Genomic DNA, 72,089 nt, shown 5'->3' with positions numbered 1-72,089 from the left:
CACAAATTAATTTTTGACTCCCCACTTAAGTATGACTTGACTATTCTGTCATTTGTCAAATAAGAAAGCACGCAGGTCAGTGAATGGAGATTGGATAATGGAAAATTTGTTTAAGTGGGTGAATTGTGTGATCTCAAATCGATATTTAAATTAGTTTTAAAAAAATTTGCAACCTCGAAACCTAATGTTTAACTTAACTCCCCACATATTAATTTCTGACTTCCCACTTAAGTAGGATTGGAGTATTTTGTCAATTGTCAAGAAAGAAAGCACCCACGTTAGTGAATGGAGATTCGATGATGGAAAATTTGTCTAAGTTGGTGAATTGTGTGATCCTAATACGATATTTAAATTAGTTTTAAAAAATATGTAACCTCGAGACATAATGTTCAACTTAAGTCCCCACATATTAATTCCTTATTCCCCACTTAAGTATGACTTGAGTATTCTTTGAATTTTCTGTAAGAAAACACCCACGTCAATGAATGGAGATTGAATAATGGAAAATTTGTTTAAGTGGGTGAAATGCGTGATCCCAATACGATTTTTTAAAAAATCTGCAACCTCGAAACATAATATTCATCTTACTTCTCCACATTTTAATTCCTAACTCCCCACTTAAGAATGACTTAAGTATTTTGGCAATTGTCAAGTAGAAGGCACCCAAGTCATTGTATGGATATTCGATGATGGAAAATATTTTTAAGTGAGTGAATTATATGATCCCATTACGATATTTAAATATGTTTTCAAAAAATCTGCAACCTCCAAACATAATTATCAACTTAACTCCCCACACATTAATTCCTAACTCCCCACTTAAGTATGACTTGAGTATTTTCTAATTGTGAAGTAAGAAGGCACCCACATTAGTGAATCGAGATTGGATGATGGAAAATTTCTTTAAGTGGGTGAATTGTGTGATCCCAATACGATATTTAAATAAGTTTTCAAAAAATCTGCAACCTCGAAACATAATGTTCAACTTAACTCCCCACATATTAATTCCTGACTCCCCACTTAAGTATGACTTGAGTATTTTGGCAATTGTCAAGTAAGAAGGCACCCATGTCAGTGAATGGAGATTGGATGATGGAAAATTTGTTTAAGTGGGTTAATTATGTGATCCCAATACGATGTTTAAATATGTTTTAAAAAAAATCTGCAACCTCGAAGCATAATGTTCAACTTAACTCCCCACATAGTAATTCCTAACTCCCTACTGATGTTTATATTGCGTATTTTGTCAATTGTCTAGTAAGAAAGCACCCACGTTAGTGAATGGAGATTGGATGATTGAAAATTTGTTTATGCAGGTGAATTGTTTGATCCCAATAAGATATTTAAATTAGTTTCAAAAAAGTTTGCAAGCTCAAAAAATAATGTTCAACTTAATTCCCCAAATATTAATTCTTGACTCCCCACTTAAGTATGACTTGAGTATTCTTTCAATTGTCAAGTAAGAAAGCACCTATGTCAATGAATGGAGAGTGGATGATAGAAAATTTGTTTAAGTGGGTCAATTGTGTGATCCCAATACGATATTTAAATTAGTTTTAAAAAAATCTACAACCTCGAGACATAATGTTGGTATCGCGCAGCGGAATGTCTAAACATTTGTCAAAAACCAAGAGGGGGTGAATTGCATTTTTCTCAAACTTTAATCGATTAACTTAGAAATTACAGTTACTTTAAATGCAAGTGCAGATAAATAAAGAGTTTAAGGGAAGAAGATGCACACTGATATTTATACTGGTTTGGATCAAAAGACCTTACGTCCAGTTGTTAATCTCTTAAACAAAGAGATTAACTCAATTACTATAATAATCAGATTACAACAGATTATATAAGAGTAAGGATTAGAAAACACCTCTCTTGAACAACCACAAGAGATGAACAAAACTCCCCCTGAATCACACAAAGGATGACCAACTTTCCTAGCAACAACACAACACTCAATCTTCTAAGAACTCACTTAGAAAAAGTTATCACTCACTCACACTAGGTTTTTCAAAGCTTTCTTTAAGAATCTCACAGAGCAACACTTTGCAGTCACAGCACAAGAACTCTGAATCTTAAAAAGGTGTTTTTGAAGTTGAACTACAGTTCCTTAAATAGGGTTTTCGAAAATTAGGTTAAAAACTAAAACGTCATGTTCCAACTGCCAAGGATAATCGATTATCATTTAGAATAATCGATTATTCCAGTAGGTTTCTTGAAAAACAAATTTTGAACAAAAAAATCAATTATTTAAGGAGATAATCGATTATTCCAGTAGGATTTCAAAAATTAGGTTAAAAACTGAAACGTCATGTTCCAACTGCCAAGGATAATCGATTATCATTTAAAATAATCGATTATTCCAGTAGGTTTCTTGAAAAACAAATTTTGAACAGAATAATCAATTATTTAAGGAGATAATCGATTATTCCAGTAGGATTTCAAAAATTAGGTTAAAAACTGAAACGTCATGTTCCAACTGCCAAGGATAATCGATTATCATTAAGAATAATTGATTATTGCAGTAGGTTTCTTGAAAAACAAATTTTGAACAAGATAATCGATTATTTCAGGAGATAATCGATTATTCCAGTAGGATTTCGAAAAATCCAAGTTTTGCAAAGATAATCGATTATCAATAGTGATAATTGATTATCACTATAGTTTTTCTAAAAATAAAAGACCTTTAGAGAGACAAATGAAATGCTGTTGATTCTAAGTTTAATTAAACTATTCTACAATACACTTATTTTATTTTACAAGGAAACAATTAAACATTTAAACATTTTGTCTTCATTCTTGCTTGATAATCATTCATTTCTTAATCATCATTCAAAATCAATGGGCTTCCTTCTTTTTTCCAACACATAATGTTCAACTTAACTCCCCAAATATTAAATCTTGACTCCCCACTTAAGTATGACTTGAGTGTTCTGTCAATTGTCAAGTAAGAAAGCACCCACGTTAGTGAACGAAGATTCGATGGTGGAAAATTTGTTTAAGTGGGTGAATTGTGTAATCCCAATATGTTATTTAAATTAATATTAAAAAAATCCAAAACCTCGAAACAAAATGTTCAACTTAACTCCATATATACTAAATCCTGACTCTCCACTTAAATATATATTCCGTATTTCCTCAATTATCAAGTAAGAAAGGAGCCACATTAGTGAATGGACATTGGATGATGCAAAATTTGTTTAAGTGGGTGAATTGTGTGATCCCAATACGATATTTAAATTAGTTTTCATAAAATCTGCAACCTCGAAACATAATGTTCAACACACTCCCCATATATTAATTGTTGACTCCCCGCTTAAGTATGACTTGATTGTTCTGTCAATTGTCAAGTAAGAAAGCACCCACGTCAGTGAACGGAGATTTGATAGTGGAAAATTTGTTTAACTGGGTGAATTGTGTAATCCCAATACGTTATTTAAAATATATTAAAAAATCCGCAACCTCGAAAAAAAATGTTCAACTTAACTCCCCACATATTAAATCCTGACTCTCCACTTAAGTATATATTGCGTATTTCGTCAATTATCAAGTAAGTAAGCAACCACGTTAGTGAATGGAGTTTGGATGATGGAAAATTTGTTTAAGTGGTTGAATTGTGTGACCTCAATACGATATTTAAATTAGTTTTAAAAAAATCTACAACCTCGAAATATAATGTTTAACTTAACTCCCCACATATTAATTCCTAACTCCCCATGTAAGTATGACTTGAGTATTTTGTCAATTGTCAAGTAAGAAAGCACCCAAGTCAGTGATTGGCAATTGGATGATGGAAAATTTGTTTAAGTGGGTGAACTGTGTGATCCCAATACGATATTTTTAAATTAGTTTTCAAACAATCTGCAACCTCGAAACATAATGTTCATCTTAACTACCCACATATTAATTCTTGACTCCCAATTTAAGTATGACTTGAGTATTTTGGAAATTTTCAAGTAAGAAGGCACCCACGTCATTGAATGGAGTTTGGATGATGGAAAATTTGTTTAAATGGGTGAATTATGTAATCCCATTACGATATTTAAATATGTTTTTAAAAAATCTGGAACCAGAAAACATAATTTTCAACTTAACTCCCCACATATTAATTTCTGACTCACCACTTAAGTCGGACTTGAGTATTTTTGCAATTGTCAAGTAAAAAAGCACCCACGTTAGTGAATCAAGATTGGATCATGTAAAATTTGTTTAAGTGGATAAATTGTGTGATCCCTATACGATATTTAAATAAGTTTTCATAAAATCTACAACCTCCAAACATAATGTTCAACATACTCCCCATATATTAATTGTTGACTCCCCGCTTAAGTATGACTTGACTGTTCTGTGAATTGTCAAGTAAGAAAGCGCCCACGTCAGTGAATAGAGATTGGATGATGGAAAATTTGTTTAAGTGGGTGAATTGTGTGATCCCAATACGTTACTTAAATTAATATTAAAAAAATCCGCAACCTCGAAACAAAATGTTCAACTTAACTCCCCAAATATTAAATCTTGACTCCATTCTTAAGTATATATTGCGTATTTCGTCAATTATCAAGGAAGAAAGCAGCCACGTTAGTGAATGGAGATTGGATGATGGAAAATTTGTTTAAGTGGGTGAATTGTGCGACCCCAATACGATATTTAAATTAGTTTTAAAAAAATCTACAACCTCGAAACATAATGTTTAACTTAACTCCCCACATATTATTACTTCACTCCCCACTTAAGAGTGACTTGAGTATTTTGTCAATTGTCAAGTAAGAAAGCACCCACGTGAATGAGTGGCGATTGAATGATGGAAAATTTGTTTACGTGGGTGAACTGTGTGATCCCAATACGATATTTAAATTAATTTTCAAAAAATCGGCAACCACGAAACATAATGTTCATCTTAACTCCCCACATATTAATTCCTGACTCCTAATTTAAGTATGACTTGAGTATTTTGGCAATTTTCAAGTAAGAAGGCACCCACGTCATTGAATGGAGATTGGATGATGGAAAAATTATTTAAGTGGGTGAATTACGTAATCCTTTTACGATATTTAAATATGTTTTCAAAAAATCTGGACCCTCAAAACATAATGTTACACTTAACTCCCCACATATTAATTTCTGAATACCCACTTAAGTATGACTTGAGTATTTTTGCAATTGTCAAGAAAGAAACCACCCATGTCAGTGAATCGAGATTAGATCATGTAAAATTTGTTTAAAGGATCAATTGTGTGATCCCTATATGATATTTAAATAAGTTTTCATAAAATCTGCAACCTCGAAGCATAATGTTCAACATACTCCCCAAATATTAATTGTTGACTCCCCACTTAAGTATGACTTGAGTGTTCTGTCAATTGTCAAGTAAGAAAACACCCACGTTAGTGAACGAAGATTTGATGGTGGAAAATTTGTTTAAGTAGGTGAATTGTGTGATCCCAATACGATATTTAAATTAGTTTTCAAAAAATCTGGAATCTCGAAACATAATGTTCATCTTAACTCCCCACATCTTAATTCTTGACTCCCAACTTAAGTATGACTTCAGTATTTTGGCAATTGTCAAGTAACAAAGCACCGACGTCATTGAATGGAGATTGGATGATGGAAAATTTGTTTAAGTGGGTGAATTATGTAATCCCATTACGATATTTAAATATGTTTTTAAAAAATCTGGAACCAGAAAACATAATTTTCAACTTAACTCCCCACATATTATTTTCTGACTCACCACTTAAGTCGGACTTGAGTATTTTTGCAATTGTCAAGTAAGAAGGCAACCACGTTAGTGAATCAAGATTGGATCATGTAAAATTTGTTTAAGTGGATAAATTGTGTGATCCCTATACGATAATTTAAATAATTTTTCATAAAATCTACAACCTCCAAACATAATGTTCAACATACTCCCCATATATTAATTGTTGACTCCCCGCTTAAGTATGACTTGAGTGTTCTGTCAATTGTCAAGTAAGAAAGCGCTCACGTCAGTGAATGGAGATTGGATGATGGAAATTTTGTTTAAGTGGGTGAATTGTGTGATCCCAATAGGTTTTTTAAATTAGTTTTACAAAATCCTGCAACCTCGAAACATAATGTTCAACTTAACTCCCTACATATTAATTCCTGACTCCAACTTAAGTATGACTTGAGTATTCTGTCAATTGTCAAGTAAGAAAGTACCCACTTCAGGGAATGGAGATTGGATGATTGAAAATTTGTTTAAGTGAGTGAATTGTGTGATCCCAATACGATATTTAAATTAGTTTTCAAAAAATCTGCAACCTCGATACATAATGTTCATCTTAACTCCCCACATACTAATTCCTGACTCCCCGCTTAAGTATGACTTGAGTGTTACGTCAATTGTTAAGTAAGAAAGCACCCACGTCAGTGAATGGAGATTGGAGAATGGAAAATTTTTTTAAGTGGGTGAATTGTGTGATCCCAAAACGTTATTTAAATTAATTTGAAAAAAATCTGCAACCTCGAAACATAATGTTCAACTTAACTCCCCACATATTAATTCCTAACTCCCCACTTAAGTATATATTGAGTATTTTGTCAATTGTCAACTAAGAAAGCACCCACGTTAGTGAATGGAGATTGAATGATGGAAAATTTGTTTAAGTCATTCACTTTAAATTGACGCTATATGTATTCCAATGCTTACCTAATGGTTAAATCGCAACGTATGGAGTCATACCTTATTAATCGTTCAAACTAAAAGTTATAACCTTTACCAACCCTTAATGTCTTCCCACTCAAGGGTCACGACTTTTGAGACCACTATAACCACCAATATTTATTCCCAACCACGTAACCTAATTGCAATCAAATTGCAATTCCACATCCTTGTCAACAAAAGCCGGGATAAGGAGACAAACATCTACATCAACCCCACATCATGGCAGCGAGTGTTAGCGGTACTGTTGGGCAGAGGAATGTAGAACTCGCACCAACCCTTGGGACCACGATGCTATGGACGTCCACCACCATTAACATACATGACCATGTATGCTTTTCACTTAAAATGGCCACTGACATCAAATTCTATTTGCTTTTTTTTCAAGTAATAAACTTTCGTCTTCGTTTTTTGTATATAGAATTTTACTTATGTAGATATACATTTTGCTGCTGCATTCGAAAAGGAACTAAACCCGCAATGAAGTTTGGTTGATAGTTTTGGAAACGCCTTTGTTGTGACGTACAACATGGATACACTCAATCCAAAAATAACCGATGGGTGGAAAGATCTAAAGAACACATACACCGAAGACATATGGGACTCATACGTTCAATTTCGTTATGCATCTATTTATTTGGGACCTAAGTTCAATATTGTTAATTGTACTTTTAGTTCAAGTACTTAGACCAATATGTCATGTATGCATTAAGTGGGGAGTATAGCAACATTAAGTGGGTTGTTGTCTTACATTTTGTGCTCATCATGAATAGTTGTTCAATGAATTTTATTTTGACAGTGGATAGTGGGCCTGTTTTTTCTAAATTTTTTAGACATTAACATTTTTCTTAAACGATGAGTCCTTCACGATTAACTAGGGATTTATGAACAATATTTTGGTAATGAACTTCGACTTTGAAATCAATTAATAACTTCTTCAACAAAGACTCATGCAACTCAACTTAACATCACACACAAATCACACTATTTTTTTTTCAAAAGGGGAGTATAAGAGGTTTAAGTGGGAAGTTATGATGATTATTCTGTGAAGGCATTCCACTTTTTAATATGCTACTACATGAACCCACAAAAGAAACATTGATTTTTGGGTTGTGTCGTCAGTGCCCATTCTTCAAGATTTTTACCACATTGACATCTCTTTTAAATGGGGACTATAGCACGAATTAATGGAGAGTTTTTATCAATATTTTGTTAATCAACTCCAAATCTCAAATCAATTACTCCTTCAACATAAGCTCATGATGTCAACTTAACATGACAACAAAATTGATCCATCAAAACATTATTGACAATTGGGTTCTTTGGCCAATGGGCCTGCATTTTACAAATGACACAACACTAACTTTTTATCAAATGGGAAGTGCATGACGTTTAAGTGGGTAGTTATGATGACTATTATGTTCATGCAACAGAACTTAACTTCGCACAAAAATTACACTAATTTTTATCAAATAGGGAGTGTAGGACACTTAAGTGGGTAGTTATGATGACTACTATGTTCATGCAACTGAACTTCACATCGCACAAAAATCACACTAATTTTTATCAAATGGGGAGTGGAGGACGTTTAAGTGGGTAGTTATGATGACTATTATGTTCATGCAACTGAACTTTACATCGCACAAATATCACACAAACGTTTTTCAAATGGGGAGTGCAGGACGTTCAAGTGGGAATTTATGATGACTATTCTGTAAAGGCATTCCACGTTTTAATATGCTACAATATCAACCCACAAAAGAAACATTGACTCTTGGGTTTTGTCGCCTGTGGCCACTCTTCTTCAACATTTTGACCACTTTGACATCTCTTTTCAATAGGGACTATAGCACTAATTAATGGAGAGTAGTGCTGAATATTTTGGTGCTTCAATCTAGTTCTTAGATCGATTAATAACATCAACAAAACCTCATCAAACTGACCATAACATTGTACATAAACATTTCCATCAACACACAATCACCTTCATTAAGGATACATCATTATCAATACAAATGTAATTACACATCACACATCACACATCACACATTTATACATACATGATTTTTGTAACATCCCTGGCTACCCCTCCTCGGGCCCCAGAGGCTGTCAGGTTACTACAGCCCAATGCACCCCAACCCATCACCCTTCTCCGTCCATTCATACTGGGTGGGTTATTGCCAGTGGGAATCGAACCCCCAACCTGACCTTTAAAACCTCTGGCTAACATCCCTGGCTACCCCTCCTCGGGCCCCAGAGGCTGTCAGGTTACTACAGCCCAATGCACCCCAACCCATCACCCTTCTCCGTCCATTCATACTGGGTGGGTTGTTGCCAGTGGGAATCGAACCCCCAACCTGACCTTTAACACCTCTGGCTCACCAGCAGATGCTACCAGTTGCTGGTAGCATCTGCTGGTGAGCCAGAGGTGTTAAAGGTCAGGTTGGGGGTTCGATTCCCACTGGCAACAACCCACCCAGTATGAATGGACGGAGAAGGGTGATGGGTTGGGGTGCATTGGGCTGTAGTAACCTGACAGCCTCTGGGGCCCGAGGAGGGGTAGCCAGGGATGTTACATTTTTTGCTATGTAGCATTCTAATACTTGTTCATAGCTTCATTTACTGGGGACCACAAAGGGAATACGTGGGGAGTTGGGTTCAATATTATGAATAATAATTTCTTACTGTTATGTACAACTCCACAAAATAAAGTACATTGCAGTGTTATTCCAAAAATAACAACCATATACAAGTCATCATGCCTGCATTAATTAAGCAAAAACATATAAAGCTTCGTAAAAAACATTCCCATAATAAAAAACAAACAACATAAATTCATTACTACATATTTGCATTTCTAAATGCCCAAGCCCAACAACTCATCCCAATGTTAGTAATTTCAACTTCTTCTTATTTCCATAATCAGAGAATGGTGTTCTTGTCACGCGACTCTTGTACCGCCTTCAAAGTTAGGCCTTCATACGGTCATATATGTTGCTATGTTGTCCACCGTCATCATTTACAACAACATCATCATGATCCAACTTAACGGGAGGGTCATTCACCATTTCGTCATCACCATCATCGTCGTAATCAACAAAAACGTCATTACCATCATCATTTTAGTACTCTTCCTTTCCCACCCACCCTTCCATTTTGCAACCATTTCTTCTAATTCAGAAATTGAATGTTCCATTTCAACTACCTCACCTTCTTGATACGTTAGAAGACGCATAATCTCTTTCTTGTCCTTCACATCTTGTTTTCTATAGGCAATGCCAAATTCTTCAAATGCTTCTTTTATAACATCATGACCAAGTTCTTCATCTAACACTGCCACATCAACAACACACTGTACAAAAGAACAAAAAATTATAAACTCAACCCACTAAGTAACTTCAAACACAAACAAAACTTATATTTTTAACCATGACCTCACCATATCCTTATCAAATGCACTCCTTATCACTTTGTCACCAACTCTCACATTCATCCTATGCAATAGTCACGAGAACTTGTTCATCCGACACTTGAACTTTGAGTTGCAAACAAGTAAATGATCAAATGACCATAACTGCAAAAAAAAAACAAATAAATAATAACATCATGTTAAGTAAAATCAACATCATCACTTAACGACAATAAAAAACAATAATGTCTTTACCTGCAACAGATACACACATCCTACAACATGGAAATGGTTTGTACTTGATTCATTATTCAATGCCAACGAAGCACTAAACAAGCTACCAACCAAGTACTCATACACTAATGTACCCCAATTATATTTGTCAATATTGTTCATATGATCAACTATCTTAAAAATTATTGGAAAAACACTACCCTTTTTATTGGGCAACAAGAACTCTAACAATCAACATATCGATGACCTTTGTTGTCCATTTTGTACTCCTTCACCACTATACATATCAAACAAACCACCCACATCACACATAACCACATGTAAAGGCAACAATACATTAAGTCTGCATCAATAACCTTTACACACACATCGAGCAAACAAATCAACCACCAAAAATGAAGCAAACAGTGAAAAATAAATTGTTCATTGTCCAAGCCTAATCCTTCACGAGTAAAAAAATGATACAAACCACACACATCACCAATAACCACATGGAAAGCCAACAATACATTAACCACAAATCAATAAACTTTACATACACACCCGCCAACGAAATCAATCTCCCCGAATGAGCCAAACTTTCAAAATAAAATTAAATCATTCTCCAACCCTTGCAATCCATCGTTTCAACCTTTATGTTCAATGTCATCGAAAACAAACTTTTGCATGTTCAAATTTCGGGTCCTCTTTTCCAAAAAATAAAACAGACAAAATAAGGGTTCTTTGAGGAACACCTTTCGACGAATACGTAGGGGGAAATAGGTGTAATGGACTCACAACAACGGTTCAATGCTACGGTGGGGACGATGAAATGGTTGTCGTCGAGGACTTCCGGTAGTCGTTGTCTCCGCTAACCCACACACGGTTGCAATGCTTCAAACTTTCCAGCACTTCTCTCTCTCTCTCTGTTTGCAATGCTTCACTTCTCTCTCTCTGTCTGCAATGGTTCTTCCTTTCCACCACTTTTCAGCAGTTCGTTCTCTCTCATTTTCCAGCAGTTCGTTCTCTCTCAATTTCCAGCAGTTCGTTCTCTCCCCTTGTCTTTCCAGCAGTGCCTAACCAATGATCCCGCACGTGTAACCTTTCCTTTCATTAAAGTAATTACAATAAAAAATTTAAAAATCCCTTGCCATGTCAGTATTGTAAAAACCGAGTCCAAAAAATTTGTTCAAATATCATTTTCGTTTTTATTATCATGTGATTTGAGCCTATTTTATTTGTTTTCATGCACACCTCATAATTCTTAACCTCGCACCCATCCTGTGTTCATTTGTTGTGATTGGGCCTGTCTCTGTTACTCGAACACCTTCATATCTACTACACATACCTTCCAATATTTGCTTACTGCACCACGCATTTTACTATCTTGCACCTATACTATTTTTTATTTTATTTTTTTATATTTGTCCTATTTTAAATTTTAGACCTTTATTTTAGTTTTTAAATATTTTAAATTCTTTATATCCATCATTTGTTTCTTAACGTGTCACTAGCTTACACACTCTTTTTAAGTAATATAAAAATACCTAATACTTAATACCTTTCTTTTTTTTAATAAATAATCAAAATATGTTTTTTAAAAAAAAACATGAGTGTAACACCCCAAATTTAGGATGTCACGAGAAGCTATCATTGCTCTTTTTATTTAAAAGTAAAACGATTATATCACAAAAGGCACTTAAAAGCACATTATAATTTAAATGTAAATAGGTAGTCCAAAACTTCCATTGATAATAGTAATATTAAAAAAAAACATAGTTCCCATTAAATACTAGAAAATAAAAGAAATTTTCATAGTCTTCACTGTTTGATTGAAATCAACTAAAGAAATAATAAACCATCGAGTCCATTCCATTCTCTCTGCAATCTACTTCGTGTCAGAAACATCTACATTACCATCTGCTCCCGTATAACACACACGTTATATGATCATTGCACATGCAACAAACACACAAACAAATAAATAGGGGTAAGCTAACCATAAACAATGATATTCATAAAAGAAATTCATAAATAAAACCTATCTAATAATACTCAGTGTCGCATTCAATTAACATGGAAACGTTATGGTCACAATCCATCCTTGGTTTGAACACACAAACCCAAAATCCAAACAATCATACTAAACCACACATAGCATCACATTCATCTAAAATCTTCATTAAATTCCACCAAGAGCTTTCAAGCAAGGCAAAACACTCTCAACATGCAACACATGAGAATTTCATATTGCTAACAAAGTACTCACCATCACATCATGCATGGTAAATAAAATTCCATAGCATAAACCCATCAACTTTTCAAATAATACATTCATACAACGAAACCAACGAGTGACAATCATTCAAACACAATATAACATCACACAAGTAATTATCCTCAAACCACCACTTAAACTACATAACCATGCAAGTTGCAACCCATACAAACCAAGAAAAACCACCAATCACATAACCCATTTATTCACGTCACTCTCTCACCATGAATCACAACCTTGCAATCCTTCATGCCTCAACATCCTCACTTACATCTCTGATGAAGGCATGACCACCTCCTTAGAAGCTCCATCAAGAAGGATCACTAGAAGCATGTCTAGAGGGGAGTCTTCTATTCCATCACCTTTATCTTTGTTTTGCATTACTTTAGTTTGAATTCCCTAAGTTGGTTTCTAGTTGATTTATTTTGGTTGACTTGTTGACTTTGATCCAAAGTTGACCTTTGACCAAGATTAGATTAACTTAAACCAACATGTTAATCCTTGTTTGTCTTGTTTTGTAGGTAATTAAGAGAAAGTAGAGCATGGCTAGGTGGCACTTGGTGATTGGAGCACTTGGATGAAGTGGAAGAGAGAGGAAAGCAAAAAGCATAAAGCAAAAGCAAAAGTAGACATGTACCTTGTCTCCTTTTGCCTTTGTGGTTTATGCCTTAGAAGGTCACTTGGTCTCCTTCCTCTTTTGGCCTAGAATCCTCATGGGAATGCCTCCACCAATCATCTCCCTTCACTTGGCCAAGACTCACTCTCACATTAGGTTTAGGGTTTGCTAGTTAATCCTTTTTCATGTTTTTGTATTTGCTAAAGGACCCCTATGAACTCCTATTTAAAGGGTGCTCCTTGTCTTGTAAAAGGGTTGATCATTTTGTTTCTAAACTATTGTGTTTCAACCTTTAAATTTTCGTGAGCTCTCCTTCCTAGAAGTGAACTCACCTTTGCCTTATCTTGCTTGCAAGTGGCGGCACCATCACTCATCTCTAGGGCTTGGTTGGCTTAGATCCCCCCCTATGAGTGGCGTGCTTCTTCCATTCTTCATCTTCTATGCTTTCCATTTTTATTGTTTCTTCTTTCATTTTGCTCTTTAGTGTTGTTATTGCCGTGTGTGTTTAAGCTTGAATCCAACTCTCTTCTTCCTTTCATGAGCTTGAGAAATGAACCTTCACATCTAGATAGCATGCTATCTTAATGTCCAGTGGGAATTTTCAAAAAGCTTTCTTAAACAACTTCACCATATTCATAACTCTAAAAGGAAACAAGATAATCCTTCATCAATCTCTCTCTTGGAAAATAACCAATTCTTATAATTTTTATCCAATCAAACTTAACAACACATTATGCAAACAATTTGGGATTTTAGAAATAAAATTGCAGCTTGTGTAAAACTCCAAAAATTATGTATTTATATTCAAATTAAAGATGATTGAATCAATAATCAAATGCAACAATAACCAACTTAATTGATTAACTATAGAGAAATTTATGCACCAAACAAGCAACAAAGGTCAATGTTGTCAAGATCCGACCGGTCAAAGTCAAGAAATATGTGTTAAGGATCAACGGTTAAAATTTCAGCTTGATCCAATGGTTAATGAAGTAGGAACCTTCATTTTACGGAAAGTGTGCAGTCTAGAAAAATGGGTAGCGCCTCAAAACGAGATAAAGAAAAGGAAAGGTGGTTGTACCAAAATAAATAACTCACGTACAAGCAAGTGTTCCATCAATCCTTGGCCTCATTGAAATATAAAATCATGTACTGCACCCACATCAATACACATGATATCAAAAAGAAAAAAGAGGAAAGCTAATAACTCCACATTCACGTAAATCAAAAAGAAAAGGTAGAAGAGTTAATCTCATGCAAAAAAAACTTGCTCCAGCAGCGTGAATGAAGAGAGAAACTAATAACGCTAACATCACCTTTATGCATTGACCTATAGCAACCTATAAGACCATGCATTCAACAAATCAAAGTGAAAGAAAAGCAATAAATAAAATAAAAGAAGGCACCACATATTTATCCCAACCACTGCACCCCACATTTACGTGAAAGAAAACACATGTGATGAGAGAGAAGAAAGAAACCAATCTACTTCTAAACAAAAAAAAAAAAAAATCAATGCACCTACGTACAGAAATAAGAAGAAAGAAGAAACTAAAACGCTGCCCACCAAGAAGCAAAATGGTTCATGCACAAGCTTAAGAAAGTGAACAGATAAAGGAGTTCGTGAGTGCACTGCTGCAACATCAACAACAAAACCTAATATCAACCCCTAGGGTTTCAACGTTAATGAAGGGAAAACAATCACACATGCAGGCCATGGAAAAGAAGAATATATCAAGTATATTCATTAAAACCTCATGCACCAATCAACAAAATAAAGAGAAGAAATAAGGTAAAGCTTTAAACAACACAGAAAGCAAACTCAACTTCCCCTACCTAAATTACTTCTTTCCCTCTCCCGTAGCCTTCAACTCTCAATTTCTCTAATCTTGTTTCTTTCCCTCTCCTCTTTTCAAAACCCTAACTTTTAACTTATATACCCCTCTCACTCTAAATCTTTTCTGTTAATATCCTTTACTTTAAATTTAATTTTTCTTGGTTGTTATAATATTTTAAATCACAATTCAAAAGATAAAGGAAAAAAAATAAAAGATAACCATTTGGGTGCAGTGCAGCACCCCAATATCTATTTATGCATATAGATATACACCAAGCACACTGCATTCCTGTAATTGAAGGAAGAAAAAATAATTTCATATTTCGTGGGCCCCACTCTTTAAAGGAGAAAAATGAATTTAAAACCAACACACAACAAAGCAAAATTCAATCTACCAGGTTCGAATCCCACACCTACACACTACTACACACAAATTTCACCACTAACCTACATATCATCATATGATATATCATGCATTATAAGTATTAAAACACTTATACTTCATAAACCATAATTCCTTAAATAATTATTATAAATACTGTAATAACTTAAATCACTCAAATAATAATTATTTCATATTTCATAATTTAATAACCTAATTAAATTAAATAAATCAACAATATTAATCACGCCATTAATTTTTTCCATATATTTTTTTTTAATAAATAATCAAAATATGTTTTTTAAAAAAACATGAGTAATCAATTGTTCGTCCACGTCAGCCTTGCACTTAATGTCTTTCTTTTTTTTCAAAAATTAAAAAATATTAATACCTGTTTGTTTAAACACAATTCTCACCAACATTCACTTTCCTTCAAGCTCAATTCCTGCTGACACAATTCATCACACCCTCAAACATTTTTAAGAAAGTACCGAGTAATTTACATAACTTTGATTCTCTATTACGAATAGAGATACGTAAGAGCTTTGGGCCCTTTAAAACATAAAAATATTTTTGTTTATTTTCTATTTTATTTTCTTATTATTTTTGGGGAGAATTAAATGTCTTGAGAACCACATCATCTTTGTATATCTAGTTGAAGATATTGCCTTTGAACAAACGTTGTAAGGTGCTAATATCTTCTTTATGGTGTAACGATTCCCAGACTCAAAATCCATTTTTTTATGTTGATTTGCCTTATCTTTTTTGTTTTCTATAATTATCAAAAATAAACTATGATAGCGACTACCAAAATTATATTTTATTTTAAAATACTTTTATTTTTTTCAAGTTAGCTATCTCGTCGCAATTTGGCTTGCAATTTGGCTTGCGACAAGGTGTGACTTTTATAATCATGAACATTTTTTACCCAGGATGTGCAACCTTTATATTATGTGATAAAGACTAAAAGAAGAATTTCCGAAATATAAAAAACCAAGATGTTAATGCAATATATGGATCTCTTTGAGACTTGGAATAATTATAGATACCTTGTGCTTCTTATATATATTTGGTACATGCAGTCGTATCATCTTCAAAATGTTTATTTGAATGGCATGGTTTGGATTTTACTTTATTTTCAAAATGTTTGAGGTCTCCGTTTGAATGCACTTGCAACATATATATATATATATATATATATATATATATATATATATATATATATATATATATATATTATTATAGGATAAAGATTATTTAACATCGATAATTACCATTTGATAACTAATCAAAGTGAACTTTTATATTTAAAAAAAAATAACAAAGAGTAATATTAAATGGAAGTTAAAAATCTTTTGGTGCAAAAATACCGTTGATCTTTATTATAAAATAGAACATGCATCGAAGGAATGGACTCACCTAGTTTGTATCTTGCATAAATTGTTTTTTCTTTATGGATGTAATGGGGCCATTACATTGAATGCATTTGGTTGATGATTAAATGTGTGTTTGATTCTGTGTTAAAATAACGTAGAATTGGTTAAAATTGATTTTCTTAAGTATAATCAATTCAATTTTCAATTCACATTTCTATTCAAAATCAATTCAAAAGTCAAGAATTCACATTTGCTTCCGAGAACTATTCATCCCAATAACATACATGTTTTTACTCTCCATTTCTATTCAATTCAATTTGAGACAAGTAAAGATATGTGGGTCATGCTTCTAAAATGTAATTATATTTGTTTTTTCTCCAAAATATGGTGAGCTCTTAGAGTTATTAGAGTTAATTCTTTCACACATTAGTATAAGCGATCAATTCACGGTTTAAATTATTTTCTTTAATTTCATATTTTATTTCTTTTTTCTTAAAAAATTTAATTATTAATTCAATAAGTATGATTGTTGAATTGTGAGATGTTACCTAACTAAAATCTTACACTACAAGAAAATCCTTAATTAGAAATCAATTTTATAAAAAAAAAAATAGTTAATCATTATAGTGACCAATTTAGATACCAATTTACAAAATTAAAAATTACTAGTTACTAAAATAGTCATTACTATAAATAAAATTATAATTAGTCACTAATTAATTAGAGACTAATTTAGAAACTAATTCATTTTGGTAGTTAAAATAGTTAATTTTTTGTGACTAATTTCCTTTAATAATCAAAACCGTGGTGAATAATTTTAAAAATCAATTTAGCGACTAATTTATCTTTTTATTCATAATAGTGACTATTTTCTTAATTAATTATTTTTAGTTTTGTAAATTAGAATTTAAATTGGTCACTATTTAAAATTGCTTGTTTGTAATGTTACATTTCATAGTATTTATCATGAATATAAACAAAGTATTACAAATTAATAAACAAATTATAGAGATTATAAAGATATATATATATATATATATATATATATATATATATATATATATATATAATCTAACGTGAATACACGTGTTATAATCTCGTTTAAAACTCACAAATAATCAATTAAGTTTTAAATATAATGAATTATGCTTAACTGTTTGCCATTAAAAAGAATGTTTATCACGTTAAAATTACCTCATTTGTTTCTTTTAATATATATATTATATTCTCTCATTTTTTTTTTAACTGTTTTCGAGAATTTTTTATTTTTCACTCTTAGAATTATGTAAAACAATCTTCAATAAAATAAAAAGTAACTTTTATAATCATGCTTCGTGTTGTCCAGCTAACAATCTGATTTTGACTACAGAAAATTAGTTTTAACCATCTCAAGAAGCTAACCTTTATTTCTTAGTTTCAATTGTTAAATTCAGAATTTCCTTTGAGTTTTGATTCTCAGGTATAATCTAAGCCATGACTTCCCCTTGCAACATCCATTTCTGTAAGATTATCCCCAGAACAAGTCTTGCAAATGGGATACTGGTAAGCATCATTATTCGGTCTTTTTATAGTGAAGTTGATGTTCCTTTTAGTAGCATCAAATGAAATGAGACTTCTTTATCAATTTTAGTTTGTTATTGATTACAAATGTTATAATATGTATAAAAGCAAACTTGAATCCTGTATCTCTGCATGCCTGATCCATGCTCATGAAATACCATTATTTTTCTTATCTTTTGGTAATGATATTGATAAGATAGGAATTTGGGGTTTTACGAAGTCATGCATGTGAGTTTCATCATTCTTGCTAAAATCAGAATCTTGCAGAAACTTCCAAAAAATTTCACTACAAAATATGGAGATGGAATTTCAGATCCGGTGTTTCTCAACCTTCCAGATAACACTGAATGGAAAATATACTGGACTAAGCATGAAGGTGAGATTTGGTTTCGGGAGGGATGGAAGGAATTTGCAACACGCTATTTTCTAGATCATGGTGACTTGGTGTTGTTTAAATATGTGGGAATTTCTCGTTTTGATGTCCACATATTTGACAAAAGTGCCGTCGAAATAGACTATCGTTCCCACTTCACTCATGACAATCCTGTTGATTCTGTTGAAACTTTGGATGAACAATGTGATGATGGAACGGACAACATTGTGTATAATAGTGATGATTCTGAGGAAAATTTGGATGAGCAATGTATCCGAAGCCCCAATGGGGTAAACTTGCATCAGGATGATCAAAGTAGGAGTGCTGGTTTTCAAAAGCCAAAATTTACGAAGCAGAAGTTAGATGGTATGAATGTCAACATCTGATCATTATGTGTATCAATTAACTTTTGGAAACCAACTTTTCATAACCTACTGATGACATGTTCGATTTTTCAGGAGAAAAGGGAAAAAGCATCTTTGATGATGAATGCCCAAAAGTGGAGCAATCAACTTCCTTGGTTTTAAACAGAGCGACGACTTCTAAATCAATGCATCCTTCTTTCAAGCTTGTTGTGTTGCCATCCTTTATCATTTCTGATTCCCTGGTGAGCATTTGTGATGACTTATCTTGTTATGTTGCAGCAGAAATATAATCCTCAAGAGTGTACATTTTTACTTTGTAAAACAAACATCCCAGGTTATTCCATCAGAATTTTCAGAACAATATTTGAAGAAGACACGTGCAGTTGTCCTCCTTGAGGTCACGGATGGGAGAAGTTGGCCTGTAATTTTTTCTGCTCCTAGAATTATTGCTGGATGGAAGAAATTTGCATCAGAAAATAATTTGAGAGTGGATGATGTCTGTGTGTTTGAGCTGATAACGAAGATCCAGAGTCTGGCCTTCAAAGTTTCCATTATCCCATATGCAGGAAAACCAACCACACCCATTTCACATGGTAATCCTTTATTTTATTTTTGGAAAATCATATTTTAACTCCCACAATTTGATTCTCATTTTGTACTCTGTGATTAGTGTGGAATATTCATTAATGTACTACTATCTTTTCTTTTAAAAGAATCAATGTCCAATACTAAATCACATCAGAAAATACAAAATGAGAGTTAAATTGTAGAAGTCAAAATATCATTGTGCTTTATTTTATCTAATCTGAAGATAATTATACTTTTTGAGAATAAAATGAACATTGTAGCTGTGAATTGAAATTCCAACACAGGATTTTAAACAATTACTGTGAAAGAAAAATCTGATTCCTGTGAAATTGCAAATATAGATCATTCAAAAAGCAGAAAAGTGCATCCTCCAATTAACTCTAGAGGGTGGGAGTTCAAGTGTAAGAACTTTAGTAGGAAAACGTGAAGAAGGCAGCGAATTCTCTTCAGAAAATCCCTTTTTCATGAGCACTCTAAGTTGGCAAGGAAACACAACGAGATGCCCGGTGAGGTTTAGTTAAGCAAGCACTAGTTGTGGAATTTCATAATGTGATGTTGTTTTATGTTGTTCTAATAATTGTTAACATGTACGTATGTAACTTGATGCAGCGTGTGCCGAGTAAGTTTGCGAGAAAGTATTTGGTAGGCGTGAATCATGATTGCATAATGATGCAGTTCAGGAATATAGTGTGGCCGGTAACGGTTGTATTAACTAAAAGTGATTTATCAGGCACGCTTTCTGCTGGGTGGCCCATGTTTTCAAGAGCAAATAAACTGCGAGCAGGAGATGTTTGTATCTTTGAGTTGGTCAACAGAGAAGATATAACACTTGATGTTCATGTTTTTAGAGATCATATTGAGGTAATGCATTAACAGCTCTTTCTATATATAACCTCGTAACTTCACTTCTTTACAATGACTTTGCTGTTGTTAACACCTCAATATCTCACCTTGTTGGGTCTTTAGAGGATTCCTAACACAACCATGAGACGTATGTCAAAGGATTTAGTATCTACCTTTTCTCTATATTTTTATCATCTTTCCTTGTCTTATTATCATGGTTTCCATCGTTATGTAAGATCTAATCGTTACAATGGGAGATTTTAAAGGAAAAACTGTTTGTTCTTTCTTCTTGAAAGATTAATTAGGAACAGATCCTATTTTCAAATTGATTTTTTCCCATGATATGATTATAATTTATTTCTTTTAAGGATAATAGCAGAACAGATATAGATGGATGGAGTGATTATTGATTTATTTTAAACATAATAACTAGAGATAGTAAATAAACCTGTTTTCGTGGGTATCGTGCAAATCCGTCCCCGTTTTGACGGGGAATTCCCGTATTGACTGGGTATGGGTATGGGTATGGGTATGGGTATGGAAAATCTCTGACTTTTTCAATTAGGTATGGGGATGGGTATGGGGATGTACATATACCCGTCATAATACCCTTCCCTGCCATATCTCTGTCTCCGTTTAAATTTTTAAAATATTCACAATTAATTAAGTAATCTTATATATATATATATATATATATATATATATATATAATTTTTTTCTATTTTTTATTTCTTCTAATTATTTAGTTTGTCATGAAACTCATTCGCATCTCCATTATATTTTTCATCTTATCATAACCTTTATGTAATTATGTTAAAATGATGTATGTCAATTAAAAATTTTGTATGCCTCACATTTGAATATTTCAATTATTTTTTTACTATTTTTATTTATTATATATTTTTCTTGCACATGAGAATGTTTAATACTCTCAATTTAAGGTAATATAAAAAAATTCTTTACTTATTATTATTAATTTTTGTTTAATTTAAAGAACTCTTTTGTTTCGTTAAAATAATTTTTGTTTTTTTTTCAACCATTGGGTACGTATGTTGATATTTGAAAAATTTTCTTATATCTCTAAGGTATTTTTCATCTTATTATACCCTTAATTATACATTTGATTTCCTTTATGCGATTTCTTTCAATAGTTTCTTAAATTATTTTTAAGACACACATTTGTTAACTTTTTAATATTTTTATTTATTGTTTATTTTCATCATGTAGAATAATATTTCGATATATTCTATCTAATTATCTTTTATTTTCTAACTCATTATCAATCATACTGTAATTTTTTTACTTTAATTGTATAAATAACTTTTATTTACTGCAATATAAAAATTTAATGTAATTGCCATGAATATTTTTTTTGTCACTATTCAACATATATTGGAGTTCAAAACATACAAAATCTATGTCAAAATTTTATTATTATGTTTATTATTTGATTTTTGTGTCATTTTGATCAAGTGATGTATTATAACTTGTATTAGTGTATAAAAAAAAAGATATTCATTAGAATTTAAAAAATTGAAGTAAACAAACATTTAAAAATATTTTAATTTGAATATTTGTTTTCCTTTTATAATTTTTTAAATATTTTTTAATTTTATCAACTAAGTTTCATTAATTTTTGTAGTTTGCAAATTTAATAAATGTTTTGGTTCTCATGAAATTTTATTTGGTATTCTAATCTAAAATGTAAACAATTATAATTTATTTCAAAGTATTTGATATGGAAGAAACAATCATCCTCCTAATTTTGAATATTTGATAATATTATGTTTTTTTACCGTAATTTGTTTTTTTTATAAAAATTAATATTGAAATATTTAGAAAACGGGTACGGGTATGGGTACGAGATTATACCCATTACCTAGTGGAGATGGGGATGTGACAAAAGTTTGATACCCGTTGGGTTTGGGTATGGGGATGAGGATGATTTTTTTTTTACGGGGATGGATATGGGATAGCGAAACCCGTCCCCGCCCCGTTGCCATCCCTAATAATAACAAAAGAAAAAATATATCTAGATAGAGTTTGTGCTATTGATTTTTGCAAATTAATTACTTATATACTAATGTAAAGTTAACGGAATACTATAATGAGTGCAATAAATTGGATTTATTTAGTTCTATTTGTTTAACGGTTTAAATGTTCAGTGCTCTGAATTCTTTCGAACAAAATTTACTATAAACTAAAAATTAAAATTGACTGTAATTAAAAAAAAGGCTTAAATACCTTTTTGGTCCTCATTTTCGTAGTGTTTATTGCGAATGGTCCTCATTTTCACAAAATGTTTAAAATGGTCCTCATTTTTACCGAATCTTTAGAATGGTCCTCATTTTCCCAATTCGTGTTTTATTTGGTCCTTTTCTGTAACGTCGTTTAAATTATTAACGGAGCATTGTACATGTGGCACGATTTGTATTAGGGTGTATTACGTGTACTGTACAGGTGGCTTAATTAGATATTTGGGGATAAATAAGTGAGCTAGGGTTTTGATAGGGAATGTTTGGGCAGTTGGTGAATTTTGGCAATCTTGTTCCTCCATTCCCAATTGGTATTGCTGCAATCTTCTTCTTCCTGCAATCCCATTATATAGGTATGTTATGGTCCCAATCTTGTTCCTTTATCTCTGGTTGTAATCGTTGGAGGCAACCGTGTTATATCACTTCGTGCACTATTGGTGGTTCAACGAGAAATGAATTAACCCCGATTTGTAGTTGTAGAGAGATGACTGCTTTGAGGATGGCAAGAACTCCAAAGAATATTGGTAGAAAATTTTGGGTACAATCTATTTTTATTTTTGTGTTAATAATAAATTGGTTTTAATTTTTGGTTTATTGATTTACAGAATAGTGGTTCCAATAATGTGGGCTGCAACTTTTTAAAATGGTGGTGTTGATGAAAAGGATGTCATCATCATGACACAAATGAGGCAGATTAATGATTTGGAGAAGTCATTTAAGGTTGCTGAGAAGAGGCTGCAATTAGTAATAGGGTTCACTTGAGTTGTTATTGTATTATTCGTATTGTTATTGTGTGTAATCTTTTAAAGTCCAATCTGTTTTGTGCTATTGTTAAATGAAGAAATGAATTAGTTTGATTATGTTGATATTAGTCCCAACATGTTCAAAATGACATCTTAATCTGAGCATTGAAGTAAGTGAAATTGATTTAAGTTTGGGAAAAATTAAATTGATATAAGTCTGGAAGAAGTTAAATTCATAACATTAATTCATCCTCATCAAAATGCACTACATCAATGTTTGACAAAAGTGAAACTGAACGAAATGGGGGACCACTGCTACAATCAATTACAAATAAAATAATGGGAACCATTACACCAACATCGACAACTGACAAACAAACCAACTAAAATAATACCCCACTGAACCCCACCTACAGACACAAACTACACAAAATCATGGAAGTAATTTAGAAACCATGCAGAACATCACAACAATCGAAAGACAAACAAACCCAAAAATAGAATTACGAAAACCCTAACCCATGAGCAAGCACAACCCATAAAACCCTGAACCCACTTACCTCGTTGATGATGATTAACTAGAAAATTGAAATGAAGAGTGCAACTGCAATCCAATGATGAAATGGCAAGTATTAGCTACTTCCTCTGCAAATCTGAACTCAAGAAAGACGAAGATAAAGAAATTTCCCTAATTGCAAAATTTCCCCTAAATTGAAAAATTAACGTTAATTAGCCACATGCACAGTACACGTAACACACCCTAATACAAATCGTGCCACCTGTACAATGTTCCGTTAATGATTTAAACGGCGTTACAGAAAAGGACCAAATAAAACACGAATTGCGAAAATGAGGACCATTCTAAACATTCGGTAAAAATGAGGACCATTTTAAACATTATGTGAAAATGAGGACCATCCGCAATAAACACTACGAAAATGAGGACCAAAAAGGTATTTAAACCTTAAAAAAAAACAAGTTCGTATGTTTATTGAAAGTATGGATTTTCTGGTAAACTCGGATGAAATACCTAAATTTTACTAATTTTTGTTCTTTATCTTACCTTTAGTTATTATGTTAGTTTGATTTTCTTATCGTATAAGTTAATTAAAAAAATACTTGTTTGGTTGATTTAGTAAACAATAAAAAATTATTTAGCATAAAATATTGGAAATGTATTAAAGATGAATACAATTTTTTTTTCATCTTTTGAAGATAATTCTTACCTAAAGTTTTCTTTGTCTTTCTTGTAGCATAATTTTATCTTTTAAAAGATCTTGTGTAGTTGTAGTCCTATTTGAGTAGCTCGACGAATCTAAGCTTTTATATAGATCTCTTATGTCTTGAATATTAGATTTATGTAATTGTCATAGTAGTCTTCATGTTTTCTTTCCATTCCCATTTCCATTCCCATTTTTATGAGCAACAATTCCATTTCCTTATCATATTTATCCACATTTACAAACTTCTCTATTAAGCAACCTTGATGATACAATCCTATCCAGGAAAGAGTATGATAGTTTTTGAATTTGAATTCTCAAGAGGAACGACATGAATAAATCAGAGAAGAACGCGGAATAAGACGAAGATGGAAGACGCCACAATCTAGCAGATTGATAAGTCAATTGAAGATTCGCCACAAAGATGTTAATCTTTGATAAGAACCGGAGGCCTAAGCCAAGAACAAAGAAAATCCTCTCTTTAATGAAATCAAATTCAATATATGACTAAAATGTGTCTATATTGTTTTTGGTACCTCTATATATAGGCACATAAGTTTAAGCAAACCTAAGAACCCTACAATAAGGTCCAAGTCCAAAACATAAAAACATAAACTAATTTATAAAAGAAAGCTCAAAGCCCAAAAACATAGAACATAATTAATTTCTAAGAGGAAACCCAAAGTCTAAAAACATAAACTAATTTTCCTAAAAACTATCCTTCAAATGTGCTTCAAGCCATGATCTTTATATTCCTTAAATTTCAGATTGTTTGTAGCATAAGGAGCTTTGAATAGTTTTGATCTTCCAATCACTTGCTCCTTGCCCTTGTCATAAGTCCCTTAAATTGTAATGGTTCATCTTCAAGTTCTTCTTCTATGGAATCTTGGGATAATCCTCTATCATTCCCTCATTCTTGAAGAGAATTTGTCCTCAAATTTGTACCACTTGAAGTTTAGGAGATAGTCCTCTATCATACCCTCCTTCTTAACATGAATTTGTCCTCAAATTCGTCTCACTTGAAGATTCCTTATCATTCTCCCCTGTTTGAAGAGAATTCGACCTGAATTCGAGAAGGTCATACGCACAAACACAAACATAAATCAAAGACACAAATATAAAATAAAATAAAATAAATAGAAATTCTACTAAAATGAGATGTGGATCATGAAAGAGGCCAATCTCTTATTATCAAAGATTTTGGAGGTCTGCCTTCAGGGTCAAATACCCACCTGCACAAATCATCAAACAATTTTAAATTAAAGATAAAATGCTCAAAGAAAAGAAATGGAATATTGCTCAAACAAACAACCCAATTATAGGTATGACTTTGATCACCCATAGGTTTGTTAGAAATGGGTAAACAAGCTAATTCATGACCATATATTTCTAAGCTTGTGTCTTTTTTTATCATCATTTTGTCTTCCCATTGTTGATCTCCTTGTTGCTTGATGAACAAGTCTTCCCTAAGTATCCTTTCTTCTTTTCATTGTTGATGCCATTGCTCTTTGATGAATAATTTGTCCATAGGCAATAAAATAATAAGAGAAAAGTTAGTACATTTTTTTATTGACAATTCATAATGCTCTCTTATTTATTTCTCTTTTTCTCTCTTTTCTTCCTTCTCTCTTTTTCTACTCTTTTCTTTCTTTTCTTTTTCTCGCTCTTCTTTCTTTTTTCTCTCTCTCCTTCTTCTTTCTCCTCTCTCTCGCTCTTTTCTTTCTCTTCTTTTTCTCTCTTTTCTTTCTTGTCTCTTTCTCTCTTTTCCTTTGCTTCATTTTCTATAAGTGTTTCCTTCTCATGGGCTCTTTTTAGCTTTTGCTCTTGCCTTCTTTTCAATACATCTAATTTTTGCATTGTCCTTTCTTCCTCCTCTCTCAAGTATGAAATTTAGTTCTTGAGGTATTCATAATTCATGGTAAGGGTGGGCATGGATTGGATAATTAGATATCCGCTCCAAATCCAATTTGAATCTAAATATATGGTTCAGATTTTGATCCATATCCACTTTTTTGTTGAAAAAACAATTTGGATATTTTAAAATCTATATCCAAATATTAGGATCAAGTTAGATATCCTTATCTAAATATTTGGATCAGTTAAGAATCTAGATTTATTTCTAAATTCATTTTTAATGAAACTTAACTTTTTATAAATTTAATTTTAATTTTTAATTTTTAATTTTAATTTTAAATTTATATTTTAAAAATAAAATAATTATTTCATCCAATACATAAATATTTTTAAAAAAAGTAAAATAATATATAAAATAATAAAAATATAAAAATATTATAAATTTAATAGTATTAAAGATTAAAAATAATATATTATTTAAATTCTTAGCATTAAAAAAAATTAAAATCATATAATTGTCCATATAAAATCATTTAATCTTTTGGTAATGAAAATTATTATAAAGTCATTACGTCCTCATACAATATCACTAACATTAAAAAATAACAAATCCAAAACACTATAGAGTTCATGGCAATTTTAACAGTCTCTTCAAATAGAATGCAACAACACCCATTCGATTACAAAGTTCAAAATCTCTTCCATGGCTCATTAACTCAAACTCATTATCAATATCTCACAACCATCTATATATGAAGCAACTGGAGTTGGCATCAATCCACTTGACTTGTGATTTATCTGAAACATGAACGAATTAATAAAGAAATTTAAATAATCTATTCCAATGATAGATATAATAACAAATTCATATGTCAAGCAATAACAACATAAGTTAATGCATCACTCAATCATTTTATCTCTACCCACCAATTCTAATAAAACTAACACATTTTTTGTGACTTATAAATGTTGTTCCATCAAAGTGTCATGTTAGAATACAACTTAAGGTTTTAAGAAAATCACTAAACAATAGAATACAAGAAAGAGAAGTTATTCACATGAAAAGGGAACTCCATTCATTACTTACTAATTGCAAGAGGCATGGGGCGTGAGCTTTAACTCAAAGAAATTATACTGTGGTCATCATCTTGTTGAGAAACCAACTCTTTAAGAAATAAAAAAAAAATTATCATTAGTTAATACATATTTAATTATAATATTATTACATAATTTAAACATCAAAATACCTTGGTCAACAAATTGAAGCTCTTCAAAATCATAGTCTAACAATGATGGTGAATGTGTGTCTTTCAACCAATCCTATGTACAAATAAGTGCCTCCACCTTTTGTTGTGATAAAGAACTTCGATATGGATCAAGCACTCTTCCTCCCGTGCTAAATGCATACTCAGATGCTACCGTAGAAACAGGCATAGCTAATAGCTCTCGTGCTATGTTTGACAAGATTGGAAATCTACATGAATTCATTTTCCACCAATGAAGAATGTTCAAAGTTGTTTCACCAAGCTCTTCCTCTAAATACTTTTGAAGTTCAGATTTGTTTAAAGAGGTTCCTGTTGTTTGCAAAAACTTATTCCGACCATATGGATCATGCTTATAATTGGGTACTTCAACATGTGTTTGTTGTGTGTCATTTTCAGCTCCCCCATTTCGACTTTTATATTCATCAAACAACAACTTTAAGGAAGTATCAAGCCGTGACTTTAACACCCATCCATCATTTGTCTTTTCAGGATCAAAAAGTTGATCAATTGCCCAATTCATATAACTCATCTTGTATCTAGGATCTAAGACAACAGCAATTAACAACAATATATTGAACTTGTTAGGTTCACCCCAATATTTCTCATATTTTTTTCTCATTTTTTCAGCCATCTTATATGTAGCACTACTTGTAGCATTGGACTTTAGGAGATGATTGATCCCATTCCAAATTCCTACCACTTCTAACATGTAGATATTACTAGTAACATAAGAGTTACCTGAGATGCGCAAAGTAGCTTCATAAAAAATGCTCAAGAAAGGTAGAATAGACTCAACATACTCCCAATCTTCATGAGAAGGCAATCCAATCCCCTTTCCTAACTCATTAGCATATTTTGTATCATAAAACTCAAGCTCAACAAATGCCATTTTATGCTTGAAAGCAGCATCTAACATCAAATATGTTGAATTCCACCTTGTTTCAACATCCAAGCAAATATGACCTTTATATTCAATCTTTTGTCTTTCAACACACTCTTTGAATTTTATAAATCTAGAAGGAGATGATCTAATATATTTCACTGCAGCACGAATTCTTAAAACAGAGTTATCAATCTCTTTTAGACCACTACTCACAATTAAGTTCAAAATATGTGCACAACAACGCATATGAGTATAGTCACCTTTCAAAACCGAGTTATTCCAAGACAATAGTCTTTTCTTCAAGTGTTGAACTCCCGTGTCATTTGATGTAGCATTATCTACTGTCAAGGTCAAAACACGACTCAACCCCCATTCATGCAAGCATGACTCAACAAATTTAGCCATGGCCTCTCCAGTATGACTTATTACTTGACGGAAATTCAAAATCCTTTTATGCAAATTCCAATCATTGTCGATGAAGTGGGCTGTTAAACACATATAACTTTGATTTTGAGGTGAAGTCCATGCATCAGTAGTGAGACAAACTCTTTGACAATGTTGAGAAAGAAAATCCTTCAAATATATCTTTTTTGCATTCCATAATGTCACAATATTCCGTGATATGGTATAACGTGATGGGATCTTAAATCTTGGCTGCAAAGCATTTGAATACCTCCTAAAAGCAACATGCTCTACAAATCGAAAGGGGAGTTCAGCTTCCACAAACATTTTTACCAGTTCTTCTTGACAAAGTTCTTGGTCAAATCTACCATAAGGAGAGTTAGTATTTCCATCAATTGTTGAAGATGAACCTACTTTTTGTCTCTTGTTTACTTCTTTATTGGGGTTATTTGGACATCTCAACACATGATTACGCATTGCAGTTGTTCCTTTCTCATATCGAATAAGGATATCACAATACTTGCATTGAGCCCTTTTATCCGATTTTGGTTCTAGTTGAATGAAATGATTCCAAGCTTCTGATCGATTTTTCCGTCCCTCATGAGAAGGGGGTCCCATATTTGCAGAGCCACTAACAATTGATGGAGTAGAAAGTGCATGTTCAATTGGTTTTGAGACGGAACAATCATCTTCATCCATAGTTACCACTGTATCTGATAAGAAAAGATAATCAAGTTACTATCAATAGTTAATAGTTTGAAAGTCTCCTGTCCTACAAAAAATAAAAGCGTAAAACATAAATAATAAGAGTAATACATCTTAAAATTAAAGACGTAAAAGAAAAATAGAAATACTAAAACAATGCTTTGTATTTACGGACCAACTCGAATTTATTTTCAATGAACTTAAACTTAAGAAACTAGATTTGGTACATTGAAAAAAAAAATTACTAGTATAAATACAATTGTTAATTAGAGTTATATATATATATATATATATATATATATATATATATATATATGTTTTTTTTATTCCTCTTAAAATTTTAAATGTTCATAATTCAAATAAATATGTTTTCTTAAACTATAGCTGTGATTATGAAGAAAGTTAGAAGAAAAATATGACCAAAGTTGTATCGGAAAACAGAATTATGTGGACCAAAACCATCATTCAAAAGCCTACCTACCATAAGTAAAACAAACAATCTTAATTTGATAGTTGAAAAAACCACATAAGACTTATAAAGTATGTTAATGACGAAATGATGATAAAGATGCCCAATTCAAAATGAATACTTTCAATTATTTTGTAATTATATATGGATTAAAAAACATTTTTAAGAGTTAAAGAAAAAAAAAAACATATTTTAGTAATTTGTCTTATATTCTCAAACACAGTAACTAAAAACAGCACGGTAATGTTGACAACTCTATTCTTTTAAGTATATAATTAACATTCGATGATAGAAGTCATGTGTATAAAAAAAGATCAATCGAAGAATTTAATCTCTTAAATAATTTACTCAAACAAACTCTTGACCAATTACACATTAGCCACCCAAAAGAATGCAATAAACTGCTCGTAAAACTTTTGATCCAACTTGGCCAATTCTAGAACCTTTTTTTTTATTACTATTTTCAATGTGCACCTGAATTCTGATTAGTAATATTTAATAACAGCACAGAGGACCCCAAAAAACAGAACGATGGTAAAAAGTATTGAATTCTGAGATTTTTTGTATGCTAGCTTTCAAGAGAAATAGTGCTCACTTACCGTAAAAAGCTAATACAAGCTCAGCAGAAGGACTCTCTGTTTCTGTTTTGTTGCAATCTTCATTTCCAGTGAAGAGCCTTGCATGTCGTTGCTCATCCCTTAAATTTTCAGGACTCAGATTGAGATGGGATTTTAGTTTTCAAGACCTGGAAGGAACTAAAGAAAACTTTTTTCAGACAATTCACTGTGGAAATTTCAGCAGCAATTATCAGATTATGCAACAACAGGTGAGGCTTGGATCAGATAACACCTGCATACAAGAACTTTTTCCTGTTTTTCATCAAAAGGGTATGGTTGCATGGACCAAATAAAAAAAAATGCAGTTATGAATATGCCACTGAAATCAAGCATGTATTGTATTTTTAAGCACAAGATGAGAGTACAACCATAAATACTAGTCAAATAAGTGAGAGAACCTCAAGGCTTTATAAAGTACTTTATCCTACTTAATGTGAGGTAGTCCTTTCCGTGACCCAACCCTCAACAAGGGCACTAATTGTTGGGACTAAAACAAAAGAGGAGAATCCAATCCAAAATTTGGAAATTGTTCATTCATCTATTCAATTGTTTTTTAAAGGCATTGTTGTGTTTATTTTGGTACAAGGCCACATGTATCTTCCTAAAAGACAATCCCATTCGAGTAGGATAAAAACATAGTCAAGTGTGAATTCATCCAAACATAACAAAATCTGAATAAAACTTCTTCAGTAAAATACAATGGGAGCAAAAGGAAGGGACACATAGTACTTACAAAGCGGAAGAAAACCACCACTGCTAAAGCACAAACCTCCAAGTAAGATATGAAGACCACTTCTAGCAGTTTTCTGCACAACAAACAAAGGCTGTATTATCCATATGCCTCTAACAAAATCAATAGGGAAGAAGAAACATATAGATACACACACAACACAAGGAAGTGTAACAAAACGAAAAGAAAGTAATAAAGTTGTTTGATCACTTTATGCATGAATCGACAATCAAAACAAATTCTAGAGACCAAAGCACCCTATACAAGCATTACGTTTGAATCACAGTGCTATTTTAATGCTAAAAACAGTTGTCCAAAAGGAATATATCCACCTTGTTGTGCAAAGACAAGTGACATACTTTTTTCTTATATGTGCACACATAAAGTCTTATAGAAACAAACAACCATAAAATGAACACACTTCACAGTATACACCACATCGATAAATGGCTGACCATTCAATTTTAATAATTAACAACCTGGGATGCAATATACACTTCACAGTATAAAAAAATCTTTTATACTCAAGTATTATAAAACAAGTTGTCCTACCAAATTTGAGTTGTGAAAGTGCAGAAAACAGACCTGAGATGCAGTCAGTGTTGGGTACCAATTCTCGACCAAAATGCAGTGTGGATCAAAACGCATGGGATTCTTTCTCTAAAACCAAATCAAACAAATGAATGAATAAACTTAAATCTAGATAAAATAGAAGAGAAACGGGAATTATTGGAATGGAGAAGAGAGAAACGCAGCAGTATGATTCTTTCTCTAAAATCAAATCAAACAAATGAATGAATAGACTTAAAATAGATAAAACAGAGGAGAAACTAGCAACATTATTAAAATGGAGAAGAGATTCAAATACCTTCAATCACTCAACCGTAGTGTTCTCGAAATTTTGAGGGTGAAGCAAGAAGAAGCAAGAAGAAGCAGAGGAAGAGAGGGTTTAGGGTTTTCGAAAATTTGGGGGTGAAGCACAGATGAAGCTAGAAGAAGCAGAGGAAGAGAGGTTCTCTAGATTTTGGGGGTTAGCAAAGAAGAAGAAGGGATTTAGGGTTCTCAAAAAATTTTAATCTGGAACATTGAAATTAGGTTCAGATTATTATTTTTATCTGAATATAATCTGATTTAAAATTTGGATTCTTTTTATTTTTAGTTTATATAACTAAAACAGAAATCCAATCTGAAAAAGTTTATAAAATACAGATAAAAGAAAAATCCATATATAATTAAATGGATTAATAATGGAGCAAAACAGATCAAAAAGAGAGCAGATTAGAAAAACTAAATTTTTTGCCCACCCCTAATTCATGGGACTTGCATCCCCATTAGGACATTGATGAGTTTCATGCCCATAGTCTTCACATTTGGAACATCTTAGTGTACTTGTCTTTGGCAATGTGATAAGTGCCAAATGAGTAATTTTCATATGAAATGAGGGCACCTATGTTCTTAATTTGTGTTTATATCATGATTGATTCTCCCTAAATCTAGAAAAGAATGAGCTTCCAAGTTTTTGTTGAAAAGAAGTCACTTGATCTCTGTTTTGTGTAAATTTCAGGTACAATAGAGTAGAGAGAGGAAAGAACTTAAGAGAAGCAAAGGAGAAAGCAAGAAATAGAGAAAATAGGGAAGAAATGTTGTCAAGGTCGCTCAAACCAAAACATGCTCGCTCAAGCTAAAGCCACTGTCGCCATTCTCGCCTAAGCGATGCAGGACCTCGCTTAAGCGAGCGCTCGTGCAGTGGAGACCATCTCTTACCGCCATTCTCGCCCAAGCGAGATCTGATGCTGCCAATCTCGCCTAAGCGAGACCCTTTCTTCAACTCGAAGTACTCTTGCTTGCCTAAGCGAGATCTTTGCTTCAACACTTCTCGTCTAAGCGAGAGGCTTTCTTTAGCATGAAGAATTATGTCTCGCTCAAGCGAGACTCAGGTAGCTTGAGCAAGACCTTCGTGGAGTATAAATACTCCGTGAATCAGAAAGTGAAAGGCAGTTGGAATTTTGGAGAAGAAACTCACACGTGAAGATCTTGAGAGCTGCAATCACGAAAGCAGAACACAGTTTCTCATTTTCTTCTTCTTCTTCTTCTTAGCTCTTAGGATTTTGTTGGCTACCATGAGTGGCTAATCTTCTCCTTTGGGATTGAATGTAATCTACTCAAACTTGGATGTAATCTGGTGATATTTATATATAGCATTTCTGTTTTACTCAATATTGGTATTATTCTTCTGTTCTTAATGCTTGATTCTATTTGATCAATAGATGTTTTGATTTTGATTTATAAATCTGACTGGAAAGTATTTCTGAAAATCTGATTTGAACAATGATACTTGATATACTATGATGCTAGGAATAGATCTCAATATATCAATTGCTTTTAACACTCGACCGTAATGCTGGATAGTTTGTTGAATATGTGAGGAATCAATATTCAGAGAACTAATCTTATGAATTTTATATGCGAGGGATCTGTATAAATGATTTTTGAGTGTGCATCAATATTGGTATTTTCAGGTGTTATATATTATATTCATCTAGATTACAAACAAGGGAGATAGATGAAATTCAATCCCAGATTTTCTTATCGATCTTTTATCTAAATTTTCTTCTTTTACTGTATTCTATTTATGCAAATTGGTTTAACTAGAATTTTTTTATATATATGTTGATTGAGATAATTATTTATTTTAACTGAATCCGTTCCTCGTGGGTTCGACACTCCTACTTTAAATCATTATACTACAGTTGACTTTTGGTACGCTTGCCAAGAGACCAACACAATGATTTTCTATCAGGATTGTGCTTCCATTTAATACTAGCAATCTTACCATTTAGCTTTATAATTCTGGATTCCAAGGCATTGCCGTCCTCTACCAAGGCCTCATAAACACTAGGTGTATCACTACGTGTCACTCTCTTGGTACATTCAAGTCCTCTAACCAAATGATCTTGGTTAGGAGTATAATAAAATATATTTAGGACCTCACCACTCTTCTAAGTGTTTCACTCAAATTCTCACTCGTGTATCACACTTATAGGTTTTTTTTCTTAAATGTACTCTTTTGCCCTTTATCACTCAAATTCCCTTTAGTGCTTGGAAAAGAGCTCTAGTAGCTTAAGCAAAGAGTGAACAAACAATGTGAAAAATGTTGCGAAATCCAAATCTTGACTCCAGAGATCAAAGAAAATACAAAACTCTAGACAAAACTTCAAGAAATTTTAAAGACACAACACAAGAAAATTAAAATTAGAAAATAATAGGACTACCAAAGAGATTTAAAGGAGACAACACGGAGACTCTAAGAGAAAGACTGATTGCAAGTAGATACCAATAAACAACAAATAAAATTGCAACAAAAACTTGTGTTGAACTCCCCTTTTTTTTGGATCCTTTTTTTTAATATATATTTGTTTCCTTTTGACTTTGATCCACAATTTTTTTTGTTTTTTTTTTTTGCAGTTTAACACAAAAACAAACTAAACAATTTATCATTCAAACCCTCATACTCATGTAAATCAAAGTAAGTGCACTTGCAAATCCCAAACAAAAAAAAATCCACGAATCAAATGTAGAAATACACAATTTAAACAGAGAACAGAAAAGAAAAAAAATACGCAAAATAAAAAAAAATTCAACCAAATTGGAAACAATCTTAGGGGTTTTACTCCATACAAATAAACAAACAAAATTTAAAATAAAACACAAAACAAGCAGACATTGAAAAATTGTAGTTTTTTTTTTCATATGACAGAAAAATAACATAGAAGAGGAAATCCAAACCAGAACCTTGCTTTAGATACCAGATGATACGATCTTATCCATGAAAGAGTGATCGTTTCTGAATTTGAATCCTCAAGAGGCACAACACGAATAAATAAGAGAAGAACGCATAATAAGACAGAGATGGAGGATGCCACAATATAGCATATTGACAAGTCAAGTGAAGATTCACCACAAATATGTTAATCTTTGATAAGAACCAGAGGCCTAAGCCAAGAACAAAAAAATCTTCTCTTTAATGAAATTAAATTCAATATATGACTAAAAAGTGTCTACATTGTTTTTGGTACCTCTATATATAGACATATAAGTTTAAGAAAACCTGAGAACCCTAAAAGAAGGCCCAAACCCAAAACATAAAAACATAAATTAATTTATAAAAGAAAGCCCAAAGCCCAAAAACATATAACATAACTAATTTCTAAGAGGAAACCCAAAGTCTAAAAACATAAACTATTTTTTCTAAAAACTATCTTTCAAATGTGCTTCAAGATCTTCATATTCTTTGAATTTCATACTGATTGTAGCATCAGGAGCCTTGAATAGTTTTGATCTTTCCAATCTCTTGCTCCTTGCCCTTGTCATAAGTCCTTTAAATTGTAAAGGTTCATCTTCAAGTTCTTCTTCTGTGGAATATTGGGATAGTCCTCTATCATTCCCTCATTTTTGAAGAGAATTTGTCCTCAAATTTGTACCACTTGAAGTTTAGGATATAGTCTTCTATCATACCCTTCTTATTAACATGAATTTGTTCTCAGATTCGTTTCACTTGAAGATTCTTTATCACTTTCTAAATATACCATGTGTGTGACTATTAATCTAATTATTTATATTATTTTCTTTCCATGAAGTGCTAAGCCTCTAGGGTGATTTTGCTTTCCTAATAGAGTTTTGAGGTTAGATGTAATAATTTTTTTTGTTTTTTTATTATTGTTGTGATTCATTTTTATTTATGTATTCTATCTTTTAATCAAGTAAAAATAATAATTTTTATATTGCAGCAAGTTAGCAAGGTGTTAACTATATGTAACATAACTATCATACACATAAAAGGGTTTACAACATTAAATCTACATAACATAAAATTCAACTAAACTCGTTCAAATTACTCTTTCGGACTAAACATCTAAAAGAAATCTCTACAACAATTTTGGCTTGAAGACGTAGACGTAGATTAAAGACTACCAATAACAACACTTTGTAAAATATTAATACTTTATAGTTCATTTTAAGTGTTGACTTTAAAGTGGTGGGCTAAACAATAAAAACATTGCCTATAGTAATATATAGTCATAAGAACATTGCTTAAAAATTTTGTTTAGATAAATAATTTTTTTTCAACTGAAAAGTTTTAAGAGTGAAAAGGTAGTACTTTTCATTTAAAATGACAATATAAAATGGATCATTTAGAAACAAACAAATAAATAAAAAATCGTTGCGCTCTATCTCAGTCCCATGTACACCCTCACCTTTTCTTTTCTTTGCATTCAAAAGAAGAAACAAACAAATTTCTTTGTGGAGAGACTTCTCCATCATGTACTATATTCACGTTTCAATTATGAAGATATAGATAGATTTCTTTATGGAAGGACTTCTTTCTTCCTTTTTTTTTTTGTTTTTATTATTTGTTTTTGTTTTTGTTATTGTTTTATTTTATTTTATCTTTTTTACTCTTTCTTCAAAATGAAATTCCACAATTTTCATCAAAAATATTTTTGATAAACTTAATTAAAATTAAAGAAAAGAAGAAAAATAATTAATCACCTATTCTTCAAGCATTTTTTTAAAATCAAAATTTATCTTCCTCGAATGAAATTTGGTGTTCACAACAACCCTGAAGATATTGGGCCTTGGGGCCTTTGATTGGGGTTATTTGGGCCTAGTTTTACGATTCCTCTATTATGCATGTGAATTTCATCATTCGTGCTAAAAACATAATCATTGCAGAGAAATTTCACTACAAATTATGGAGATGGAATGTCAAATCCAGTATGTCTCAACCTGCGAGATAACACTAAATGGAAATACACTAGACTAAGCATGATGGTGAGATTTTGTTTCAAGAGGGATGGAAGGAATTTGCAACACGCTATTCTCTTGGTCACTTGTTTGAATATGTGGGAGTTTCTCGTTTTGATGTCCACATATTTGATGAAATTGCTCTTGAAATAGACTATCATTCTCACTTCACTCGTGACAACCTTGATGATTTTGGAACTTAAAGGCCTTTTATTCTACCAAGGATTTTTTTTGTTTGAAGTTTACTTAGATTTGTCTAGGATAGAAAAAAGGTTATATATTATTCTTCACTTGTTTTTCTCTTTAAATACGCTAGCACCATAATTTTTATTAAATAAAAACTATATAATCATGTTACACTTTACGTATTTTGAGAATAAACCCAAATTTTAAAAAATTCTCACCCAAAAGCTACCCTGAAAATTATTTACAACATAAATTTTTTCTCCGGCACATTCCTCAACTTCAATGTTGAAATCCTTTGCATTTGTTTGCGTCTGTCCGGTCGGAAATAGGTTTTCCGCAGCCAAAGATCTTTCGACTTCAACTTCAAAGCCTTCGGACAAGCTATAAAACAAATGGGAGAGTAACAAATCAAAGGATGTTCCCCATATCTATCCTTAACAAAGCTTCCAATGGTGAAGAAGAAACCGTGGCAAACGTACTCTTCATGCTTCTTTCAATATCAGTTGTCTATACTATGTATCTATCTCGATTGCAGGTTTAAGAATAAACAAATATCATCATATATACAATCATATTTCAAATAATATATTGCAATATTATATATAATACAAAAAAAAAAAAAAACCTTGTTGAGAAAATAATATATATATATATGGTTAGAAAAAGAATATATTTGGAGCATACGCTAAAGAAATAGGTAGGACATTAATAATATTTTTGCGTTGGTATACCAACTAACTAACTAAATAAGCCTATAAAACAAACTGATCCCCGGTTTCTAATTTTAGCGAGTGGGTGGATGCCTGGTCTCCATTCCATCAGGTCCTAAGCTTCTGAGCCATAGAAATGAGTCAAATTGATAAAAGAAAAATGTGCTTCCCGAGACCCCAAATATATCTTCCTCAAAATTGGTTTGTTTTGGGAATATTTGTTTGCTGAAGATGAGTCGGAGGGCGTGAAAAAAGATATTAATTTTTGGCATTCATGAGTTTGAGCTTAGGAAGAGAAATCTTACAATAGAATAGAATAGAAGAGAAGAGAATCGGAGGGTAATGGAAGGATTGGATGGTTTGATAGAGAGGCTTTTGGAAGTAAGGAAGAACAGGGGGAAACGGATTCAACTGGTGGAGTCAGAAATTCGGAACCTTTGCAGCACCGCTAAAGATCTGTTCCTAAGCCAGCCGAACCTTCTGGAATTGGAGGCTCCCATAAACGTGTGTGGTGAGTTAATAATAATTCATTCATGCATTCATGTTCATATCATTCACAAACTCATTGATTGTTTCTTCAGGGGACATACACGGGCAGTATCCAGACCTGTTGCGACTGTTCGAGTACGGTGGTTTTCCGCCGGATTCCAATTATCTATTCCTGGGAGACTACGTGGACAGAGGAAAGCAGAGCGTGGAGACCATATGTCTGCTCCTGGCCTACAAGATCAAATTCCCAGAGAACTTCTTCCTTCTCCGAGGAAACCACGAGTGTGCCTCCATTAACAGAATCTACGGCTTCTACGACGAGTGCAAGCGCAGATTCAGCGTTCGTCTCTGGAAGATATTCACAGACTGCTTCAACTGTCTCCCCGTCGCCGCAGTCATCGACGACAAGATCCTCTGCATGCACGGCGGCCTTTCCCCGGACATGGACAGCCTCGACCAAATCAAAGCCATAGAAAGGCCTGTGGACGTCCCCGACCAGGGTCTCTTGTGTGACCTCCTCTGGGCCGATCCTGACTCCGACATCCGAGGCTGGGGCGAGAACGACAGGGGCGTCTCTTACACCTTCGGCCCCGACAAGGTTGCCGAGTTCTTGAAAAAACACGATCTCGACCTCATTTGCAGGGCCCACCAGGTGGTCGAAGACGGCTACCAATTCTTCGCCGACAGGCAGCTCGTCACCATCTTCTCAGCCCCCAACTATTGCGGCGAGTTCAACAACGCCGGCGCCCTCATGTGCGTCGACGAAACTTTACTCTGTTCCTTTCAGATCATCAAACCCTTGGGCTTGCGAGGAAAATTCACATGACAACACAACTTCATTATCCCACCACACTTTCTCTACCCATTCATCGCTTCAAACAACCCACACACCAATTTTTTATTTTTCACCCTTCAAAACACTGTATATATCCCTCTATCTAGGCACCACATCACCCATCTCTCCCTTATATATCGCGCTTTCGTTCTCTTATCCACGCAACTTTATTAGGATTAGTGCTTTTACGTTGAAGTAATCCTCTTCGAGTAATCTGTACCAGTAGTGGTAGATAGTAGTATCGTTTCATTTTCTTATTTATGGACTTCTATATATCCTTTTCTGAAACTTGTATAGAAGATTTTCTATTAACAGTGCACTTTCCACTGCTTTAGGTGCACTCTACTTCTTGTATATCATCTGCATGACTCCCATTACTAAGCTATTTTCTTTCAAACTTATTTTCTTTATTTGTATTTGGGGGCTTTTGGATAAATGAACGATCAAATAATACCATTGCAGTGCTTTTATATACTGTCAATCCCAATCCTTTCTTTTCACTTCAACCCGATACCTTTATCATAATAATATATGTCAATAGATATTAAATCCGAAAAGGAGAATGAGTTTTTCACTTGACAAAATTTTCTATAAATATAATTAAAATAGATTAATTTTTTTTTTTAATTAAAATAAAATAATAAAGAAGTACTTTTTTTTTACTTAAATAAGTAATTTATCAAACTTTTGTTAAGAAAAACTTGTTAAAATATCGGAAAAAATTACAAACAAAATTTCTTTAAGAGTTTTGTCACAATGATGGAGAAGCTTATCAAGATGCAACTCAAAATTCATAAAAGAACATCTCTCTCCCAAATAACCCTTTTCCTCTTTATCATATAAATTTGTTGTATGGAGTACCTAATATTTAAGAATTTAATTACAAATTAAGTAAAGATAACACAAGCTGCATATGTTGATTCTGTTTCTAACTGAATTACCTGCGTGGCTTTTGAAAGGAATGTAGGGATTTTTCACGTTTTGGAGAGAAGAGGAAGGATAAATGGTACAGTTTTACATGAGAGAAGACACTAGAATAACTCTTTACCTGATCAGAAAATTCTATCCTTTACCCGAACTTTACTGTTCTTAATATGGCAAAAAAATGGAAATTCTGCTATCTTCAGGTTAGCAGCTCTATGAAAACAATAAAATAAAAACTTAAATTAAAACAGTAATCAATAACATGCACACAACCTTTGTTTTAAATAACAAAACCTTCTGGTTATCTAACAAGTCAAATTTGCAGATGTTATATCCAATAATAATATCAGGCCCAGTTCCTCGATGAAATTCTGTGAGAAAAAGAACACTTTCAATCAAAATATAAGGGTGTAATAGAGTAAGGGTTATAATTCATTCAACAGTTAGTTACATGATATCAAATTCGCTCATGATATACAAGTTTAAGAAACAAAGGATATGTAATAACATTGATCATTGACGCAAGGTAACTGAATATGCAAGAAAGTAAAATCCAAACATGATGTTGGGCTATACAAAATATATTCAGCACATGTTTGTCAAAAGCATCCAAAGTGTTCACATCTTTATATACAAATATATATAATCTAGCCATCACAAAGGAGCCGAACGTATCAAATGCGAAAATTCAATTATAGCAGAAATAGGCACTTCGTCCAACAAGCTTACAAAAAATAAATAAAGAAGCGAGTGTACAAGTTTGTAAAACTTTACAAAGTATCTCTTCAAAGCTAAAAACTAATCTAATTGTCCTCCAAATCATGATCTCATTTCCTATGCTTCATGGAGCATCAAAAGCTTCCAAGAAATTTGTTCTTCGGTGCTTTTGGCCCTTTACTTGTCATGCAGAAATTTTAATGCCTCATAATGCAATCTGGTTTTAGATTCTTTTTGATTACTTGTTTCATCTTTTGTTCTCTTAATCCTCCCTGAAGCTCCCTAGTAGTATTAATTTTAACTATAAAAGATAAATTCAAATGACTAGTTTAGATGACTGTATAGCTTGAAAATGGTTAGAGTATTAGTTGAAGTGATTGCAATACCAGCAGTTACTGGAAGCATCTTACGTAAGCTTTGAATATTTACAATAGCACGTGTTTAATCATTGTATATAATTTTTTTACTGTATGTCCCATCGGCCCATCGGCAACGCACAGTCCTCCGGTCCATCCTCCGGTCCATCAAACAAGACTGGGAGGGTTTGCCTGTAAAACAGGATTATCGGTCGAACGACCCCACAGATGAACTATAAAGTACCATCAGTCGATCGGCCACACAAATCAATCACGCTACCCTAAAAGGGACCCTCGGTCGATCGGTCCCACAGACGAACCACGCGTTACCATGTAAGGGACCATCGGTCGATCGGTCCCACAGACGATTCACGCGTTACCTCGTAAAGGACTATCGGTCGATCAGTCCCATAGACAAACCACGCGTGATTCGTAAAGGATCATCGGTTGATCGGTCCCCAGGTCGATCATGCATCAGCCCATGGAGATCCATCGGTCGATCAGTCTCATAGGTGATTCGCGTAGTGCCTTACGTATGGTCATCAGTCGATCGACCATATAGATTAATTATTCACTTAAGGTTATTAAACTCAGAAGATAACCAGCCTAGTCAAGCGGTCATCGGTCGATCGGCCAAACGAGGCCAGCTAGCTGGATTAATTAACATTAAACAAGTCAGTAATTTTCATTAAAGGATCATTGGGTCGTGATTAAGGAACCCTAATCACAGGCCCACACCGGAAACTATAATTAGGGCCCAAAGTAGGTTGTTGAGCATCTTTAATTCGCATTTATTACTGTAGTTATACCTATACACTGATCGGTCCATCAACTGACTTAAGCATCAGAGCCTTTTAGACAGGTACCTCGATCGTCTGTTCAACCGATCGAGCGAGGAGGAAGATTTCTTGGTGAGAAAGCTATCGCAGGTTGTGAAGAGAGGAGACTTAGAGAAGAAAGAAGTAAAATTGAAGTGGTTCTTAATAGGCGTTTGGTCCCTACATCCGAAACAAATTTCATTATTGTGATCTTATGTGATGAAAATTAAACACATATCGGTTGTTTTTGCCGATGTTATGGAAATTTTTGGATCTAGCCTTTTATTGTGAATAATTTTTTGTTTCGGTTAATCAATTAAGCATAGCGTTATTGTGAAAGACAAAATTTCTTGGTAAAAATATGTCTAGTTCTAGCAATTCATCTATAATTCCATTGTTTAAAGGTGATAACTAACTACACATTCGGCCAAGAACATGAAACTATTTGTATTGATGTTAACCATTCTTAGAATGTTGTATCTAAAGTCATTAATTGATAAACTAAATGGTTATGTTGACAGTGAGTGAAAAACAAGTATTTAGCAAAGAGCGAGTTTAGGAAGAGGATGTCGCCAATCTTGATCTTTGATAAAACTCTGTCGCTGATGGTGCCTTCTTCAAATATACTGTCACCAATGCATTAAAAGACCTCTTTTTCTTATATTATAAGATATTGAGAATTTTAAACAAGAATATATATAATTTGTGTTTAAGGATAAAAATATATTATTATGTAACTAAAATTTTAACTTTTTAAAAATAATTAAATTTATTAAACTTTTTTAATACTTCTATTTTGACAATTAATTTTATTTAGATGACTTTATATAATGATTGTTAATCAAATTTAATTATTATTTTTTTATGATTTTAAAGTTTTTAACTTCTCAATTTAAATAATTGTTAAGTTTAAATTTACTTTTTTACTATTTTTGCTGCATGTAATTTTTACAAAACACTACATAATGAAATATTATAATTTTTTAATTTGAAGTATATAAAAATTAAAAACCCATATTCTTGATTCTTTTTTTTCGTTTTCCTTATCAACGTTTAAATATATGTTTTTTTTTTCTTGACTAAACATATGTTTCGGTTCTCCTTCTTCATTTTCTCTTTTTTTTTTCCGGTGTTCCTCTTTCAAATCAAATACCTCCACTCAGTCCCTCAATCGTAATGGAATATTTTACTTTTATTGTTTCTCCTACAAACTTTTGCATAGTTTCATCTTCTCTGATCTATTGTTACGTGTTCCCTTGATGTTTCACCACCTGCATTCTTTATCATGTCCTGTCACCATTATTATACTACAAAAAAAATTGAAATTAGCGACGGAATTTTACCGACGGATATACTTCTGTCGGTAAATTTGAATTACCGACCGATTTTACCGATGGATTCTCAAATTTTAATTATCGACGGAAAAATTCGTTGGTAAAAAAAATTTCATTTACCGACAGAAAAATCTGTCGGTAAAATCCGTCAATAATTCAAATTTTTTTTACCGACAAAATTACCGACGGATTTTTCCGTCGGTAAAAGAAGCGGGAAATTTCCCGCCCAAATTTGAATTACCGACGGAAAAATCCGTCGATAAAAGAAGCGGGAAATTTCTTGCTCAAATTTGAATTACCGACGGATTTTTCCGTCGATAAATTCATCGATACTTACATAACTCAAAATCTGTCGGTAAAATCCGTCGATAATTTATTTTTTTTATCGACGAAATTACCAACGGATTTATCCGTCGATAAAAGAAGCGGGAATTTTCCCGCCCAAATCTGACCTTATAAGAAGACGAGGAGAAGGAGAAAAGAAGAAAAAGAAGGAGAAGAAGAAGAAGAAGAAGAAGAAGAAGAGAAGAAGGAGAAGAAGAAGAAAAAGAAGGAGAAAGAGAAGAAGAAGGAGAAGAAAAGAAGGAGAAGAAGAAGAAGAGAGGAAGAAGGAGAAGAAGAAGAGGAAGAAGGAGAAGATGAAGGAGAAGAAGGAGAAGAAGAAGAAGAAAGAGGAAGAAGAAGACGACGGCGGCAGCGGCGACGACGGCATCGGCGAGGCGGCGGCGACGGTGGCGGCTACGATGGTGGCAGTGGCGACGGCGATGGTGACGGCGACGACGACGGCGACGGGGACGGCGACCACCAAAAAAAAACGAAAAAAAAATTGAAAGAGGGAGGAGGAAGAAGATGAATAGTGTAACAAATTTATCGACGGATTTTTGATAATTACCGACGGATATTTCGGCCTGTAATTAACGACGGATTTGTCCGTCGGTAATTACCGACAGATTTACCGATGGATTTTTTTGTCGATAATTATCGCAAATTTATCGACGGATTTATCCGTCGGTAATTACCGACGGAACATGATTTCCGTCGGTAAAATTTTACAGACAAGCATTTTATTGACGAATTTTTGACCGTCGATGATCCGTCGGTAATGTTGATTTAGCGATGGATTTTGGCCATTACCGACGGATTTTGACCGTCGGTAATAATGGTTTTTCTTGTAGTGTTACTGTCATAGACACCACCATCGGAGAAGATCGTGAATAAGGTTGAAGAAGAAAACCATTATTGCGGAGGAAGTAGATGAAGAAAGTATAACAGAGACTGTTGCTAGCGACACCAACGATGTCTCCAATCGTGGGTGCAAGAGGCGATCAATAATGCCTCGTCGGATGCAAGAGATTGGCATCAGAGATGGAAAATAAAGAAGATGCTCTCCCTTAAACAATAAAAGATATCTAAAAAAAAGTTTTCAAAATTAAAGAAAAAAAACAAATCAAATCAACGTTCGAAGAACTTTCTTCTTTATTAAGAACATTGAATCCTATATTTTTCATCATGAATAGAAATACGGAGGACAAATGTAAATTTTTGTCAGATTCTAAAGGAAATTTTTTAAATAATTTCCTATAGCAATGTAATTTATTTTCCATAGTAAATTGAATTTGTTATGGTCAAAAGGTAAAGTACCCCTAAACCGAAGACAAAAGAAGGAAATACTTTAACCCTAGCTAATGACTTGCTTAGATCAAAAATATTTCGTCATTTGACTGTGGGAGTGACATTTTTATTTATAGTTTAAGTGGGTACAATTTTTGTAGATTTACCTAATCAAATATCCTCACATTATCTAATCAAAAGATAATCAGTAAATAATAACAATAATATTTCCTAATCTAGTTTATATTCACCAAATATGAATAAGATTTTCCATCAAGATTCCCTCCGTTCTCGAATATTCTTCCATTTATAGCGGTTCTTGACTTTTTACAGAGGCGTCGATCCTAAGAAGACATCCTCGCACATCTTGAATCACCATTTAGCATTCTACATGGGTGTCGGTCCTACAAAATTTGTTGCGAAATGTGTTTTATACAAAATATTTTGTAAAAAAATTAACAACAATTTCCTACAAATTTTTTTTCATAACAAAATTTATAAGTATTTCCTACGAAAAAAAATTTAAAACGAAATTGACAAGAAATATGAGTTTTTTTAGTAGTGAGAGGTGTGACATCATTGCACATCTTGAATCACCATCTAGCATTCTGCAGGGGTGTCGATCCTAGGGAGACATTCTCGGATAATAGTTTTTTGCCAACCTCAAAAACTAACAACCTCCTTGGTCAAGGAAGGTACATAAATATTTAGGAGTTAGGTCAATCCTTGTTAACCTTAAAAAAATTTAAAAACATTTTTTATTTCTTTTAAATAGTCTTTTTTTCTTATTTTCAGGAAAAATAAACATTTAAGAGTATCACATTTCTTCGAACAGATATTATAGGATGTTAATACCTTTCTTACACTCTCAAATCCTAAATCTGATTTTGTAGATCACACACTTATCTTTATACTTAATTTAAACGAGTAGTTGCTTTGGACTTTGAAAATGAAACAAATTCTTTAGCTATTTAATGCAAGTGCTTTGAATTTAGTTCATTATCTTTTTGTTTTATCTTTGAAGCTCACAATATTTTCTTTTGCATTCAAGAGCTTCATTGCATTAGCTCTATCCTTGGACTAACCCGAGTTAATCCTTATACTACATTAGTAAAGGGGTTAACACTATTTTGTTTGAGACAGTTTAAGCGACAAATTTATCCCCCAATGAAGAAGATGCATGCAGATGAAGAAAATAAGTGTGAGGAAGGAAATGGTTGTGGAGGAAAAAGACCGAGTGTGAGGACATTTATACAAAAAGTGATGAGATCGTCGTCACGGAGATTCGTCGAAATGACGATTCAATCGGTGGAAAACATTCGTGAAGCTCCAAATCATCGATCTATCGGTGAAGATTAATGAATCTCGCAGCGGAAGACTTAGAAACTCTCTCTTGTTGAAATGGATGAACCTCTCAAAATCTCACTACTTTGTAAACTCTAAGGAGGCGAATACCTCTAAGAGATGAACTAGACGAAAAATGGGCAATAATAACCACTATCATATATTCATTAAGCTTACATTATAGTGGTGGCTATGCCTCTTCACAAAGATAGAGGCAAGTACATAAAATATGAACCAAAAAAACATGGTTGTCTCGATGACCCTAACTAAGGAAGGGATACTCGTGAGGGAAGGAAACCTTAGCATAGGGTGGAAAATTTGGGCTGATACGTTTCAGGCCCAATCGTAGAAGCTAGTAGGTGTGTTGGAAGCACCAAAATGTTACTAACGTTAGAGGAGTCGGGCGACAGCAATTAGATGGCCCAAAATGGGATGCACGTTGGATGAAGTGTTGGAGACGTTGATGCTAAACGCGTAGGCTAAAGAAGAAGGGGGGCTTCTCGCTGCACCCACAAGGTTTCTCCTATACCCCCAAAAAAGACCTTTTTGACCCTATTTAAGTTTTATCTGCCTGGGTGGTTGAAAGCATTGAAATCTAAATTTATTGCATCACCGGTTGTGTTCTTTTTATCTTTGGAAACGTTGCACCCCCAAAACATTTCGTCGTTTTGTTGGCTCTGTTTTCTTCTCTCTGTTTCTTCCACAATATTTTCTGCTCTGTGAAATGTGGTACATGTGGTGGTCCCTATCTCTGTTTCAAGGTCCACCAGTGGTCCCTGCACGTGCTGCACCAAGCTGTCAAGCTATCATACGTGATTGAAGTTGTTTGTCACCTTTCTCACCAGTAGTAGTGCTCTTTCATGACCTCTCAGCTCTTCTCAGTCTTCTCTTCCAGGTATTCATTCCATTTTAATCATAGATTGTTGGAATGTTGTTTGTTTGTTTGTTTCCATTTATATATCTGCTATTTTAGTTTGTGACCATTGCGAATGTTGCATCCAATTCAGAAAAATGTGAAACGGATGTCCACATCCGCTTCGTTTATTTTTTTGGTTATTTTTGTGAAAAAGATGTCGAGATCCGTTTCGTTAAATTGTGAAACAGATGTCGACTTCCGTTTCTATAATTTTTTTTGTTATTTTTGTGAAACGGATGTCGACATCCGTTTCTATAATTTTTTTGGTTATTTTTTTGAAATGGATATTGAGATCCATTTCGTTAAATTATGAAACGGATGTCGACATCCATTTTAATAATTTTGTTGATTATTTTGGTGAAATAGATGTCGAGATCCGTTTCATTAAATTGTGAAACGGATGTCGACATCCGTTTTTATAATTTTTTTGGTTATTTTTGTGAAACGAATGTTGAGATCCATTTCGTTAAATTGTGAAACGGATGTCAACGTCCAGCACCACGACCTGTCTTTGGTTCTTGATGACCCTGCACGCCATAACCCTGTTGTTTATAATCCTCTAGATCCTCAAAAACCCAAATGGATTTGGACATCCGCAATTAAAATTTGTGAAGCGGATGTCGACATCCACAAAGGGAATTTTTGGGGATGCAGCATTGCAGGGGTAGGGGGTACATAGGATTTTACTATTTTTTCTCTTTCTTCATTACCTTTTTTACTGTGGCCAAAGTTGGAAATATATAAAGTTTTGGGGGTATAGGAGAAAGGGTTGGGGGTGCAGGGAGAAGCCCCCAGTAGAAGATGTGTAGCCCCCAGTAGAAGATGTGTAGCCCCCAGAAGATGTGTTGCTTCTCATCCAAAGCAAAAATGTGGGTTTATGCGCAATAATAAGGCCCAATGATAGATGCGCTAAGCTGGTTGCAACGTTGTTGGCTTGCAACTAATTGCTTTGAGGGGGGGGGAGGGGGGCTTCTCCCTACACTTCCAAAGAGTTCTACTGCACCCCCAAAGATTAATTGTGCGGTCCATTTTACCCCTCTGACTTACCTCTGTCTTAAGTAGGTAAAAATAATTAAAATAGTTATTGCGTTAGGTGAACTGAGAGTTGAGAGTTGTATTTGGTTCTTATGCTGCACCCCTCCCCCTCGAAATCCGGATTTAGAAATTCGGTTCAACAATTAAACGGATTTAGAAATCTGGTTCAAAGATTAAATGGATTTCGACATCCGATTTTCCAGAAAACGGATTTGGACAGAAAGGATACACCGACTTTCGACATCCGGTTGTGTCCAAAAACGAATTTAGAAATCCGCTTCACAAATTAAACGGATTTCTACATCCGGTTTTCATGAAAACAGATTTTTTCAATTGTTAAATTTTTAAGTTGTTTATATTTTTAGTGATTCATTATATATTTATTTAATGTATATTTTTTTTCAAACTTTTAAAAATTAAATATTTTGTTAAATCTTTAATTCTTCATTTTAAATTTGTTTTTAATACAAATCAGCTTCCAGGATGATAAGCACGCATTTCATTTTACACAAATAAAAATCGAAATCCGATTTTTCTTTTGCTTTATTATTTTTTGAATTGTTTTTTAATTTTGAAATGCTTTTTAATTATTTCAAATATTTTGTTAACTGTACTGTGTCAGGTTTAGGTATAATATTTTATTTATTTAACGTATTTGTTTTATATTTTTATTTTTAATTTTATTAATTGGTTGAAAATTTAATTTCTTTTTAATTTAATGTTAAATAATTTTTTAATATAAAAATAACATAAAATTAAAAATAATAATAAATAAAATATATATATATATAACTTAAAAATAAACAAATAAAAACTCATTCATCAAATACATAAAACTTTAAAAAAGTGTAGAAAATAATTAATACAAAAAATTGCAAATTACAAAAATTATAAAACAATAAAGTAATAAAAAAAATAACAAATTAAAAAAAATACATAAAAACTCAAGTTCAGAATTAAAAAATAATAAATATTAATAAAATATATTCTAAAAACAATTAAACAGCAACTTAATAATATTAATCAAATTGAAATTAAATTTTATATATAAAATACACAAAAAAATTAAAGTAACAGAATTGGAATGTAGATATACAAATATCAACGTTAAATAAAAAAATTTGTTTACCAACCGGGCCTCCATCGCCGGTATATAACTTTATTTAATATAATTATATATAATATAAATAATCTACAATTAAATAATTAATATATAAATATAACAAAATTAAAATTAAATCTTATAAATAAAAAGATTAAAAGCTAACAAATAATAAATAAGTAAAAATAACTTTAAAATAATTAAATATAATTAATCTAAAAATTATGAAGACAAATATTTTAAATAAAAATTTATCATTATTAATTAAAAAATAACAAAGTAAAAATAACTATAAAATATATAATTAAAAAAATTATGAAAAATAAAATTAAAAATAAAGTAATAAAATGAATAAAAAAATAACAAATTAAAACAAAAATAATAAAAATAAATACATAAAAACTCAAATTAAGAATTAAAAATAATAAATATTAATAAAATATATTCTAAAAACAATTAAACAGTAACTTAATAATATTAATCAAATTGAAATTAAATTTTTTATGTAAAATAAATAAAAAAATTAAACTAACGGAATGTTAGTATACAAATATCAATTTTAAATAAAAAAAATAGTTTACCAACCTGACTTTCATTGCCAATATATAATTTTATTTAATATAGAATTTAAAATTAAATAATTAATATATAAATATAAAAACATTGAAATTAAATCTTATAAAAAAATCAAATAGATAAATAAAAACGTTAAAACAAAAATTAAAATTAAATCTTATAAATAAAAAGATTAAAAGCTAACAAATAATAAATAAGTAAAAATAACTTTAAAATAATTAAATATAATTAATCTAAACATTATGAAGACAAATATTTTAAATAAAAATTTATCATTATTAATTAAAAAATAACAAAGTAAAAATAACTATAAAATATATAATTAAAAATATTATGAAAAATAAAATTAAAAATAAAGTAATAAAATGAATAAAAAAATAACAAATTAAAACAAAAATAATAAAAATAATAAAAATAAATACATAAAAACTCAAATTAAGAATTAAAAATAAATAAATATTAATAAAATATATTCTAAAAACAATTAAACAGTAACTTAATAATATTAATCAAATTGAAATTAAATTTTTTATGTAAAATAAATAAAAAAATTAAACTAACGGAATGTTGGTATACAAATATCAATTTTAAATAAAAAAAATAGTTTACCAACCTGACTTTCATTGCCAATATATAATTTTATTTAATATAGAATTTAAAATTAAATAATTAATATATAAATATAAAAACATTGAAATTAAATCTTATAAAAAAATCAAATAGATAAATAAAAACGTTAAAACTAACAAATAATATATAAGTAAAAATAACTCGAAAATAATTAAATATAATTAATCTAGATATTATAAAGAAAATTATTTTAAATAAAAATTTATCATTATTAATTAAAAATTAACAAAGTAAAAATAACTATAAAATTTAAAATAATAAAATTTTATTTAATGTACTTATATAAAATATAAATAATCTAAAATTAAATAATTAATACATAAATTATAAAATAATTGAAATTAAATCTTATAAACAAATCAAATAAAAAAATAACAAAATTGAAATCATCAACCAGACTACCAATGTCGGTTATAAAAAAAGAAGCTAATTTTGAATTTCATAATTGAGCTTCGAATGCTAGTAGACAATTCAACCGGGCTTCGAATGTTGGTAGACAAAGAAAATGAGATTTGAATTCCGTTAAATCATTTTACCGGATTTCAAATGACGGTTCATAATTCCAAATCTGTTCACCGGATTTCTCAAAGCAGAGGAAGAGAATCTTTTTTATTTTTAACTTTTAGAACTTTGAAATTTTTGGAGATGCAGTAGAACTCTTTGGAAGTGTAGGGAGAAACCCCTTGCTTTGGTCGACATTGGGTCTCGGTCCAAACACCTTCAGTAAATTTAACGATAGATTGAGCTGCACGAGGCCCAAAGCCATAATAAGTTGCATGTATGTACGACTGTTAAAGGAATTTCTTTTTACACTTCCAAGATTTCTTCTTCATCTCCAAGATTTTTTTAAAACCCAAAATTAACTTTTGACCATTTGAGAAAAAAATACACATATCACAATCCCAAATTTACTTCCGAATGTCGACTTCATGTAAAGATGTTTCCAAAAGTCAACATCCAGTGAAAAATTTTGACTTCCTAATGTAAAAAAATATATATATACGGGAACTTTTGGAAATATATATATATATATATATATATATATATATATATATATATATATATATATATATATATATATATCGTTTTTATTTTTTTAAATTTAAAGTTTATTTTTTTAATTATTTTTAATTTTTACTTTTATTAATTTTTAACAAATTATATTAAAGTAAATGTTGAATTTAAAAATATAAAAATATACACAATAAAAAAATAAAGAAAAATAATTAAAATAAAAAATTGAAATTTTACAAAGAATTAAGAAAATTCAAATAAAATAAAAAATAATATATATTAATATAATTAAAAAATAATTTAAAATAAAATAATAGAACTTTAAATTAAAAAAAAGAATATATATATATATATATATATATATATTAAATTTTGCTTTTTTAATTATTTTTTATTTTTATTTTTATTAAATTTGTAAGAAATTATATTAAAATAAATTTTAATTTAAAATTATAAAAAGTATATAATAAAAGAAATTATGAAAATACAATTTAAATTAAATAATTAAATTTTAAATAGAATTAAAAAAATCAAATAAAATAGAAAGTGAAAAATAAATAAAATTAAAATAATAAAACTTTAAATTAAAAAAATAAAAATTATACATTTTGAAATTCGAGTATATATATTTATTTATTGGTTATGAAAATACATGGATTAATTTTATGGAGAACAACAAATTGATTTAAAGGTTACTTTGTGTAATAGTCAATAAGTCATGAACATTTTGTATTTATTAAATTTAATAGTTTAGAATTATTGAATTTCACATATTACAAGCACATTTTTTCTATTATGTGGACTAACTATAGTTATTAAATATTGATAAAATTAAAATATTAAAAAAATTATAAAACGAAAAAAAAAATCATGCTATAAATGAATTGAATAAACCAAATTGAAGCTTCATTTTTACTTAAATAATTAAATTTTGTTTACGAAAGTTGAAGCCAAGCTTTAAAAACTCGTATGAACTCTTACTTGCAAAGACTCTACTCATGTTAAAAAAACTAAACTGGAATGCCTGTCTATTTTGGAGAAAATATCCATGTGACGACCACGTGAGTCATACACCACCACATCCTCAAAATCCAAACCACAAAAGAAAAAAAAGGGCGATGATATATATACAAACTCCATATTTTTTATTCTACACCAACAAAAAAATAAATAATATTATTGAAAGGTGCATATCTATAAGAAAAAAAGAAAAAAGAAGAATAGTATTCCCTCTAAATCCCGAAGCTTAATGTGAGTGGTTGAAAGATTGAAAGTTGAAAGCGTAGATATAAAAAAGTGTAGAAGTTCATAGTTACCTCATGAAGGAAGGCGGCAAAGTAAAACAGAGCGTTGGTGGCTTGTGACAAACATTAATAAAAGGTGGTGAATGTGTGAGGTGCAAATTAATCTGGCTTAGGCTCTCTCTCTGTCCTTTTCTGTGACCTTCAAGAAGTCAAACCCACCCCAGCGCCCCCACACTTGTTATATATCAACAAAAAATCACCTTCTTCAATAACAACATTTCGTTTTTCCATCGTCCTCTTCTGCTGGTCTACTCCTGGGCCACACTCCACATCTCTTTCTCAACCCCACTTCACTTTCTCCCTTCTCTGCATCCCTCACCCTAATCAGGTTCCCTATCTCACATTTTTATGTCTTTCATTTGCTTAATTATTCTTCAATTGCATCAAATCAACTCTAATATATGTTACTTATTGTACTTGTTTATGTTACATGCTAAATTCAAATTATCTTGGGAGATATCTCTGTTTATCTTGTTATTGCCAAAAGTGGATTTATTTTTCAATCACATAATTTATTTCTTAGTTTTTTTTTTTCACCTTTTCTATAATTTTACTTGATATATTTTAGTTTCTTAAGTTTGAATCAAGTGTGTTTGATGTCTTGTATACTTAAATTTTTTAGACTTGTAATTTAAAAAAAAAATGATTTAGTCTTTTATTAATGAAACAAATTATTTTACAAAGTAATGTAAATAATTATGGTCAGAGATTTTGAGCACATAATGATCACATATAATCCTGATCTCAATGCAAATTGTTTTATAAACAAAGTGGTAAGCTATGATTCTTATCTTATAGGTCATTTACATAGTAAATATAGTTTTCTATTTTATTATGATCGATCATACACAAATATCACATTTTTTATTCTACATATTTATTCAACACCAATAAAAGAGTATTTTTATTTTAAAATATAAAATAAATTGAGATAAATCAAGTAGAAAGTTAAAATATTAGTATTTTAAAAGGTATATCTTTATAATTTTCCTTTTATTATTAAGCATCTTATTACATGTTTGACAATATATAGAGGATAGGTAAAGTACAGCTAGATTTTATTTTTTGCAACTTGTATGATTATTAAAATCAATTTTAACTTCAAAAGAAAAATAATAAACTTATTCCATTGAAATATATTTAAGTATTAGAAAATCATCTCCTTGTTTTAATTTATATTTATGTTACGAAATATTTACATGAAAACAGTAACAAAAAGAAGAGAAAGGATCAAGGTTGTTTGAAAATTGGAAGTAGATAAAAGAAATGGTGACAATTTGAAAATTAAAATAGAAAGAGAAAATAAAATGAAGAAGCAAAAACATATAGATCGAAATATGATAATATTGATTTTTTTTAACAAAATACATATATCTTATGATACTTAATTAGTCGACATGCCAAATGATGCAGGTGGAGGGCCCTGGAGAAACTTCGTTGTGGGGTTTTGTCTTAACATGAAGTAAGGTCAATTAGGGTTTCTCTCGATTAAAGTCATCTTCTTTATAAGCTAATAAGAATGGAGAAAGATCACAACTATTCGGTACAGACATACATATATTTATAGATCTTCCGTGGCTCTTTTATGTTTTTGTCTCCATTAAAGCTTTTCATGTCAGATCTTTTCACCCTCTCTTATCATCACAATATGTTGTTTTGCTCCAATTTTGCTGAATCTCCATCACTGCAGGCACCGATATCCATGCCTCCAAGCTTCAACACACTTGACTACTCTCTAGATCACGACCAACACCACCTTTATCCACCAAATCAGCATCAACACCAGCTCATGAAGTTCCAAGCTTCTGGTGATGAAAACAACAGTGGATCAATGGTGGATTACATGCCTCAAACACCACCACCACCACCACCACCACACGGTTTTTACGGTGGTTCCAGCACCGGCACAATATCCTATGATAAATTGAGTTTTGCAGACGTGATGCAGTTTGCGGATTTTGGACCTAAGTTGGCTTTGAATCAAACAAAAAGCTGTGACGAATCTGGGTTAGATCCGGTTTACTTTCTCAAGTTTCCAGTGTTAAACGACAAGATGGAGGAAGAGCAGAACCTGATGGTGAATGAGGACCCTGATGGTGAAGCGGAAAATCACGATGAGAGGTTCAACTTGGTGGATATGGAGGAGAAGTCGAGGGTTGGTGAAGAGGGAATGATGATGAGAGAAGATGAAGAGACTCGGCTTTCTGATGACAACAATTCCGTGCAGATTCGGTTTCTGGGTCAGGAAGAGACTCAGAAGAGTGCAGGAGTGCAGGAAAACAAGAACAAGAGGAAGAGACCAAGAACTGTGAAGACAAGTGAAGAAGTTGAGAGCCAACGCATGACCCACATAGCAGTAGAAAGGAATCGTAGGAAGCAAATGAATGAGCATCTTCGTGTGCTTAGATCACTCATGCCCGGTTCATATGTTCAAAGGGTACTAAACGATCAATTGAAATCATAATCCATTCCATTAAAATCATGCACTCTTGAAACTAAAAAAGTTTTTTGTTGTGTAGGGTGATCAAGCTTCTATAATTGGGGGAGCCATAGAGTTTGTGAGGGAATTGGAGCAACTTCTTCAGTGTTTGGAGTCACAAAAGAGGAGGAGGCTACTGGGAGAAGCTCAAGCAAGACAAGTTGGGGAACCCTCGATTGGACAGCAACAACCTCCTTTTTTTCCACCTTTGACAATTCCGAACGAACAGATGAAGCTGGTGGAGTTGGAGAGTGGACTTCGTGAAGAAACAGCAGAGAGCAAGTCATGTTTGGCTGATGTTGAAGTGAAGCTTCTAGGATTTGATGCCATGATCAAAATCCTATCAAGGAGGAGGCCAGGACAGTTGATCAAAACCATTGCTGCACTTGAAGATCTGCAACTAATAATCCTTCACACCAACATCACCACCATTGAACAAACAGTTCTTTATTCATTCAATGTCAAGGTACACATGGATCCCCTTATGTTTACTTTAAGATCTATGAATTAGTTTAAGATCCTTGTGTTAACTTGATTCGACTAATGTCTGTCTGTGTATGTAGGTGGCTAGTGATTCAAGGTTCACCGCAGAAGATATAGCCAGTTCGGTGCAGCAGATATTCAATTTTATCCATGCAAACACTACCATGTGATAACAATTATATGTCGTTATTATAGATGTTGTGTGCTAGTGTAGGTGCTGTGTTTGTACAAGAATAACTACTGATTCCTATACTTACATTCATTTTACACCACACCTTTTCATCATATGTTGTTTCGATTTATTATATATTGTCTTTATCGGAAGGATGACTGAACAAGATGATTTATATGAGCGGTAACAATAACATGGCTTTTCTATCATTTTCTCTCTCTCTCTCTCTCAAAAGTAACACAATGTACAGAGATGTTTTAACCTTTTTTTTTTTTTTTCATTTCTTCTCTAATTTCTTTAAACCAGTTTCACTCGTCACTACCTTTTTTTCCTCTTTTTTTTTTTTTATTTCCACTATTTTTTTCCATTTCAAAAAGATACGAAATAATACCCTTTTTTCAAGATTAATGCGGCAAATGATACTTTGGAGCTGTAATAAATTTTATATATATATATATATATATATATATATATATATATATATATATTATAATTACTCTTCTTACATATTTTAAAATTACAACAATTTAAATCTCATAACTTCTATATGCAGGACAATAAAATAATAATAATAAATATATAAACTACCCATTCACTTTACTGTCACTATGTATGTAATATAGTTATGTATCTTTATTTTTTTTTTCACAAATCTTAATCTATATTATTTTTGTTCAAATAATAAATTACACTTATTTATACACATTTTATTTAAGTAAATTATAAAAATCAATATAAATATAAGATTTTTATATGATATATTAAAAATTTCAATAGACAATCTTTTATATATATATATATATATATATATATATATATATATATATATATATATATATATATATATATATATATATATATATATATATATATATATATATATATATATATATATATATATATATACTGAGAAGTAAAACATAAAAAGGCGAAAAAGTATGAGTTAGGATGTGAGAGTGAGTCTCTCCTGTTTACAGTGAGCCACAAATCATATAATTCCATTAAACTCCCTCCGGTTTATGTTATTTATTTATTTATTTATTATGATACAATAAAGGTGTTCATCTATTTTAACAAATTTTATTTTATAAAAATAATATAAAGTTATATAATTTGAGAAACAATTCGTCCATCTAATAAAAAATTATAATAAAAACAAATGATAAATAGTTATTGGTGATGACTAATATTAACACGTTGTCAGCCAAATTTCAATTCGTTTAACATGCAAATTAAATACGTCAGATTCAAGTTAATCCATATTAAAGAAAAATTGTATTTTTTTCTAGTCCAATAAATTGAAACTACACTAAATTAAATTGGATCATATATTTGAACTCATCTTAACACAACTAATCGATCTTAATGAAAAAGTTAATTAATTTAATAATATTAATAAACTTGCGTTGCAGAAGTGTAAGTGCCCCATCCATTGCATACTTAAACTTTTAATATCACATAGAGCTTAATGTTCTTTTAGTTTACTAAAATTAATGAATTTTTATTTTGTTTATTAAGCAAACTTTCTTTTTCATTTTTATAAATCTTTAATCATTAATTTTAGTCCTTAAAAGTATGTGAAGTTTAGTTCTTGATAAAATATATATTTTTCCTTTTTTTTTCATTTTTTTTTTCAAATTTCAAGTCATCTTTAGTTCCCAATACTTATTTTAATATAGATAAGTCATACATCTTTTGCAGATATTGCGTTTTTTTTTATATCATATTTAATATTATATCACAACACTAATATATTTTATTATATAACTATTGCTATATAATAGTAAGGGACAAATTATTGACTTTAAATTTTAGACGCACTTCAAAACTTTATAGAATCAAAATCGAAATTCACCTTCCTCATAAAAGTTAAAAACAAATTTAAGTAACATACAAAATCAACGAGAAAAGATATGCTTTTATGTTTTTAATGTAGGGTTGACGTACGTGTGATATTTTTAAAGAATTACAATATTTAATTAACAAAAATTTTACCATACTCTTTACTGTGCATTTAGTTATCTCCCTCCCTCACATTTACTCTTACTGTTTCTATTTTTTTTTTAATTTTTTTTCTCTTTTAATATACAATAATATTTCTTAGAAGCTTAGTTTAAGTTAACTGCATTGTTGTTTTCATGGTATGACAGAAATTGATGTATGGACAAGAGAAATGTCTTGGATAGCATTGTTAGGTGAATTAGATTAGATAGATATTGTAATATGCATAGAGAGATTATGAGATGTGGTTTAGGATTGGTGGTGGCAATTGGTTGACTTATCTAATTTGCATGAAGTCAGACACAGTAGGAAGTGAAGAGTAGTGGCAGAAAGTGTTGGAGACAAAATCTTCAATCTAGTGTTTCTTTATGAGATTCAGAACATAGCTTGCAAGTACATGACTCTGAGGAGCAAAGTCAACGTGTCCCGTAACTTCCCTTTTCTTCATCTTTTGACCTGTCAGAAGAAGTAAGACCATGTTGGAAGTATTAGGCTGGATTCAGATATTGCCACCCTTGTAGGGTCTCCCTACTGTTAAATCTGAATCTGTGCATGTTTTGTGGCTTATGACATATGAGAGGGTTACTATAAATTTCAGAGGTAGGTTATAACTTATATAAGGTAAGGTGCTGCTAAATTAATTTTTTCGATTAAATATATTTTTACTAGTTCAACTTTAACGCAAAATTGAAACTTGTCTATATTGAAAATTTTGATATATTTTGATCTTCAAACTTTAAAAATAAGATATAATCATTTTAACTAATTGTATTAAATTTTTTTGACATATCAAATACGTTTTATGGTAGTATTTGTATTATTTATACCATTTAACACATCTATGTTTCAATGATGGTTAGAAACACATATAACACGTCAAAAGAATTAGACGTAATTGAATTGAGAGAATTATATTCATTCTCTTTTAAAGTTTAAGTACCAAAATATTTCGAATAGAATGAATTTCAATTTTGTGTCAAAATTCAATAACTAAAAGCATGGTTAACTCTAAATTTTAATCTATCTAGATTTACAATTTTAATCAAAATATTCATATTAGTAGCACCAGTGGCGGATCTTCAACCAATATTTTGGGGTGTCAAAATTTTGGTTATCATCCAAAAATGTCAAGTTGGTCCTCTGGTATTTTTTAGTCTCAATTTGATCCCGATTTTTAAAAATGGATGCAATTTGGTTCTTTTCGTCAAATTTCTTGAAATGGAGCTATGATTTTTTATCAAAATTGATACTATGGTTATATCAATTATACCAATAAATAAAAAGCAAACCATCCTTATTCACAACTTCAATTTTGATGAAGAAGCAATGATTCGATTCAAGAAATTTAACAAGAAATGACCAAATTACATTATTTTTCAAAAAATGAGACTAAATTAATACTAAAATACACCAAAAAATCAACTTGATATTTTTGAATAAAAATAGAAACGAAAAGAGTAATTCCAATTTTTTTTATATAAACTAGTAAAAACGTTATATTTACTTTTTTTATGATAACAAAAAAATAAAAATATTATTATTATTATAATTATAAAATTAAATATAAATAATTTTTATAGTTTTATAATAATTAATTTTCATTTCTAATGATTAAGTTTTAAAAAAATCAAATAAAAAATGGTTAAATTAAACAAATGATCACTTAAATAATAATATTAATAAAATAATTATTTTTATTTTAAAAAATATTTAAAAGATAAAATTGAAAAATAATTATGAAAAAAAAAATTATATATAAATATAAATGTATAAATATTTTTTAGAATATCAAATATATAAAATATATTAAAAGTATAAAAATTTTAAAAAATATATATTTAAAATTATATAAATTTTAAGAAAAATGGGTGGCCATGGCCCTATGTCACTGTTATGGTCTGTCGCTGAGTAACACGTATCAATCTAAAATGCCATTTTTCAAAGAAATATTTTGTAGAATATTTATAGATATAATTCAATGGAATGTTTATTCTATAATAAAAAATACTTAACTATAAGTTATATATAGATATAATTCATATGGAATGTTTATTCTATAATAAAAAAATAATAATGTCAACATTAATCATGATTCAACTGTTGTTTTCACTACCATATAGGTTTTTCGAGGACTAGAAAAGGTTTTTGAAAACAATTTCCAAATCATTATTAATGTAGATATCGTTGTACCGAATTAGTACAATGATCGGTAAAATTCACCGTTAGAAGTAAATTAACGATAGTTTTGACTTCAACTGTCATTGTAATTTAACGACAACTATCTTATAAAAATTTAAAAAAACAAAATTCATGGTTGCACAATTAATAACAATTATGGATTAGACGTCGTTGTTTGTTGGAATATGACCACAGTTAAAGGTAAAAATTGTCATCTATCGTTTGTTTACTTTTTTTCTTTTCTTTTATAAAACGACATTTTAAGTATCATGACACACCACATAGTTTTACTTAGACAGATAGGTACAAGCGGTAACAGGTTTTTCATATTGTAAATAAATTAAAGAATGCAAATGTATAAATGTTTATAAAACATACTTATGCAAAAAAAAAAAAAAAAAAAAAAAAAAAAAAAAAAAAACTCACAAAAAATTGGGATTTAAGTTTGTCCAATAGTAGAAAATTTAAACAATGTTAAAAAAAACAAAAGTTCTATCCAACCTAATAGCAGAAAGGCTTCAATCTTGGTTAGTCCCCGTTTTTTCTCAAATATTTTAGTTAGGTCATCAGATTTTTTTTTAATTTCAATTTAATTCTAATTTTTAAAAATACTTATAATTTAGTTATTTTTGTTAGTACACTACTAACAACGTTAATCAATATGTTATGTGTCAACTCCATTTTTTCTTTTTATTTTATTTTATTATTCATTTATTTTGTTGTTTTTTTAAATTGTCATGTATTAAACCAGGGATCCTGCCATGTGGTAGAGATTATGTTACTATTGGAGTAAGTGGATCTTTTTACAAAAATAGATCATTTTGATTAATCTATTACATATTAAGAAAAGAAAATACTATCAAAATTATTACATTATCAATTTTCTTATATTGTATTTGTAATATTTTTATTTTTATTATTTGTAATTATTAATAATATTATTATTATAAATATTATTAGTAGTAATAGTAGTAAAATTATATGCAATATTAGTATTATTACAATAATAATAAATAACATTATTATTTGTAATATTTTTATAAGTATTATTAACTGTAATTATTAATAATATTATTATTATAAATGTTATTTGTAGTGATAGTAGTAAAATTATTATATTATTATTGTTATAATAATAATAATAATAAGTGATATTATTATTTATAATATTTTATAAGTATTATTATTTGTAATTATTAATAATATTATTATAAATATTATTTGTAGTGATTGTAGTAAAATTATAAGCAATATTAGTATTATTACAATAATAATAATTAATAATATATAATAGTTATTATTTATAATTATTAATTAAATTATTAATTAAATATTATTTGTAGTGATAGTAGTAAATTATTAATAATTATTATATTATTATTATTATAATTACTATCATATCTAATTTAAAAACTTGACATTTTAAAAGGTTTTATTAATATTATTTTTATTATTCATCATTTTTAAATTTATTATTATTATTATTACAAATATAATTTTTATTATTATTATCATTAATATTAAAAACAATAATTATTTTATTTTTGTATTATTATTAATTATAACTATAATTATTATTATCAACTCTAACTATAATTATAATTATAATTATTATTAATTTTAATTATTTATTATCATTATTATTATCAAATATAATTATTATGATCATTATTACTATCAATTAAAAGTATTATTATTATTATTATTAACTATAATTATTTTTATTATTATATTACTATTATTATTACTAACGAGAATTATAATTATTATAATAATAATAATAATTATTATTATTATTATTATTATAATAGTTATTATTATTATTTTTCAATTACTTGTCATTTTTTATTTTTTTTATTTATCTTTACATTTGAACAATTATTTTAATTCAAAAAATAGTTACTAAAATTAGTAAAATAATAAAACTTAAAAATAATTTTTTATTGTAACTAATTATTTAAATTTAAAATATAATAATAAAGAGGATAAAATTGAAAAAACAAAAAAGAACACCAAAGATGTTTATCTCTTTATATATGTAGTTGTATTATTATTATTATTATTATTATTATTATTATTGTTATTATTATTATTATTATTATTATTATTATTATTATTATTATTATTATTATCATGGTCATATTATTATAGAGGTATTATTATTATCATTATTATTTTTATTATTATTATAGTTAAATACACATTTTACTTTTGTTTACTAAGAGATCATATCTCAATTACTTGCACTTTTTATTTGTTTTGTTGTTCATTTTATCTTTATATATGTGTAATTATTTGAATGAAAAAAATATTTACTAAATTAAAATTAGTAAAATGATAAAACTTACAAATAATTTTTATTATGAAGAATTATTTAAATTTAAAAAATAATAATTAAGAGGATAAAATTGTAAAAACAAAAGAGGACACAAAAAATGTTTATCTCTTTGTATATGTAGTTGTTGTATTATTATTATTATTATTATTATTATTATTACTATTATTATTTTTATTACTATTATTATTATTATTTTTTTTATCACTACACGATATTATATTATTATTATTATTATTCTTATTATTATTATTATTATAGTTAGACACACATTTTACTTTTATTTATTATGGAATTATATCTCAACCACTTACATTTTTTATTTGTTTTGTTGTTCATTTTATCTCTATATATGTGTAATAATTTGAATTAAAAAATAGTTATTAAAATTAGTAATATGATAAAACTGACAAATATTTTTTTTATTATGAAGAATTATTTTAATTTAACAAATAATAATTAAGAAGATAAAATTATAAAAAAAAAGACACAAAAAATGTTTATCTCTTTATATATATATATATATATATATATATATATATATATATATATATATATATATATTGTATTGTTATTATTATTACTATTATTATTATTTTATCACTACGAGATATTATTATAATGGTATTATTATTATTATTATTATATTTATACACATATCTTATTTATATTCGTTACAAGATCATATTTCAATTACTTGTCATTTTTATTTGTTTTGTTATTGATGTATATCTTTATATATAGTATATATTATTATCGTTAACATTAGCCTTAGTATTAGCATTGATATTAATATTTTTGGCATAAATATTATTATTATTATTATCATTAGTTTGTTATTATTGGTAAAATTATTATTTTTATTATTATTATTACTATTCATATTCCTGTTATTAATATAATTTTTGTAATTATAAAAAATGTTATTAATACTAAATACTTTTGCTAAATAAAATTTTAATCTCTTAAAAACTTATAATTTATATTTTTATTATTAGTACTCTTGATGGTTAAATAAATATAATAATAATTATATTAATATTCTAAAAAGATTTGAAATAAACAAAAAAGCTATGTGTACACGCACATGTCAAAGACTATTATAATTATTTCGTAAAATCAATTAATTGCACCATATTGTAATATTAATTTTATTTATTATATTTAAAATTGAAATTATTATCATATCACTTAAATTTACTATTTCATTACTTGAATAATAACATACTTTTCATGATTTTTCATTACATAATATTTTCACTACTTTATTATTTTAATATACAAAATAAAAAATAATACAACTCGTACGTATGCACGGGTCTCTGTACTAGTTTTATAAAAAGGCTTAAATAATGACTTGATCTTAGTTTTCGTTCGGTTTTTTCAATTTGATCCTACTTTTTATTTTGTTTTCAATTTGGTCATAATATTCGTCAATTTTATTCAATTTGGTATTTTTCACTAACACCGTTAAAATAGTTAACGAATTGTGAATAGTAACTACCACATGTCATTTTTATGATCTTTTTATTTTTTTATTTTTTTTATTTTTTATTTTTTAAATATTATTTTTTATTTCAAAAAAATTCCACGTGTCAAACTCATATAATGCCATGTGTCATTTTGTGATTTTTTAATTTTTTTAAATTATTTTATTTAAAAAAAATTCCACGTGTCAAGCCAATATCATGCCACGTGTCAGGGTATATTTTTTATATTCAATTTGGTCCTAATATTCGTAAATTTTTTTTCAATTTGGTCCTAATTTTTTTTAATTTAATTTAGAGTTAGAGTTGGTTTAAAATTAAAACGAAAAATTTTAAAGTAGGCAATAACACCATTAATTTAAAATTTTAAGAGGTTAAAAATACTTAAATTAATGGTGTTATTTCCTACTTTTAATTTTTTTAAGAGGCGATTTTAAACCAACTCTAACTCGAAATTAGAAATATTTAATAAAAATATGAATTTTAATAAAAATATCCATATAACATTTATATACAAATTAAATTTTGTTTCAAGTTTGAGAGGAACAAAAAAAGTTAAATTTAAAAAAAAAATATTAGGACCAAATTGAAAAAAATAATGAATATTAGGACCAAATTGAATATAAAAAACTAACCTTGACATGTGACATAATATTAGCTTGAAACGTGATTTTTTTAGAATTAAAACAATTAAAAATTAAAAATTAAAAAGAATTAAAAAAATCACAAAATGACACATGACATGATATGAGCTTGACACGTGGAGATTTTTTTTAAATAAAAAAATTAAAAATTAAAAGAATTACAAGATGACACGTGGCAGTTACTCTTCACAATCTGTTAATTATTTTAACAGTGTTAGCAAAAAGGACCAAATTGAGAAAAAAAAAAGTAGGACCAAATTGAAAAAACCGAACGAAAACTAGGACCAAATGATTATTTAAGCCTTATAAAAATGGGTCAATTTACTAATTAATTACATTGAGACAGTTTACTAATGATTTGACTTCTCTCTATTCTTGTATAACTTTTATATAATTTCTCAAGTTTTATATACTTTTTTTTAAAATTATTTTTAATAATTTAATTAAAAATATTTTATATAAAATTTTATTAAAATTTGGATATTTAAAACTTAATATTTTAAATTTTAAATTTTATTATTACAATAATAAAATTTTATTTAAAATATTTTTAATCCAATTATTAAAAATTTATTTTCACAAAAAGTATATAAAACCTTAGAAATTATATAAAAGTTAAAAAAATAAAGAGAAATCAAATTATTAGTAAACTGCCCATGCGATGTGATTAATTAGTAGACTAATCCATTTTTGTAATAAATGGGTTAAAGCAACTCATTTTTTGGAAAAGACCAGATAAACGTCATGTCAAAAGTCTCAATTTAATCCTTGTATTTTTTTTTTGTTTCAATTAAGTCATATTTTTTTTTAAACGGGAGCAATTTCATCCATCTCTAAATTGATACCACATTTAACTTTTATATAAATGTTACATTGATATTTTTATTAAAATAGATATTTTTAACAAAACTAAATTTATTTAAAATTATATTTCACATCCAACTTTATTTAAATTTTTTTTCAAATATTTATATATCAATAATTTCTATATAAATGTTAGAGTATTTCTTAGGCTTCATATTTTTTTTTTAATTCGTAAGCAAAAAATGAATTCACTATATTTCTCCTTTCTTCTAAAATGTCATGTTTTTGTAATAGGGTTTATGTTGAAGATTATTTTTTTTTGTGATTTTTCTGCATTTTCGATAACCTATGATTACAGTAAATATTCGCTTAAGTCCGCACCCATTTAAGTCTACATCCTGTCTAAATTCGCATTTAGAGAGGAAAAATTCTTAGATCAATTATTTGGTAACTTTTATCTAAAAAAAATCATGTAAAAGTCGTTTGACTTTATATTCTATTACATTTTTGTTATATATATATATATATATATATATATATATATATATGTATATATACATATATGTATATATACATATATATATATATATATATATATATATATATATATATATATATATATATACACACACACAAAGAGAGTAAGTATATTAATAAAATAAAATAATCGGTTCTCCTTCTTATATATATCTTTTATATCTATTATATATGTACTATACTAGGCGGATAAGGACAACTTTGCTATCCACCGAGCCCTAACTGCCAACATATAATAGCACAAAATAGAGATATTGGCTAAATACACAAAAACACAATGCATACATAGCGACTATAGCCGCATACTTCAAATAACGCATGAGTATGGGCCGCCCACTTCAAACTTAGATAATAGGCAAACTTCTGACATCAACTCACAAACTTGGTCTTTGGGCTTGGACCAGGCCCATACAACCCAAACGGTGGCCCAACACAGTAAAGAAAGGCCCAACCCATAAAACAAGGTCAACAATAATTAATATATAACTCTATAAATACATGTGGACTCCAACAATTAAAGGCACGCAATTCATTAATCCACTAATATGTGATTTGACTTGAGAAAGCTTTTGTTGACTTGACCTTCAAAGCCTTTTTCGCGGGTAGCCCTCAAAATGTCTAATCTACCTACACTTTGATGACGTATCCTAGCCGAAGACTAGAGGAGTATCCATTTAGAAGGTCCGACAATTGGGTAAGATTCAATTTATGCTCCCTAATATTTTGTTATTGTATCCGCAGGAACAATATATTTTATATCTCTCATATTTTTATAATCTCTACAAATTTTCAACACTTATAATATTCTACATACTAATTATTTGACCTCTAATATTTCATATTGTAATATGACTCTTAAAATTTTATAATAAGTCTGCATTTCAATTAAATCCGCACCAAACTCTTAAGATCAAAATGCGGACTTAGGTGGATGTTTACTACACATGCATAATCTATTTTTCATATTTTTAATTTTATTTTCATGTTATAGATATCATTATCCTTGTTACTTTGAGATACAATATTATCCATGTAATTTTTTTATTTCTCAATCTCAGTATAGTTGTGTTTGAATAACGTTGTCAATTATTTACATGTGTCGGCTAACCAAACAATGATTGAGATTTTAGAATTGTATCAAGAGAAATGGACGTCAGCTACAATAAATACAATAAACTTATTTTTTATTTTTTAATTATTTTAATTAATATATTAAGATTAACATATATGTAACAATTTATCATTTTTATAAACGTCAATTTTTTACCATTGATTGTATATTTGGAGCGTTTTACAAACATCTTTACAATTTCACCATTATGTCAATATGAACGTGTCTCACCTACAATATGTAATAAACTTATTTATAATTATATATATATATATATATATATATTATGTTAACATATGTAATATTTGATTAATTTCTAACGTCATATATTTTTTATTCCTTAATCTTCATATGCCTCAGTGTTTCGTTAGCTTTGTCAATTTCCTTAATTTCCATATTCTCCATGTGTTGGATAACAAAACAATTGTTTAGATTTTATAATGATATCAACATAAATGGATGGCAGCTACAATAAATGTAATAAAATTACTTAATTTTTTTGAATTATTTCACTAATATATTAAAATTAACATATTTAACATTTCATTACTTTTATACACGTTATTTTTTTAAAGCATTAATTATATATTTCTAGCATTAGAAACACTTTTAAAATATTTGACCGTTATCTCAACATAAATGTGTGTCATCTTATTTTTAAATTTATAGATCTTAAAGTTAAGTAACATTTCATTAATTTTTAAATTTTATATTTTTTAACAATGTTCTATATATTTGGAGCATTTTACAGACATCTTTGACCATCGTCACCAACAATAAATATAATAAATTATTTCTAACTTGATGCATGTGTGACCTATAATGCTTGTATTGTATGTCCTACCGCTGGACTATCGGTCGGGTGGATAAAGGATGAGCGGCCGCAGGCCGCCCACTATAGACGAACCTTCCCCTGGACTGCTGATGTGACCATTTCTCCAGAATGTTTTAAGGGGGCTCACGACCAAATGATCCATGCATTCATTTTCAGTTGAACTTTGTCTCCACCTCTGTGAAGACATCCTAATCTATGAGGACAATCGACAGGACGCACGACCCTTCGGTCGGGCGGCCACACCAAAACCTAGATCAATAAGTCAAACGTAAATTAAGATAATACAAGTCAGTAATCAATTTTAAAAAACAATTGAGTCATGATTAAGAAACCCTACTCACAGGCCATACCAAAAACTATAAATAGAGGCCCAAGGTAAGTGGGTGAGAACCTTTAACTCACATTTATTACAACATTTATTGCTACCCGCCGATTGACCTTGAACTGATTTAAGCATCGAAGCCTTGTAGACATGTATCCTATTCGCCTGATCAGCCGAACCGAAGGAGAAAAAAGAAAAAGACAATGAACATGAGAAAGAATTGACTAACCAAGAAGAACATCAAACACGAGGACTAAAGGATAATTTGAGTGTTGGACGTAGGTGCTTTGCCCCAACATCCCAAACAATGCTAATTGTCAATTTGTTAGTTCGTAACACTAAATTCCTACCCATGAATTGAAAATGACATAAAATTTTATTTAAACAGTTTTTTGTAAGACCGATTCTGTAAATAAAGTTTCTGGAAAATTGTATTGTTGACCTTATTTTTGGATCGATCAGATTTATAATTTGATCTTCATTTTGTTTATATATTTCATATTTCATTTAATTTTATATTTAAAATTGTTAATTTTAATTGTTAATATTTAATTTTTATTATCTTACTATTTAAATTGCTTTTTTAATTTGTAATTGTTAATGCTTCAGTCAACCCCTTATTTTCTTTTTGTTAATTTTGTTTTCTTAATTCTTAAAATTTTACTTAAACACTTATTTTGTAAGACCACTTTTGTAAATAAAGTTTCTAGAAAATTGTTGATTGCTTTTGTCTTAACTGCTTGCTTTGCATTACTTGTTTTGAAGGAAGGAGTTCGGCTAACAATTTTTCCTTGAGAAGTCATCCAGAAACAGAAATCGGTGAGAGAGGGACAACATAAAGATTTCTGATCAGTTTTCAGAGGTTAAAATAATTATGCAACGATTACTATTATTTTTTCAGTTGTTATTTTTCTAACTGATCTTTGAAAATAGTAATTGAAAAATTATATCTTTTTAGGTTTTTTTCAATATTATTGATATTAATGTTGATTTGGTAAAAGAAAAATATATTAATGAAAATCATTCCATTGTCCTTGATAATTTTAGTTTATTCGGTTGTTATTTTTCTAATTGATCTTTGAAAATAATAATTAAAAAGTTATATTTTTTAGGCGATATTGTTGATTTGGTAAAAAAAAATTATTAATGGAAACAATTCCATTGTCTGTAATAATTATAATTGATTCACAAATAAAAATTTTTATTTATTAAATCAAAATTCAATACTAATTGATTTGAAAGTTATAGATAGAATTGCTAATATAATTTTTCATTATTTGTCTCCTTCACGCGTTTTCTTTATTAATTACGAAGAAATCAATGATGTTTATTTTAGGTTTAATTATGCCTTTGGTCCCCATTTTGGAGTCAAAATCTCAAAATGGTACCCAAATGTTTAAAAGTCTCAAAATGGTCCCCTTTTTTGTTGAAACGTCTCACGTTTGCCCTTGCCGTTAAGTCAACGTTGACGCCGTTAGAGGGAGTGCCACGTGTCAGTTCCTCGATTTTTTGAATTTTTTTATTAATTTTTTTTTTATTTTTATTTTTTTTTTTGAATTTTTTTAAAAAAATTAAAAAAATTGCCACGTGTCAAGCTGTCATCGTGCCACGTGGCAGTGACAGTGACACGTGTCAGTATGACGCCACGTGTCATTTTCTTAGTCTCAATTTGGTCCCTTTATTTTAATTTGTCTCAATTTAGTCCCAATTTTTGTAAAAATGGAGCAATTTTGTCCCTCTCCAAATTGAAATCAAATTTAATTTCTGTATAAGTGTACACAAATATTTCCATCAAAATTGATATTTCAAGTAAATATTTTTAACCAAATTAAGTTCATTTAATTAATATTTTACATTGAACTTTATTTAAAATGGTTTAAAAGTTGTTAATAGAAAATAATGTTAATAGAAAAAAAAATCATAAATTACCTAGTTCATGTTACAATAAAACACATATAAATTTAAAATTTGAAAACAATTTTAAGTAAAGTTGAATGTGAAACATAATTTTAATTAAACTTAGCTATGTTAAAAATATATAATAAAAATATCAATTTGAATAAAAATATCAAATTTAATAAAAATATTGGTATAACATTTATATAAAATTAAATTTTGTTTCAATTTGAAGGGGGACAAAATTGCTCCTTTTTACAAAAAATTGGGACTAAATTGAGACAAATTAAAATAAAGGGACCAAATTAAGACTAACAAAATGACACGTGGCGTAATATTGACATGTGTCACTGTCACTGCCACGTGGCACAATGATAGCTTGACACGTGGCAATTTTTTTGATTTTTTTAAAAAAATTCAAAAAAAAAATTAAAAATAAAAAAAAAATCAAAAAAAAATTCAAAAAATTGAGGAACTGACACGTGGCACTCCCTCTAACGGCGTCAACCTTGACTTAACGGGAAGGGCAAACGTGAGACGTTTCAACAAAAAAGGGGACCATTTTGAGACTTTTAAAAATTTAGGTACCATTTTGAGATTTTGACTCCAAAATGGGGACCAAAGGCATAATTAAACCTTTATTTTATGTTGAAGATGATATATAAATAAATCATAATTAATTTATTGTATTAAAAATAATTAAATCAAAGAATGACTATGATAAAAAAATAAATAATTAATAAAAATAAATTTTAGAAGAACAATATTTATAACAAAATAAATATTTAAAAAAAAAAAGATTGGAGGAATCATATCTGTAACATTTATTATTGTCACAACCTAAATTGTGATGAGACGGCGGACAAAGAAAATGGTTCGAAAATAAAAATTTGAAGTTGCTACTATAATTTATTATGGAAAACCACAAAATAAAACATAGTCCGCGAGAATCAGATTTTAGATTCGGAAGTCGGTTATGCATAGAGGATGTATTAGCACTACAAACTCACGTACAGATAGTGGCAGATATGTATTAGCACTACAAACTCACGTACAGACGGTGGCAGATCTTGACTAAGATTTTTGGGGGAGCCAAAATAATATACTTAAAATTTATATATTTAACATTTTTGTCACTCATTCACTTAAAATTAATATATAATTTAATATTGTTATAACTATAACAGAAGATACACATATCTAAATTATTATCATTCATTTTTTATATTCTTGAACTTATCAATTAATTGAATCATAACTAAATTTTTCAGCTATTTTTTGTTCTATGTAAATAATCATATTATATGTAAAATATTCATTTCCCATTTTACTAATGTGCACATATCAATTCAAAAGTCATCACAAACTTTCATTTCATCATTGTTATGCTTATGCGATGAGCAACCTTATTGTCTTGTTCTCATCTTC

The 72,089-nt window shown here is 30.0% G+C and overlaps 4 protein-coding genes across 5 annotated transcripts; 3 read left to right on the top strand and 1 right to left on the bottom strand.

Moving 5' to 3' along the window:
* The first annotated feature begins 18,272 nt into the window (after positions 1–18,272).
* Positions 18,273–20,744, top strand: LOC114174485 (B3 domain-containing transcription factor VRN1-like). The gene is made up of 6 exons (XM_085670072.1): positions 18,273–18,341; positions 18,627–19,098; positions 19,191–19,339; positions 19,432–19,690; positions 20,043–20,191; positions 20,295–20,744. The coding sequence occupies exons 1-6, from the start codon at positions 18,273–18,275 to the stop codon at positions 20,556–20,558; spliced, it is 1,362 nt and encodes a 453-aa protein (XP_085526198.1). The 3' UTR covers positions 20,559–20,744.
* A 6,382-nt stretch (positions 20,745–27,126) lies between these two features.
* LOC146888362 (zinc finger BED domain-containing protein RICESLEEPER 2-like) lies at positions 27,127–29,891 on the bottom strand. Its single transcript, XM_085668718.1, has 3 exons — positions 27,848–29,891; positions 27,688–27,765; positions 27,127–27,398 (listed from the first exon to the last, which is right to left on the bottom strand). The coding sequence occupies exon 1, from the start codon at positions 29,847–29,849 to the stop codon at positions 27,921–27,923; it is 1,929 nt and encodes a 642-aa protein (XP_085524844.1). The 5' UTR covers positions 29,850–29,891; the 3' UTR covers positions 27,127–27,398; positions 27,688–27,765; positions 27,848–27,920.
* Positions 29,892–38,444: 8,553 nt separating this feature from the next.
* Positions 38,445–40,097, top strand: LOC114174295 (serine/threonine-protein phosphatase PP1-like). Its single transcript, XM_028059112.2, has 2 exons — positions 38,445–38,883; positions 38,954–40,097. The coding sequence occupies exons 1-2, from the start codon at positions 38,715–38,717 to the stop codon at positions 39,685–39,687; spliced, it is 903 nt and encodes a 300-aa protein (XP_027914913.1). The 5' UTR covers positions 38,445–38,714; the 3' UTR covers positions 39,688–40,097.
* Positions 40,098–53,548: 13,451 nt separating this feature from the next.
* Positions 53,549–56,663, top strand: FMA (basic helix-loop-helix (bHLH) DNA-binding superfamily protein). 2 transcript variants are annotated; one of them, XM_028057529.2, is made up of 5 exons: positions 53,549–53,705; positions 54,791–54,920; positions 55,068–55,814; positions 55,897–56,322; positions 56,420–56,663. In XM_028057529.2, exons 2-5 carry the CDS (start codon positions 54,897–54,899, stop codon positions 56,507–56,509), a joined length of 1,287 nt encoding a protein of 428 aa, XP_027913330.2. In that variant the 5' UTR covers positions 53,549–53,705; positions 54,791–54,896; the 3' UTR covers positions 56,510–56,663. The 2 variants fall into 2 exon arrangements, with proteins under 2 accessions (XP_027913330.2, XP_085525759.1); XM_085669633.1 differs by lacking the exons at positions 53,549–53,705; positions 54,791–54,920 and having other exon boundaries at positions 54,928–55,814.
* The last annotated feature ends 15,426 nt before the right edge of the window (positions 56,664–72,089 follow it).

This window comes from Vigna unguiculata, chromosome 2 (assembly GCF_037176805.1).
Source record: "Vigna unguiculata cultivar grain cowpea cultivar isolate G323 ecotype 2 chromosome 2, ASM3717680v1, whole genome shotgun sequence".
NCBI classification, from domain to species: Eukaryota; Viridiplantae; Streptophyta; class Magnoliopsida; order Fabales; family Fabaceae; genus Vigna; species Vigna unguiculata.
Note: the sequence above shows the minus strand (reverse complement) of the source record. Positions and strands in the feature narration are given on the sequence as shown.

What these genes read in the sequence shown, in the direction of transcription:
- LOC114174295 (XM_028059112.2), top strand. Translation starts at nt 38,715, where the DNA reads ATGGAAGGATTGGATGGTTTGATAGAGAGGCTTTTGGAAGTAAGGAAG. An exon ending in GGCTCCCATAAACGTGTGTG is followed by an intron (nt 38,884 to 38,953) that starts GTGAGTTAATAA and finishes TTGTTTCTTCAG; the next exon opens with GGGACATACACGGGCAGTAT.
- FMA (XM_085669633.1), top strand. Translation starts at nt 54,963, where the DNA reads ATGTTTTTGTCTCCATTAAAGCTTTTCATGTCAGATCTTTTCACCCTC. An exon ending in CCGGTTCATATGTTCAAAGG is followed by an intron (nt 55,815 to 55,896) that starts GTACTAAACGAT and finishes TTTGTTGTGTAG; the next exon opens with GGTGATCAAGCTTCTATAAT. An exon ending in TTTATTCATTCAATGTCAAG is followed by an intron (nt 56,323 to 56,419) that starts GTACACATGGAT and finishes CTGTGTATGTAG; the next exon opens with GTGGCTAGTGATTCAAGGTT.
- LOC114174485 (XM_085670072.1), top strand. Translation starts at nt 18,273, where the DNA reads ATGACTTCCCCTTGCAACATCCATTTCTGTAAGATTATCCCCAGAACA. An exon ending in TACGAAGCAGAAGTTAGATG is followed by an intron (nt 19,099 to 19,190) that starts GTATGAATGTCA and finishes TCGATTTTTCAG; the next exon opens with GAGAAAAGGGAAAAAGCATC. An exon ending in AACCACACCCATTTCACATG is followed by an intron (nt 19,691 to 20,042) that starts GTAATCCTTTAT and finishes TTCAAAAAGCAG; the next exon opens with AAAAGTGCATCCTCCAATTA.
- LOC146888362 (XM_085668718.1), bottom strand. Translation starts at nt 29,849, where the DNA reads ATGGATGAAGATGATTGTTCCGTCTCAAAACCAATTGAACATGCACTT.